Here is a 60948-nt window from a genome sequence, read left to right as displayed (position 1 = left end):
AACTAAAAATCTGAAAGAATCTAGCTGTCATAAGGCCCATTACCAAATAAACATTGGCACGAAACTAACATTTTATTTTTCCATTGTTTAGTTTTTTGTATCATTATTTGCTTGTTACATATCCTATTCTACAAGTATTGTGTGATGCTCTGTTTTTTGTTATGGCTGCCATTGTTTTCCAAGCCTACCAAGGCTATGTGGTCTAATCCAAAAGTCTCACACTGCTATAAGATGGATGCTTCAGATATTTCACTGACATTACTGCAGGTATAGGTACACCATGAATATCTTATTATTATACAGGAGAGATTAGCATTTTCATCTCATCATGAGCAGACTGACACCACCGAACTCCGCTCTGCAGAGCTTCTGGCTATGTTTAATGTGCTCGGTGTGCAGAACAGGAGGCAGATGTGGACTTTACACATTTGTGCAGACTCAAACAACGAGGAAATGGGGGTGGGGGGTCTGTTTAAAAAATGAGAAACTAGTTGAATCAATGAAAATTAATTAACTAATTAAGTAATTAAGACCATCCACAGTGGATAAAAAAATGAAAGATATACACTCACCTAAAGGATTATAAGGAACACCATACTAATACTGTGTTTGACCCCCTTTCGCCTTCAGAACTGCCTTAATTCTACGTGGCATTGATTCAACAAGGTGCTGAAAGCATTCTTTAGAAATGTTGGCCCATATTGATAGGATAGCATCTTGCAGTTGATGGAGATTTGTGGGATGCACATCCAGGGCACGAAGCTCCCGTTCCACCACATCCCAAAGATGCTCTATTGGGTTGAGATCTGGTGACTGTGGGGGCCAGTTTAGTACAGTGAACTCATTGTCATGTTCAAGAAACCAATTTGAAATGATTCGACCTTTGTGACATGGTGCATTATCCTGCTGGAAGTAGCCATCAGAGGATGGGTACATGGTGGTCATAAAGGGATGGACATGGTCAGAAACAATGCTCAGGTAGGCCGTGGCATTTAAACGATGCCCAATTGGCACTAAGGGGCCTAAAGTGTGCCAAGAAAACATCCCCCACACCATTACACCACCACCACCAGCCTGCACAGTGGTAACAAGGCATGATGGATCCATGTTCTCATTCTGTTTACGCCAAATTCTGACTCTACCATCTGAATGTCTCAACAGAAATCGAGACTCATCAGACCAGGCAACATTTTTCCAGTCTTCAACTGTCCAATTTTGGTGAGCTTGTGCAAATTGTAGCCTCTTTTTCCTATTTGTAGTGGAGATGAGTGGTACCCGGTGGGGTCTTCTGCTGTTGTAGCCCATCTGCCTCAAGGTTGTACGTGTTGTGGCTTCACAAATGCTTTGCTGCATACCTCGGTTGCAACGAGTGGTTATTTCAGTCAAAGTTGCTCTTCTATCAGCTTGAATCAGTCGGCCCATTCTCCTCTGACCTCTAGCATCAACAAGGCATTTTCGCCCACAGGACTGCCGCATACTGGATGTTTTTCCCTTTTCACACCATTCTTTGTAAACCCTCGAAATGGTTGTGCGTGAAAATCCCAGTAACTGAGCAGATTGTGAAATACTCAGACCGGCCCGTCTGGCACCAACAACCATGCCACGCTCAAAATTGCTTAAATCACCTTTCTTTCCCATTCAGACATTCAGTTTGGAGTTCAGGAGATTGTCTTGACCAGGACCACACCCCTAAATGCATTGAAGCAACTGCCATGTGATTGGTTGGTTAGATATTTGCATTAATGAGAAATTGAACAGGTGTCCCTAATAATCCTTTAGGTTAGTGTATGTAATGTTACAGCTCAACAACAACCTATGGTAAGTATAAATGCAAAATAAATTTTGTTTATTCATTTATACACTCATAAGCGTATTCATTTATAATTTCAAGTTGCTATGTTTTAGTGGAAGATCTTAATTTGATTAATTAAACATGTGCAAGAAAATGATTTGGTTAAACGATGTAATGTTAAATCTGTCTGAGTTTTTACCATTGATGGGGTGAAGCTAGTGCAGCCCTGGATTATAGCATGATTAAGAACATAAGAACATGAGAACATAAGAAAAATTACAAACGAGAGGAGGCCATTTGACCCACTGTGCTTGTTTGGTGTCCATTAATAACTGAGTGATCCAAGGATCCTATCCAGTCTGATTTTAAATGATCCCAAATTTTCAGCTTCAACCACATCGCTGGGGAGTTTGTTCCAGATTGTGAAGAAGTGTCTCCTGTTTTCCGTCTTGAATGCCTTGAAGCCCAATTTCCATTTGTGTACCCAGGTCCGTGTGTCCCTGCAGATCTGGAAAAGCTCCTCTGGTTTGATTGCAACCGACCTGCCTATTACAGATTCCAAACCCACTTCTTTATGTGGGCTTCCCATAGGTAGACTGAAGAGGCCTCTGGCAAAAAACAGCGTTGAGGTGTGTCATTGAGTGACACATTTGGAATTTGCCAGTAACTTGTGGGCTGATATTTTTATTTAATTCCTGGTTTAGATTACAGGAGCGAGAACAATACTGACACATTGCGAGTACTTTATATCTGAGAAGAACAATAAAATGTCAAAATGGGACAGAAAAGAAAACACATAGAGACCAGTAAGTTATACCTTTATATCAAAAATATGTGTACCATTGTAGCCATTCTTACCACTACAGTTGTGTCTGCGATTCAAATGAGATTACAACACAGTACAATAATAAAGAAAAAAATAAGTAGACATTCATTTGATATAACTAACTTTAAGTAGGCCTCAAAAGCGCTTTTGCTGTGAAGTAACATATCTGTTTTTGTATTGAATAATTAAATGAGATAACGCCAACAAAACCCTTTCAGCTTCTTATTATATTTCAGTTACACATTTTACAGTTTATTCACTTTGTGAAACATACAAAGTATTTGTAGATGATTATGAAGTAATTATTTTTTATTTTTACTGTTTTCTTACTTAAAGATATATATGTTATAGTAAAATAATTATGTGAATTAGAAATTGTCACCAAAAACATATTCCAATGAATCTAGTAGACTATGGTTTATAATATTTAATAGTTTGAAAGCAGGTTTTGAAAATGTAGTATTAGCTACATATGGGTGGTAAAATTTGTACTAAGCACACAGTAATACACTCAGGGGCACTGAGTCTATGGTAAATACTGGCCTATTTCATATACAGAGGATAAGTCAACATCCAGCGTAAAATGTATATAGTATCTATAATCTGTCCTATTTCTATAATACCATTATATCTCATTCATGAAAAGTGAAACTGTCCCTTTCAAAGTTCAAAGTTCACTTCCAGTGTGTATTTATTTTTGTGAGGCAGACATTTCTTCATTTTCCAAAGTTACAAACCCTTGAAAACCTCACTAGCATTTACAAGCAGGCTTAAAAACATGTAATTATGATATATCATTCTAGGAGACATAATTCAAATAGTTTCTATTGCAACTATAAATCGTAATTTAATTAAGTGTTTTAGTGTGAATTATGCAACGAATTAGAATCAAAGCGGTCTATTATTTGCGAATCGAGATGTGCTAAGTGCAGAGACAAATACAGTGGAATCGCATGGTTATACACTTTAATGTGAGCTTTAAATTAGAAAAATATATTACTGTTCGTATTAATCTTATTTAATGTCTTTTTTTTAAGTGGATCAGTCAAGAAGCTTTAGATGTATCGTGTGTTCTTGATCCTGTGCCAGGCAACATTAACAAAGTTCAAAGTGGCTTCCTCCTCTATGGATAGATGTCTGACAATGCTGTTTTGGCACTCACTCTTAAATAGGTGTGATTTTCTTTCTTCTATTAAGCTCATTGTGAAATCACAATGTGTTTTTATTTCTTTTTTTTTGTCTTATTCCATTAAAATTACAAGACAGCTGTTTATTTTTCTAAGCATTGGATATACTGTTTTAAAAAGGAAAACATGAACACTTGATCTGTACAATGACCCTGCATTTGAAAGCACTAATGCAATTTTTCAGATGTTGTTTCTTGACCAGAAATATTATTCATTAATCTCAGCTTATTAATTTATCAACTATGTTTTCAAAGTTTGTGGCTGAAATGAGGGAAGACAGAAGGCCGATTGGCAGTCAAACATCACTGACCAATAAGTGTTGCTTCAGGAAAAGGTATGTACCCGTGAAGTACTGAAGAACATTGTTTCAAATGATGGGTGTGAATGTGTCCAACAACAACTGCATATATATATATATATATATATATCTATATATCTATATATCTATATATATATATATATATATATATATATACACTCACCTAAAGGATTATTAGGAACGCCTGTTCAATTTCTCATTAATGCAAATATCTAACCAACCAATCACATGGCAGTTGCTTCAATGCATTTAGGGGTGTGGTCCTGGTCAAGACAATCTCCTGAACTCCAAACTGAATGTCTGAATGGGAAAGAAAGGTGATTTAAGCAATTTTCAGCGTGGCATGGTTGTTGGTGCCAGACGGGCCGGTCTGAGTATTTCACAATCTGCTCAGTTACTGGGATTTTCACGCACAACCATTTCTAGGGTTTACAAAGAATGGTGTGAAAAGGGAAAAACATCCAGTATGCGGCAGTCCTGTGGGCGAAAATGCCTTGTTGATGCTAGAGGTCAGAGGAGAATGGGCCGACTCATTCAAGCTGATAGAAGAGCAACTTTGACTGAAATAACCACTCGTTACAACCGAGGTATGCAGCAAAGCATTTGTGAAGCCACAACACGTACAACCTTGAGGCGGATGGGCTACAACAGCAGAAGACCCCAGCGGGTACCACTCATCTCCACTACAAATAGGAAAAAGAGGCTACAATTTGCACAAGCTCACCAAAATTGGACAGTTGAAGACTGGAAAAATGTTGCCTGGTCTGATGAGTCTCGATTTCTGTTGAGACATTCAGATGGTAGAGTCAGAATTTGGCGTAAACAGAATGAGAACATGGATCCATCATGCCTTGTTACCACTGTGCAGGCTGGTGGTGGTGGTGTAATGGTGTGGGGGATGTTTTCTTGGCACACTTTAGGCCCCTTAGTGCCAATTGGGCATCGTTTAAATGCCACGGCCTACCTGAGCATTGTTTCTGACCATGTCCATCCCTTTATGACCACCATGTACCCATCCTCTGATGGCTACTTCCAGCAGGATAATGCACCATGTCACAAAGGTCCAATCATTTCAAATTGGTTTCATGAACATGACAATGAGTTCACTGTACTAAACTGGCCCCCACAGTCACCAGATCTCAACCCAATAGAGCATCTTTGGGATGTGGTGGAACGGGAGCTTCGTGCCCTGGATGTGCATCCCACAAATCTCCATCAACTGCAAGATGCTATCCTATCAATATGGGCCAACATTTCTAAAGAATGCTTTCAGCACCTTGTTGAATCAATGCCACGTAGAATTAAGGCAGTTCTGAAGGCCGAAAGGGGGTCAAACACAGTATTAGTATGGTGTTCCTAATAATCCTTTAGGTGAGTGTATATTTGTCTATATCTGGAGCAAGGAGATCTCATGAGAGACACTAATCCCTTTCACTGTGTGAGTAGATTTGTAGTGGGCGGAGCTTCATCAGTATTGTTGTTTCAACCCTATTTGTCTGCCTTGTCATTTGTTAAAAGACTACCTTGTCCTTGATTGATAATCATCGTCAGCGTCATCATCATCATCATCTCTTTCCCAAACCGTTTCAAGTGTCTCCAAATGACTTATTTGCAATATAATATCTGTGACTGTTCGGCTCCTCTATGGACGACACGGCCAGAGGCACATGCAGGGGAGGGTGTGGGCCTTGTTTATTGGGGTACCGGAGTCAAGAGGCCTGCAGGGGGGCAATTTGTTGTCCTTTGGAAGATAAACACATTTAACATATGTGTAAATATGTAAATATATATTTTATTTGGAAAAAAGTTTGATTTTGTTTTCTGTAGTTGTGTGTGATTCGTCTTAAAATCCCAAAATGTGCTTCTTTATTGTATTTATATTACAACTTCTAATTCAAATATACTGTTTATTATTGTGAGAGAAGCCAATTAACAGGAATTTCTGAGGATTTCTTTTAAGATATAGATATATTTTTGAACAAAAAATGTAAGAAACCGTAGCAACTGCATATTAAACATGTACATTTCAATTGACTTAGGGAAAATAAATTCCTTTCAAGTAAATTATATGGCATGTCTACATTTATGAGCAAGAAGCAATCTTCTTCTTCTAATTATTATTATTATTATTATTATTATTATTAATAATAATAATAATAATAATATCATAAAATATTACTGAGAATGTGAAATGAACATTTTAATTATTTTCATTTGAAAAATGCTGCTCCCCCTGCTGGAGAGCCGTCGTTTTGCATTTGTATTTATTTATTTATTAATCTTATAAGTGGAACGAGTATCATGGACATTTAACTTATATATTATTATTATTTTCTATGTATTTTTAAAATAAATAATGCTATATTTAGAAAATGTAATCTATTTTAATGTGTCAATGTTAAAGTGGAGCAATGGCATTCTTAAGTACAGATTTGAGAATCATTTTTTGTAAGTAGGTTCAATGCTTAACAGCTTTTATAGTTATTACGGATTAAAGTCAAATATCTTGTTTCGCAGTTATGGAAACTGGGGAGGTACCTGTGAAACGGAATAATAACATCAATAACAATAATGCAGCAGCAAGTACAGCGATACATCTTTGCCAAGTTCAAGCCACAGAGATATGGCACATTGATAGGAGGGTAGTATTGATCCTGATGAAAAACTAAAGACTAAATAAGCATAACCAAACGGTCGAGAATTAATCAGAAATATTGTGTAGCATCTGATGTAGTTATTTTTAAACCGTTTAGCACTGTATTTGTATTCTTTGCACTGTACTCCTTTTTTGGTAGTAGTGTATTTATGTGTTGAAAGTAGCTTATATTAAAAAATAAAAAAAATAAAAAAACATCCTACCAAGTATTCATAATGTATTCAAAATGTAGCTTTACTAATACTTACCGTGCAAACCGTTATTCTGGAATCAGGCACAGACTCAAACACACATATTTATATATCGTGTTGTAAAATGAGATTACTATCAGTCAAGAAAATGTATCAAAGCAACCCTCAGTTTATCTATAGGCAGCTAAACAAAGGTATCTCGCTTCTGTTTTATCTGCTTGTTAACAAAACACTATCTGGTTGTACTAAACACTATAGCATTTACTATACAAGGGTTCTTTATCTACGGAGATATATGGAGATCTGCCAATTAGTAACGCATTTACAATATAAGTATGTCTTAGATATTTGTATTTAATTATTGATTCATCTGTATTCATTTAAACACATTTTCACATTTCACGGTGTTAAGCTAGCGAAATCCGTATCTTATAATAAAAAATGCAAAATGTATATGTAAATGATTAGTCTGTTAGTGAAATTGACTACTTCTCTATCTATTAATTTAAAACGCTCAAAGTAAAAATCTATAAAATATAAGTGGATCATTTCCAGTAGAATGTTTACATATACATGTAATTGGATACAAAATTAATAGTTAAGTAAAATAATAATAATAATAATAATAATAATAATAATAATAATAATTGTTTCTTCAAGGAATCTGTTTTGAAAATGCGTTTCTGCACTCTTTCTCGCATCACCAGAAATTGCATTTTAAAGCTGTCAAGTTTAGTAAGTTGAAGCGCACCTCACTTCATGATAAATGGCTGTGATATGAGGAGCCGTGGGTCAGCCGTCGGTGTGTCTTTTCTCTTTTGAAATCATATGCTTTCAAAGGCCATTAGTAATCTGATGTGTATTTGGCAAAAGAAAAATTAAATCACAAATCAATTGAAAACGTGCTCCGCTGAAGCGCCGTCTCCGACAGCACTATATTCAAGGCTTGTTTGTATAATCAATAAATCCTGAAGGAAATTAGAATTTAATTAAATTACCCTAATAGGCATCTTAAAAACTTTCAAAGGAAAGGTGTTTTATTGAGATACTATGTAACCAAAGGCATGTCAGCATTATCTGTTTTGACAATGCGGTTCTCTCGATTTTTTTATCCATGCTTTTTTTTTTCTTTGTTTTTTTCCGCTTCTTAAGAAAGTTTGTCTATATAATACAATTATAATAATAAAAAAGTGAATTCTGTGTAGCTCACAGTGTAGTTTATTTGGATAGTACGGAAAAATTGTATAACTGTAGGTTATCCCATGAAAGATCACTAAGTGTACTTTGAAAAAGTCAGAGAAAATGGCTAAAGGCTAAATCCCAGACATGGGGAAAGTATAGGTTTCATTTTCTATATAAAAAAAGGATTCAAATGGACAGGTGACACTGTTGGCCAGGACACCACATTTAAATCAAGTGTCGTTTATTGGACAGATAAATAACAAATATTGTCTGGTTCATTAAAATAACGATAATAATAAAATAATGATTAACAATTATGCTTAAACGTATCCATGTATAAATGCATGTATGTATGTATATATGTTTGTGTGTGTCTGGCATTTTGTTCCTAATTGCAATCCGATAAACAAGAATAGAGATCAATTTTAGAATAAGCTTTCTCGGCCATGACGATTTTAAGAGTATATATTTTGTGGTAAGTGTAGTCTTTTGATTTAAAGTTTAGACGTTTGAACACCACCACAGCCCCGGTCCGATCCCAGCTGAGAGCTGCTGGCAGCTTTGATCAAAAAGGGCAGCCCGTCTCTGCGCTCTGAGACGTCATCGGATGCTGATGTTGTATGTGGCAGAAATGTGCAAGGAAAAAAAAAAAAAAAAAAAACCCGTATGCTAGTTTCTGTAAGAAAGGGAATAAAAAAGTGTCATAAATGTGTGCTGTGTTGTGGATGACTTTGTGACGACCTCTGTTGCAAATGGGCTATGCATGCGGAATAATGGCCTCCTTGCAGACACATGGAAATGGCTTAGCCCTATCGCCGTCTCCATGGCAACCATCTGAGTCCCCATCTCGCCGAGAGAAATGAGTTATGAAAAGGCTGGAGTGAAGAAGGGATTAAAACATGATCCCAGGGACAGCGTGTCAATCAAACACCAACTCGGAAATCTCACTTTTTTCTATTACAAAATTGTATTCTGAAACGCAGCATATATTTACTGTCATAGGTGCCGTGGACATTTTATATTTATATACAGAGGCTAATGAATTGGTCCTTTGGTATATCATACAGATATGAAACTTTTTTTCCCTTTTAAAAAACCCAGACTCTCAGCAGCGATGATGAAGCAATGTTATCTCGTTTTGTTTTTCATATCATTTATTTTGCGTTTTGCTTTGTCTTTTAGCTGTTCTGTTTTTCCTGCAGCAAATCAGCTTCAATTTTGAAATATCGTTTTATATAAGCAATCGCCTATACGCATGGTTTGGAATACACCTTTTGGAATACCTTTCCTTCTGGGTTTTAAAGGCAATCTTTAACACATAAATAGCCTTTACATTTTGAATAATAATAATCATAATAAATAAGGTGTCTTTTTGTTTTTGTTTTTTACACTGCCGGGCACAAGCATTTACACTAACCATTACACTTGAAAGCAAATCACAGAACAAACGACTAATATCAAATGTCGAGTCCCAGTCATGTGTTTATATATCTTTGTCTAATGTCAGTGAAAATGGACGGGGCTGCCCATTATTAAAATAATACAAAGATCAATAATATTCCTCTGCTGGGCAACGTTTAGGTTTCAGCTGGAATGTGTGAGAGATGATTGTGTTCACCAGTAAGTCTTGCATTGTATCCCTGTGCTGCTGCTGCTGCTGCTGTTGTGTGGTTTCTCTGGTCTTTTCCTCTAATATCTGATCCTTGAGCATCTTGTTGGATGGGGGTGCACAGGCACATATGCACACCCTATACAGGCTGCACTGTAAAGATACTCCCCCAAGATCAACCCCCAAAGCCACTGGCCTAAACACGCAGGCAGCCGAGGGAGCTTAAGGTAGGCAGAGAGAAAAACTTAACCAAATTGGCTTGACCCCGGTGCTATTTGATATTTGCCTCTTTGACACTCATTTAGAAGCTCGCAGCAGTAAAGCAGAACACGAACAAGTCCGGCTTGAAACCAAAGCCTCCTGAAAGGGGGCGAGGGGGGGTCTCCAGAACATGATAGCTGGAAACCTGCACTCTCCAAAGGCTTTTTGGACATTGTAGCCCAGCTCAGTAGTCCTTGGAGCGCCAGGACGTCGCCAGGCGGGGTGTAAACGTTAAATGTTAGCTATTTGTTCCAAAGATTGCAATGAAAATCGAGTCTGTCTTTTTTTGCTTGCTTTCACCCAGCCCAGATGTCTACAAACAGCCATTCACCAAGCAGCTTAAAGACCCCACTAATAATACTTTAATGAATTCCCGGAAAAAAAAAAAAAGAAAAGAAAAAAAGAGGGGGGAAGAAAAACTCTGAAAAAATAAATAAATCAAAAGATTTGTCATTAGTGATGATGGGAAGAAATGAGAATCCTGATGTGCCCGATTCCCAGTGTCAGAAAGAATAATACAGTCTTCAGTTGCAAAGTATCGCCGCGGAAGCCCTCTTGAATTAGCCTATTATTCATGGTATGTAAATATATGTTATATATCATATATATATACCATAGAGAGAGAGAGAGAGAGAGAGAGAGAGAGAGAGAGAGAGAGATTTTAAATGCCTCTTAATGGTACACAAGCTGGGTGCAGGGTTGGCAGTGCCAGGTTCCTTGGCCTTAAAGGGCAGTAATGCCTTTTCATATCTATATGTTAAATTTATATACATTTGTGACGTGCTTATACTACAGTAGAGGGCCTACATAACGTCTCAAAAGAACAGCTCACTGTCGGTCTGTCAGTCTGTATGTATAGTCTAAATATTAAGTCTTATTGTTACAGGTGTTGGTTTTGCAAATTGAAATTCAATCCGAAGAGACATTTCCCTATTATAAATACGGTTAAAACAACATTGTTGCATAAGGTAGGCTACTCAAAAATGTTATTACTCCTAGCGGTAACGAGTGGAGGGTTTCAGTGCTATAACGTGGTTATTGTCGGGTTTTTGTTTTAAATTAGCCTGCAGAGATTTAAATAAAAACAGATACAATCTGAAATGCTCTGCCAGGACATCCGAGCACGACGGCTCACAGGAGACATCCAGAGACATGGAAAAAATGAAAACGCGTAATGAGAATATAAATGAAAGAGAGGTGGGAGAGAGAGAGAGAGAGAGAGAGAGAGAGAGAGAGAGAGAGAGAGAGAGAGAGAGAGAGAGAGATGCTCATCAGCTAATTACAGCTGCAAATATAATGCAAATGTATCCTGGCTGAGTAAGGAAACCAAGTTTAGACGTGCAGATAATTTTTAAACACCGGGAGCTCATTTGTGCATGGAAAATGCAGTATGTGTGTTCACTTTTGGACGACTTCAGATTATTATTATTAATAATAATAATAATAATAATAATAATAATGATAATGATAATGATTATTATTATTATTATTAATAATAATAATAATAATAATAATAATAATAATAATATAAAATATGTATGTTACTATTGCACCTTCTGCCAGTGCTGTTGCTAGTACTACGGCTGTTACTACTTATTCTATTACTACTAGGCTATATACTGTAACGTTATGTATATTTAAATACATGAATTCAATAGATTTTTTGTATTCAAAGTGTAAATAATTCGTTTTAAAATGCAAAACAAAGAAACAAAATCTGTATATGAATATAAATAATTATTGTATGCAAAATTTGAAACTTTTTAAAATCAGTAATCTTATCTGTAAATATGAAATGAAACATACACACCCCTACCCACACCCACAAACGATTACAGCAATTACAAGAGCTTGTCTTCATATAAGGAGAAACATTTCAGTCTCCCAACGATTAGATTCGAAAGTCTTCAAAATCAGTTTATTTATAAAAGTAAAACAACGTGGACTCTTTTCCAACTTTATGATTAATGATATGTTGCCAAAGATTAATCATAGAAAATTAAAATCTTGGAGGTTTTCAGGGGGAAAACGAATTAGCTCCATAGAATCTTTTTAGATGCAAATATATATTTTTTTTATCTCCGCTTTACTGCGCTGTTTTCAATGTTTATGATTAATTATCTCTTCTTGGTGAAAAATAAATCACGCGAAATTAGGATCTTGCAGCTTCCACCAGCATAAGCAGCCACTGCAGGTCGATCTTGTTAATTTCAGGTTGAAATTGACACACTAATTATAGAACAGTATGGCAGAGCACTAGAAGGCAAGATTATACCCTGCGTTTTTATCAGATCCCCCTTATATTTTACCAATTAAAAATCGTAAAGGCATTTCACTGCCCCGGGATAAAAAATAAGGGCCCTTTTTCACAACACTGGCCATCACTTCCTACCATCAGATTCATTGTGATGTATTAGATGCAATAAATTATCCCATGTAACAAAACATTGGGAGCTGAAAGGCTGATAATCTGGAAAGCAGAGATAAGGATTCATTATTCCAAATCATTATGAATCCAACGTTGGCTCTGACTTCTTTCTTAATCAGCTTCTCTGATCCTGGATATGTGAGCAGCGCAGATAAGAGAGGAGTCATTTATAATTCTCCACCTCGCCTAATATTTTAAAATAAAGTCAGAAGCAAGAAAACGCCATAAAACACTGAGGTAGCAAGCAAGCAGAATGAAAAATCGCCTCTAGATCATTACAGTCAAGCAAGATTTAATTAACATCTGCAAGCTCAGGCTGCTTGCTACATACAGTAGCCTATACACATGTATACAAGCACACACAAAAAAGCGCGATTTTAAAAATAAAGGCAAACGTTATAAGGGAGAAATCGCGATCATGTTATGCACAGACAAGACACATGAACCCAGGAGAGATGGGTACGGGGCCTATAGCTAATTTACAAAAAGAACAATAAGGCACAGATAACAATATACAATTGGTTTCCATGCTTTTTATGGAGGGTCAGTAATGGCACTAATAAAACCGGGGACTGCTATGATAAAGATCACGGCACATGACTAGATGCAAACTGCGCGATTGACAAGCAGGGGACCAGAGTTAAAAATAATAACAAGTGCATATAAAGCAGCCTTTTGCACAGATCTGCTAATTTAACGGTTTAACGGCTTCCCAATTAACACCACCGTCTCCTATTGTAGGTGAAGGCAAGATATACCTATATTTGGAAAGCATATTTAAATGATTCCGGGGAAGAAATGTATGCTCGTCTTAAACCTTTAAATTGTATCCCTATATTTTGATATGGGAGACTCACTTCAATATCACAATATTATTCACAAAATTATCTTATATGGCTTTTCTAGAAAGTAGCTCGGTGGAAAGACTTGGCAGCGCTTAATATTGACGAAAAGTTGAATTAATTCCTGCGATTGCACTTTTCAGAAATGTATATTTTCACGAATTGAAACGAATTCGTTCCATCTTAATTTACCCCTTTTCTGCACAAATGACTAGTAACTTAGGCGTCCTATCATAAATGGATGTGAATAATGGAAAAAAGAGAAAAATATCATTTAGAAATATTTCCTGAAACGAATGAATTCACCAGACACCTTACTTTTTTTTTTTACAGACATTAGTCATCCTTTTTTTTTCATCGCAGTTCTAATAATTGATAATCATCTGTGAAGTAACTAGTCATTGTATCAAATACATCAATATGCATATTTATCATCGAAGCATATTACTTAAATAACGGGGAAATTTATTTTTTTATTAAGCACTTTATTTACATCTTATTATGTTCTGATCCATTGGATATGCTCGAGTCTAATTCTATTAGAAAGAAATATAATAAAATACAAATTCTATAAATGAGGCTTCCGTTGCCGTGGAAACACTCAATCATTCGGTTTTTAAAGGGCCAGTTTGGCTCATTGCTGGTGTGGTTTATAGAGATGTTTGTCACCTTATTATCTTTAATTGATTACCTTAATTGAATTTGTTTTCCAAAGAATGATATTGGTGTGAACAGTTTACATGTCCTCGTAGGGAGACAAGTACAATGTGAAAGATATCAAGCTTGTAACGTCAGCAGAAAGTTTTTTTTTTTTTTTTTACGTATTGAAAAGCGATCGCTTACATACTAATATATTAAACATAAAGTCTTATATCTCGAAACACTTGGTCTAGGTATATGTTTGCAGGCTTGTTTTTTTAATTTATTTTTTATTAAACCTGCTCATGGTCAAATAAAAAATATGAATGTATGCATTTTACATTGATGCCTGTTTATCATTCCTCCAATGTAGCTTCTAATCCAAACTGGTGGACGTGACATTTCATGTAAAAATATGTAGAATATTAATTGCACAAGACAGCTAGGCTGCTCTGTATGGGAATGTATATGTTGGATGTATGAATGTATAGGCTATTATACTTTTATCCAGTATAACAATGCACACTAAAGAAAAAGATCAAACAAATACTTTAGTTATATATATATATATATATATATATATATATATATATATATATATATATATAACAAAACATTTAAAAATGTTGTATAATATAACAAACATAATATTCTCATCCCTTCGATTCCTATATAACGAATGGTCTACGCAATATTTTATTTAGAAATGTTAGCCTACTATAAACAATAAATACAACTAGTCAATCAAAAATAATCAAAATAAATAAATAACATAATGTATGTTTTTTCACTCAGAATCTGATAAATTATACAAGATCAATTGGAAACAATTATTCCACGAGATAAGGAAGGTGACAAAAAGCAGAATTGCTCTAAACACTCCTATAACTCACCTTCGCGGATGCTAACAGTGCTTACACCCACCGTTACATTTTTCTGAATCGATAAATTGATAATACTATTGATAAGGCTACAGAAAATAATTGATACATGTGTAGTTTTGATTCTGTATTATAATTGGTAAATCCCCCATGCATAGACGCTCCGGTTAAACTGACAAATAAAGAAAAACATGGCTAGTTACACAAATAGCCTTCGCAGTTACATAAATACAAAAGTGTCGATTTAAAAATATATAATAATTTGAATGGATCTATCTATCTATATTCATCTATCTATCATCTGCCTATCTATCCACCTATCTATCCATCTATACGTGTGTGTGTGTGTGTAGCCTCTAATATAAATGTTCATATTCATATACAGTAAGTTGGTAGGTGTTGTTTCAATGCAAATATTCGGGATATCATGCACAAAGCTACATTTAATTTAAACGTCTGAAAACATTGTGGGAAGACAGTCAGAAATGCAGCAATAACGTTACATTCCTACTCAATGAGAAACGAATATGGCTCCGGGATCATATAAGGAGTCAAATACGTACAATCTACCATTTAAACATGACGATATACATCTTATCCTTTGGAAATAATAATTTAATATCGATGTTTGCCTTACAGTGTTGCCCTGCAAATATCCAGCCGCCGAAAAACACACTCATAGCATAGATGTTATATATTACTGCTTATCACTATACTGTGCACATTACTGAGAGGTGCATGGCTGTTTAGTTAAAGCATGCATTTTGATTGCCTTCTCAATGTATTTTCCTCCTAAATACAGCATCACCGAGCACTGCAGCGACTGTACCTGACCCATAAACAGTGCAGCCCGTCCCTGACCTGGTTATTTGTTAAAATGACACATTATGGACTAATCTTGTTAGATATAGATTGGGGAAAGTCTTTTCTTCTCCTCTGCACCCCTCACCAACCCGGAAGAGCTCTGATCTAATATACAGTAAGTAAGTGTGTTGGTTGGCTGTGTCTGTGGGCAGGAGACGAGGCAGCTCGCCCAGGTTTTCCCCCTTCTGCTTGTTTCTCTAAATGCCATCACCATTGCAATCTGCCTGTCATTTCAGCTTTAGATCTCCGGCAGATCAGAAAAAACAAAACCACTGCCAACCTCAACTCCACAGGTCAGTACATATTTAGCTTTTTTTCCCTCTCTCTCTCTCTCTCTCTCTCTCTCTGTCCCTTACCAAGAATGCAGAGTATAGCCCTTGAAGGCTCAGTTTGCTTGCTTTCCATGGTCTGTGATGCACATTGTGATTCAGAGTGGCTGAAAAGTGCAAAAAGAAAATGTTGTTAAATGTTGCAGAAACACGGTGTTACAATTGTAGCGACTATAAGGACGGGCTGCTGCTGTGCATTTCATACGCGCTGAACCTGAACCCGCTGATCCGGTATTTGGTGGACTTTCGTGTGCGTCCGCTCGGCTTTGCGCAATCTGTCAAACAAAACTGCTCTGAATAATATATTTTAGGTTTGGGTATACGGTTACATACGCTGTATAGCAAAATGTAGATATTATGGTTTCCACGTTAGCACGCATGCCTCATATTTCTATTAGCCTACGATTGTGTTAGCGGACACGAATCAATTTGACGAATTTCTTTAAGTTTGAGCCAACAATGGCGCTTTTTTTTGCATCGGCTACCCTTTCCGAGAGGGTAGGTGATTGATTTTATTGCACCGGGCACCTATAGCCCCGTTTAAACAGTCATTTCCCTATACAGCGCTTTCCTTGATACACCCTAGATCAAGGTTTTAATGATCCATTAACACCCCGGTCTCTGGTAGGCTGGGGTCTATAACCCGTGAAATTGATCAGATTAGACCGCAATAGGTCATAAAAAGGACTTCAGGTTTGCTGAAACTGCATTTCTACTTTTAAAACATCCTGTTGTCTGTGATATGTGTGAGACAGAAAGCTACAGCACTGTTTTTGAACTGGTAGGAAATTAGCAACACCTCGACAGCTATTTTGGTGGAAACTATATTTATTAGTATGGAAAGAATAGGACGTCTGTAATAACACGTCGCTCCCCAGTCAATATTAATTGATGTGCAGAATACATTTGTACGCGGAGACGCAAAGCGCACTGGTGTTAATTGCGTTATGATAGTAACGACTGAAAAGGGGATTGTAAATAAGGACAAAACGCATTTTTCTCATCGTTGCACACTAGCCGAATTGTGGAAGCTTTAGATTATAACCTTCACAACCGGCCTAGAAGATGAACTCCTTTTTTACTGTGTGTTTCAATGACTTGTGCCCCCTGCTTGGCACAGTAGGCTAACCTTGCTGGGGTAAATCCTAGAAATTAGTCTAAATGCCTAATTGTTTGATTTGAAGAGTGACATCCCCCCTATGTGCAATTGTGATTTCTAGAGCTGTGTTTATAGAATGCTGGTGTGGAATTTTCCTTTCATTAATTCCAGACAGGCGCAGAATACTCCCCCCAAATAAATAAAGAAGTAGCCTGCATGAAGTTGTCGTTTGAGAAGTGGAAAATGGCTTCTTTTAGATAACAATCACTTTCTCTGTGAGCTCGTAACAAGGGCTTGGAAAGCCGATGTAAATAGTTTCAGATGGTTTTGCAGTAGTATTCAAGCTTTCTCGCACTACAGCGGGAATAGAAACGTCTCTTGCTGGAGTCGCGCATTTGTGTTTTTGATTCTGAGAAGGACACATCATTTGGGCTTTATTTCACGCCTCCGTTATAGTTCTAAGAATTTCGCAGCTTTACCGGTTTCAAAATTAATTGAACACAAACTGGCTTTTCGTTCACTTCTAAGACTTACCTTCTCACAAGTCAAAACATACCGACATCCATTTTAGAAAACATACAAGCAATACAAAAATGTGAAGTTTCAAACCTGAATACAGATAATGCCACTCATAATTAACCATCAATCGCCCCCCACCCCCTAATGAATGATACATTAATTAGCTTTTTTATATTTCTACAAGAAACAGTAGAGCCTACTGGGAGAATCCATAAAACGTTACATCAGAGAAACCCACAGGTCGTAATGACACATCAAACCCCCTCTTCAACGTTTCAAATTAGATCCGAGAATTAACGTTACACCAAAGGTACTTGGTCATAGCTGATACTACAATTAATGTTGACCCCTAATACACACGCCTGCCCTTAAACAGGGCCTGTTTATTATTATGAGTGGAAAGGGCTTGATCGTGGCTGTGAATTGACCTTGTTTGCTTTTACCTTTTGGTACAGATTGTATGAAACTGAGATTTTATATATTTCGAAATATTGAACATGAATAATCAACCTAGATAACAGCACAAACGCCTGATCAAACTGTTTATGGGAAGATATATTACTTTGACAAAGCTGCTCATCAACCTGAGAAAGCATTTTTTTACCGATTGCCAAAGATGTTTGAAAGTGTATTATTATTGATTTTTATGATTATGATGACAATAATGACCATTATTATTTTATTATTAATATTATTATTATTATTATTATTATTATTATTAATAATAATAATAATAATAATAATAATAATAATAATAGTTACATATTTTGTAATTGATACATAGCCTTCAGGGAGAAAAGGGACGTTCATTTATAAAATGTGCATTCATTTATTTCCTGGTTTGTGCGTAATGGAGGTTTCTCTCTCTCTCTCTCTCTCTCTCTCTCTCTCTCTCTCTCTCTCTCTCTTTCTCTCTGTCCCTCAAGATAGTAATAATGTATTCCAACTGATTGAACTGAAGTTGTTACAAAGTGAAGAATTCAGAGCCCTGCCCTGGGCCGTGTCCTCTGGATAACCCTGAGAAATGTGCCTGCGGGTGTTTATACAGCTTTACCTGTACCATTAGAATAAAACTGTAAAATCAAAACCCATCAAAAGTAACCTAATCCAACCGCGGTCGCTTTAATTAAATGGTATTTAGGGCTAGTCAGTTTCATCTGCCCAAAACATTGGGGAGGGTCATGGCATGCTTAAGATTTTCTTATCTCTTACATATGCATAACAATTATCGGTCAGGACATTGTCAGGAAAGTAAATATATATATCTATATATTAATTTGTGTCAAAGTACAACAGAATTAAGTAAACTTCCATCCAGTCAATTATGCGTTATAATCGCTCTATAATGGTGATTTTATAAAAATAGACAAATTGTGTGCAATTGTTGTATGGCTGCATTTGAAAAATAAAAACACATGCATATGATGATCGGCAGCCATTTTAATAATAATTATCATAAATAATAAAAAATAATACAAATAGTATAAAAATAATAACAATAAAACAATGAACAAAAAGTTGTAATCAAGACATCAGGAGCCTATGACAACCAAGTCATAACTATTTACGGTTTGCACCCACTGTCCTGATTTCAATCAGCTGTGCATGACAGACTCACTCACATTTTATCTCCACCATCTTCGCTCGTCTTTCATCAGTCTGTTCTACCTCCATTTATGAATCAGGTAAATTATAATCGTTTGCGGTGCGATGGCCGCGTTTTCGAGACGGCGGATGCAATCTGTCAAACACGACTGTGTGGCCTTTATTTCCACTGCCCTAAATCACAGTTTGAATGAGTGGTGCGTCTTTTAAAAACATGAATCGGGTCCGGCCGCAACGCAGTCGTGCCCTTTGAAATTAAAACAAATAAAGCAATCCCCCAAATGGTCTTTTCTGCTGCATTTCTGGTGACAGTGGGAGGGATTAAAATGTCAACTGTTTGAGGGGACCCTTTTGACAGTTGGGAATAAACCAAGCACACGTTGCTCCAACTATACTGACATTGCGCTTGGAAATCAGTACTTGGGATATGTTCCATGTGCTCTATAAGCTGCGAGACACCAGTCAAGAAACAAAAAAAACATAATCAGGATTTTACATTTACCATCATATGTTGCCTCGGAGCACCTAGAATGCATACTTGCTGGATAATAGCACACAATACTTTGCAAGGGATAATTACACGACTGCGCTGACAGGCTGACAATGACAGCTGGATGTTTCAGTCGGTGCTTTATGCAGCCAGTACAACTGTTTCCATCCAAGTTCAGTCTCGGGTTCGCTCGAGTAGGAACTGGTTTGTCAGTCTTATGGAAACCATTACATTATATGTGCCATTGCACACGTTGTTTCAAAACGCTATACGACCTACAGCATTGGCTGGCAATCGGTGTGTGTTTGCTGGGTTTGTGTGGCTAAGAAGAAGACGCAACTCAAGTTGAGCAAAGAAGTGTGTAGTATTTGATAACCTGTCATGGGCTACTCCCGATCATAACATGGAGGCAAATTAAAATCTGATGAATACATCTCTTTCAATGAATCACAATGCCTTTACACACCTTGCAAACTATGCTTGCACACGCTATGCATATCAGTAAAGAACATTCAAAGTAAAGTGCAATGAAAATAGACCAGGTCTGGACATAAGAATTTGTCCGAAAGTTGCGCTCTTGTAAAAACAGATTGTGTCCTTGCATGTCAGATATGAATACCTGTACAGTTTGCTTCTGACACACTGAGCATCGATTACAGCTGAGACACATCTGATGACCATATTGCCAACCGCACGCTTTCCGCCTTTTTGCGTCGCAGATTGCTCGTTGGGATAATGAAGGGCGTTGCGTAATAACAACGAATGCATAATGATATTTCTTAAATTTGCCAAGTGCTGTACCCTCCCCCAGCTGTGCTCAACCAAATTTCATTTCCTGGCTGTTTACTCTAGTGATGACGTCACGTCCAGTGGCGTCGGCGAGGCTGGCCATTTCAGTGCATTGCATAGCATCAAAAGAGCAGCCCCCTATTCCCCAATTACATACTGTCAATCTAGGAGCATGGGGCAGCCAAACTGGGAATTAGACACTAAATACCACCCCACAGGGCAGGCCCCCTATTACAGAGCAATCAAGTGGAATAATACCGAAGTATAAGGCAATGTGCCTACCTGACACTGGCACATGAAGTGATGCACCGTCCCAGTGTCAGGATAAATGCATTTTAATTAGTTATTAAGGGCAATGATTAATTATAGACCTCTACTGTAACGCGAAGCTTTCCGTGTTTTCAGCCACACTGCATCTAAGTGATCATAATAAAGAAAAAGTCCAAATACAATGAGTGTGTTCGTCACTGATGCATGGTTGAGATTTTTAAAGACATTTACACGTTTTTTAAGAATATCTTAAAGAAGCAATCTCACCATCGCATGTGCATATATTGCGTGTGTGCGTGTCGGTTTCTGCGCACGGAAGAGCTGGCCGTCAGACGTGCCGTGTGGGTGAATCCGTCAGTCAGTGTAACGTGTCTGTCACCGCGAGAGGACGCACTGTCACGCTTTTCATCCTGTCGTGTCGTAACCTGCTGTGCTTACAATTCAGCGAGAGGCTCTGCGCTTAACTGGGCTTGTAGAATAACCCGGTCCAAACTTTACTCATATAGTCAGGTACAAGACTAGGTATGTTTTATAGTATTATACTGCTCATTTACAACATTGTTAAAACAGGAGAAAGTAGCACACCAATACAATCCCAAAAATACAATATTATTAGTTACGCACAGACAATCCAAAATGAATTGTTTTCTTTCCTTTTTGGACATTTTACCAATTATATCCTTCATTTTGTGGAAAGTTCCCATACAATGTACAGTGTTACTGGTTTCCATATCTATATCTATCTATCTATATGTGTGTATGTTTGGACACCAGTAAAACACAAATTATATACAAAAAAATACAATAATACAATATTAACACACACACACACACATATATATACACACACACAATATGTATGCAAATTACCTACTGCTTCAACTATATATCACAGTTTAAACATTTTCCATTAACTATCTCATCAGGCCTAATTTAATTTTGATTAAAGAAAAAAGGCACATAAGAAACTTTAGTCCAACTACAAGTTTGTCATTTTATGTATGCATATGGAGACGGAAAATACATGTTTATATTAATTTATCGCAAATATATATATATATATATACATATATACACACACACACAGACATAAATATATGTGCATCTCTATATAGCTATTTAATGTAGAGTAATGTGTAGACTACAAGGCAGAGAAACATCAAACCAGCATGGTTTTATTAAAATATATTAAACAATTAAACACGGGACTGTCAATCAAATTGAAATACACACGCAGTCACAAACATTTGGGAAATGTTTCTGTGGCCATTTCTTGGTCATCTTCTTCTGGCCCCTTTATTCAATTAGGCCGTGCGCAGTTGGCCCCTCCTCTGTTGATGACACTAGTAGACCCTCCTTAAGTTGCGTCGCGCCACAGCTGTCTGCGAGCATTGAGCCGCCTGGCGCCATCCTGAAAGAATGCCTTCACTGTAAAAAAACACTGAGAGAGAGAGAGAGAGACAGAGAGAGAGAGAGAGAGAGAGAGAGAGAGAGAGAGAGTTGCTGCGACACATAAACACGCAGATTTGATCAGTTTCAGCTTCACTCCCAGTCAGTGAGCAGTTGCCCATCTCTTGCGAACAAGGTTGGTTGTACAGATACAGCAACAACTTGTTGCGTCTACAGAATATCTCAAGTTTGAGCGAAAAGTTAACTTCGAAGTGGAACCGGACACTTTATGGGACTGCGACTCTTAAACTTATTTCGTTTATTTATGCAATCGTATTAGCTACATTATATATAGCCGTGCACATTATATATGTTTTTTTTTTTTAAACAAAAAAATCGTTTAATATATACATTTCACATGCAGATTTTTTTTAAGTGTAAAGAAAAAAAGGCAACTGCAATAACTCGGTCTAACTGAAGTGATTATACTACTACTCAGAACAAGAATGATACATTGTAAGTTTTTTTTTCTTTGTTTGTTTACAGGTGAGCAAAGACAGTTGATCTGAAAGAAGAAACGTGTGGATTTAACATTGCAGGACATTGGACTGATTCCTTTTTACTTTGCTTACTAGTATTTTTGTGTCTGTATGAAAGTTTGGTATTAGAATGGAAGTTACTGCGGATCAGCCTCCTCGATGGATGAGCCACCATCATCCAGCCGTATTGAACGGACAGCATCCAGACTCGCACCACCCGGGCCTGGGCCACTCTTACATGGACCCTTCTCAGTATCCTCTCGCAGATGATGTGGATGTACTTTTTAATATAGATGGACAAGGCAACCACGTCTCCCCATATTATGGAAACTCAGTCAGGGCCGTCCAGAGGTATCCTCCTCCACCACACGGTAAGTCGGAGTTGATTCAACTGCGTTAAATATGTTGCCAACTTGAATTTTGAAAAATGACCCTAGGACGTTGACTTCATAATTGATAATTCAAATACAATTGGTAATCATTGATTTTAACTCTTATCATATTCTGGTTTTAATTGCGGCGTGCTAACTGCAAACTGTAGTAACATTTTGTGCAAAACACAGTTGATCTCAAATTGCCAGGGACTTTGGGTTTTCCATTTTCACCACGGTGTTTAAATGTGGCTTATCTGTGATGGCTTTGCATCATAACTTCGCATTGGCGTTTCATATAATCAAAAGCAAAGGATATTTTGTAGCGATTCGCTTGCATGGCATTGGGGCGCATTTAGCCTGCAAGGGGGAAAAGGAAAAAGCAATCTAAACAAAAAGCTGCAGTTTTAAGTTTCATTACTTTGAGTAGTTGAGTGAATTTATTAAAAACCCTACTTACCTCCAAGTGACAATGACAAGTGCTGATTTAGTTGAAACAGGTTTTCTAAGTGCATTGAAGCACGTATTTGGGGGAGGAGGGTGCTTTGGTATTAGTATTTGCACGCATATATTTTGATTTAAAAAAAGGAAATATATAGAAAATACAACGCATGAAGCTGCAAAATAATGCGCAGTGCATCCATCACTGAATTTGCACTTTAACATATACAACTGTGTTGAATTGTGAACAGTCACTCGCCATACAACAATGGTGGAAATGATCAAATTCAATGCACGGGGGGAAACAATCAATAAAAATAAAACAGTTCTTAGAAAGAAAATAACTGAGCGGAAGAGCCATTGCTTAAATTTATTTACATTACTTCCTGAACGGAATTGTGATTCATGACCCTTTCTCATGTCGGTCCTCCTGTAAAAACTTTAGTTTCAGTATCAAGCGATGTGTAAAGATGGATGCAAATATACTTTTACACTGGTATCATTGCAAAACAACACAAAACAAAACAGACATATTCCCAGCGTTGCTACAACATTGATCCTACATGGATGGTTCACTTTCAAAATGTTTCTCCTTTTCTCCTTTCAGTCAAAATTGTTACTGTATTCGTTCCAACGTTATCATATGTTAATTTTACCTGTAGATAAAATGGCGTAGAGTTTAATTTTTGATTATGACAGCAACACTTTACACACATCTTGCCGACACTTAATAGTGGGGCATCAAAAACGCTCCCATTACACGCGTAGTCGTTCTCACCTGAAAATGTAAATATAAACGTAAAATAACATTATTATCCATGTTACTGTGTGGTCATGTGTGGACTTTGTAGTATTTCCGCTTAGTTTAAACCGTATTTTCACCCACATCTGTTACGATATAGACAATATAAATACAAGTAGTGACAGTTTAAAAAATAAAATACACACACACACACACACACATATATATATATATATATATATATATATATATATATATATATGTGTGTGTGTGTGTTTTATTTTAAATAATAACCACAATAAAAGACAGCTGACACCGCGATGTATAGTTGATAATGTACGAAGCAATCCTTGCACTCTTACATACAATTTAACAACTACAACAACACAAAAATCACATAGTAACACATACATTCAAGAGGCTTTATTTTGGTGCGTCGATAGTCTCTTAATTTCACTGTAATGCTGCACTGTGTCTGTTGCTTTCTGTGGAAGGGGCGCTTTGGGATGCACCGCACGCTGCCCAAACACAGTGCAAACACCCTTTCAATCAATACGAATAATGATGAATGAACGGCACCATTTCATCCCTCCGCCATTGCACAGCTCCTGATTGCCCTTTTTTCCCCTCTCCTCGCAGGGAGCCAGGTGTGTCGTCCACAGCTGCTGCACGGCTCTCTGCCCTGGCTCGACGGCAGCAAAGGGCTGAGCTCCCACCACACCACGTCCCCCTGGAACTTGAGCCCGTTCACCAAGACCTCGCTGCACCACAGCTCGCCCGGGGCCCTCTCGGTCTACCCCCCGGCCTCGTCCTCTTCCCTGCAAGCGGGACACTCCAGTCCCCACCTTTTCACCTTTCCCCCGACCCCTCCCAAAGATGTCTCGCCCGATCCAGCCATTTCCACCCCGGGCTCCAGCAGCTCCAGTCGTCAGGAGGAAAAAGAGTGCATTAAATACCAAGTGTCCCTGGCCGAGATGAAGCTGGAGTCCGCTCACAGCAGAAGCAGCATGCCATCAATAGGAGCGGGGGCATCATCCGCTCACCACCCCATCGCCACATACCCATCCTATGTCCCCGAGTACGGCCCTGGCCTCTTCCCACCAAGTAGCCTGATAGGTGGGTCATCTTCTAGTTATGGTTCCAAAACGAGACCAAAAACAAGGTCCTGTTCAGGTAGGCGTGCGTTTTTTTCCCTTAAATGTATATATATATATATCACCATCGTTCATTGAAAAAACGTTCCCTGTGCCTAACTATATGTGTTTATTCACAGTAGGCTGTATTCCATTTCTATTACAATACTGTTATATGATATACTTTTTTGTAACCTAGTGTTTAACTAGTTTGCACACACAAAGGCACTATGGGAAACTGGTTCTGGGATTAGATATGCTAGGCCTACACAGGAATAATTGATGTGTATATAGGCCTACATGTAATATACATATATAATGCGCAATGAGAAAACCCTGCTGGCTTGTCTTGTTCTCTGGTGAAGGAAAAATAAAATAAAAACAGCACTACAGATATGTTATTAAATAAAATAAAATAAATATACAGTGAAACGAGATGAATCAGAACAAATTAACGTGCACATCATGAACGTGTTGGCTCATAATTTATAAAGTAAACACAGTGCTTACAATGAAGCTGAAGGTTGTACTTTTGTTTTTTAAGGTTTCGTAACACAGTTTAAACTATCGCCTTTTTTTTTTTAATTGAATGACCATTTCGTGGTTCTGTCCTGAAATTGCGCTGCATGCTGCAAACTAGAATAGCACCTCTAAAACAATAACCCACATTAAAACCCACACACCCCCAGAGCAGTTAGATCGTATTTCCACCTCTTAAAAAAGAAAATCGCAAATCGCTTTCAGTGGAACAGGGATAGTTATGGGCAGCCATCAACCACACACACACTGACAATAAATACAGAAAACAACCACCAATCCAACAACCAAACAAACCAAAAAAAAGCACGCTGTAAGCACTGTGCCCATGAGATCAGTTTGAATTTGTTTCACAGTGACATTCACTGGGACTGCCTGTGCATGGCTGTCTGTCTTTAGTTTATATGTTTTAGCTAATCCAATTATTTTCAGACTGCTGCCCGCGACAGTTGCATTGTTTATGTAGCGCCAGAAACTTTGATAGAGTCCGGATGCGGTTGTATTGAAAGGAATAACGAATAACCTCTTCCCCATGACAGGGCAGCACTGCTGAAGCGCACTGGTGTACAAACTCAATACAGCAACATTTCGACAGAGTTTATTAATATCAGTATTATTGTTTTATATATATATATATATATATATATATATATATATACACACAAAAAACGCATCTTGATAACAAGTTGTGAGAATAGGCCCGTTCTGTACTGGTCTTTCCAATGCACGCCGACGAGGCGCACACAACAGACTTCACAAGGCTAAATAAGAAAGTGGTTTTGAGAAAGCATATTCGGAAAAAGCAAGGCATGCTCTTTTGTCCACATCCTTTAAAGCGAACGAAAAAATTAAATACATTACAGAAGATACATTTGAATTATTAGATGTGCGTATCTTTTTTAAATACGTGGCGGCTTGTTCAATATTGACCGTTACTTATGTTAAATAGGGCATTTTGTGACTATACTAAGCATGCACAAAAGCATGCAGGAGAGAGAGCAGGTAGACTGTGGTCTGTAGACCAAAACCCGGAACTCAATTTAAGCAATACTGAACCCGTAGCACCTACTTATTAAATGCATAGTGTCACTTTTCTTCGTCGGGGACCTAAAACCAAACCAAAATAAAACACCAGCGTTATGCACATCTCAACCGATACTCTTTGCATTTAACCATGCAGGCATAGAATGTTGCTTATCTGGATGAAAAACGGTTTTAAGTTTGCGGTTAAGGTGCGGATGCACACCGGGAACCAATAGTATATATACTGAACATGTGTGCTTTCAAATAATGTGAGTTCACGAAAGGGAACCATAATCTGTTGTTTCAGTTTCAGTGGTTAGATGGGTCACAGGCAGTAGGCCTCCCCAAAACAAAATCCCTGTTAATGAACATGTTAGAAAGACGCCTGTCAGTAGTTCCTCAGTGTGACCAGATTAGGCTATTTAAAAGCCAATTTAATGGCACAAAGAGGAAATGATTCTCAATGACAAAAATAGCTATTCAGGTTTATTATTCAGTTTCCTCGCATATGAAATGTTTTCAATTGAAAAGAAATCACATATTACGTGTGCATTTCTTTTGTTATGTACTGTTTTTGTAACATTTGCGCACTTGCGAATTAAAGTGTGGGTGAGTTAGAGGAGAGAGATGCACCTTTTTACAGATAGATGGTGCATTTAACTATTCAAATTTATTTTATCGTATGCACACAATCTACATATTATGTACAAATTTCATAAATTAATGTGATTGATTTTGATTAATGATGACCATGATAGGATCATTATTTTCTTCAAAGATGTCCACTGACCTTAGCTATGTTGGACACTTTAAAAAAAAAAAAATGGTTTTGTGTGCAATGCTGTGTTTTGAAATGTTACCACTTTACCATGCATGCTGAAAATAAACATTATATTTATTTATTTAGTTATTGAAGCAGACTGTTTTATGTAGATTTGAATATAGTCTATGTTTCTTAATATGTATTATTATTGTTACTGTTGCAGAGAGTGGATTAAGATTGACAGATTAAAGCTAACTGTGAGCAATTGATCACAAGATTTTGTGTTACTAGATGCTAAACGCCGCAAATATCTATACATATATGTGCATATTGTCTTTGATTTCAGAAGGTAGAGAGTGTGTAAACTGTGGAGCAACTTCAACCCCTCTGTGGAGGCGAGATGGCACGGGTCACTATTTGTGTAACGCCTGCGGACTCTATCACAAAATGAACGGGCAGAATCGACCTCTCATCAAACCCAAGAGAAGGCTGGTATGTCCTGAGACTATTGATCAAACACCGTTTCTTTTCTCTTTCTCTACCCAGGAAGAAGTGTTTACTGCAGGAAATTGGCTCGCCAACTGAAGGTCTCGTTTCTTTTAGATATAGTTCTGCAGTTTTTGTTTTTTTGATAGTGTATGTTGCTTCCCATTTTTTTTTTCTTAGACTGCAACATAAACCATTTAAAATAATCGATCATTTGTTATATCAATCAGATATCCTGGTAGTCTTGTAAATATTCTACCTTTTATGAGAGTTGCGCCCCCCCTCCCCCCTCTGCTTCCTCCATTTAAAACCAATATTAACAGATAACTGTCACTGAAGTATTTTAATTGAGATGCGCAACAGCATCAACAACGTTAAACCTATATATCTGGGAGATGGATAATAATAATAATAATAATAATAATAATAATAATAATAATAATCTCAAATAATAGCAATGATCGTCATTTAAAAATGAGCATATTTAACCATTTGTTTATATTTAGTTAAATACAAATAAAATAATTAATTCGATACAATAACTATACAAATATTATTTTAATAATATGCTTTTTTTTTAAATATATTTTCCGGCTGTATTCCCGATTACAATTGATAATTTTAGATTTACCAAGAAGCAATTCCAACCTAAATCCACTTAACAAAAAATAAAAACAGACATGAGTGACCAAACCATAATGGCATTCCCATCTTTCACAGCCTTGCTAAAAAAAATGAAAACTTTCTAGGCAGGGAAGTGTTTGCAGGGCTTGTATTTTGGCAGCAGTCATCTCCTTTCTCCCCGTTTTCTCTAATGTGAAAAACCGACTTCCTAGGAAAAAGCTGCCGGATATCTGAGCTGGAGAGATAAGTCCCTTTTAACAACATCCCCGTTTCCCCAGACCAAACACTAAGACGACTGAAGAACAAATCAGAGCAAGAAGCAGCTAGGGCACCCGAGTCACGACTAGAGATTGTTTTTGGAGCAGAGGAATGAAACCAGGGTGTCCATGAGATACATAAAAACACTACTTCAAGTTGTTTAACCTGCTGAGAAAAAGAAAATGCGTTGCGTACATCTAATTGCACTGCGCCACAGCCAGAAAACGGGCTATTTTACCATTATTGCCGCTTCACTTTCAACGTGTTTTCAGAAGTAACATTAAAATCGTATAAAAGGCCTCCGTGAAATCTTGATAGATACTTACTTTTCTAATACGACGTGTTTATTTATTGTGATGGAGGGGGAGCCGGCTTTTCGTGTATCGAATACCAGCAATTCATCGGTAACTCCGCATTTCTAATAATATGAATCCTAATAATATGAATAATGATAATAATAATCACCATCGTCGTCCTCATTCCACCATCACCATCAGGATAATGAGTGGAGCTTCTGAAAGCGGTCCTTTTGCTGCTGCATAAAAAAGTTGACTGTTAGCCTGCACTTCTTGTAGGCAGAGAATTGGTTATTCAGTTAAATGATCTCTCTATCTCTCTATCTCTGTATCTATCTATCTATCTATCTATCTATCTATCTATCTATGCTATATACGTAGCATAATTGATACTAATTGGATATCTATTGCATAACTTTTATTTGTTTAGCTTCTACAGTCTTGTTTGGAATGTGACCCCTCCTCCTCTCACTTTAATTTGTCCTTGTATTTCTGTTTTCCTTTTCACATTATTATTATTATTATTATTATTATTATTATTAACGTGTTATTGAACTATTGTGTTCTGATGAATATGTAAATGTACGCGCTGTTGTAAATATATGTTTTTATGCTATTGATGGGCGTGCATGCCAGCTTTTCTCTTCACATTTAAAATAAACGATATTGGGAAGCTTTATTAATACCTCAAATCGAAGTGTGTGATCTTCCATAGAGAACATGTAAACTGTCAAGAGCGGCCAGTAATACAAACGGCTGCATATTTGTGCTCCCAGCTATTTGACGTTATAGTTAAATAAGATTGAACAGATTTTGTGTTAAGCTTCTGCTTTCATGTGTTATATAAACGTTTACATTTAGGCTCGTAGGGGCGCATCATGTTATTTGCAAGAAGTCATAGCGCCATCTCTATTGAATGGCATTTCCAGCGCTAGGTCACTAGTCTCTCTTGCAACGTCCTGCATTGTGTTGAAAGTAATTAACACCGTTTGCAGTTATTGTTTGTTGATTGCTTGTTTTTCCAGTTTTCACACAATGTGACTTACGCTTGTCTTTTTCTGTTTCTGCTTCTTTCCAGTCTGCTGCAAGACGAGCGGGAACCTCTTGTGCAAACTGTCAGACTACTACTACCACGCTTTGGCGGAGAAATGCCAACGGAGACCCTGTCTGTAATGCCTGTGGGCTTTACTTCAAATTGCACAATGTAAGCTATACAGCTGCCTTTACATTACCATAGTAAGACATTTACTAACTTCTGTCATTTCTGTTTGTGTCTAACTTAATATTTTGCCTCATTTATTATCGTCGTAAACGATATGCAGGGTAAAGAACACATGCGTTAATTAAATACTCACATGATTAATTTAACAGTTACTGTAGAAACACATCCACTGCTGATGCAAATGAAACACGTTTTTCGTTAAGACAATCTCTATGACAGAGGTGAGACGTGAACAAAATCAAGTACTTTAGCTTTTATTTGTATTATTACAATAATTATTATTATTTGTATTACTTCTACTACTATTACTCCTGCCCCTCCTCCTCCTCCTACTACCACAACATAAGAGTGTCTGTTTATTAACTCGATAGTGAAAGTTTTAATAGTAACATTTCTGTCAACTAATGGTCATGTGAGCTCTGGGGATTACAGTGGTTAAACCTCTTCCCACATCATATTTTCGATTCCTGCCTGTGCATTCCCCAGGGGCTTCACTTCATCCCCTGATAATAGACCTGTGATTTGCAAAGAGCGTCTGTGATCTCTTTTATATTATATCAGTGTGCAACTCCCCTGACCATTTAACAATTAATTCTATGATCTCTGTGTTTGATTATTACTGATGTAAGTGCTTCAGACAATGGGACAGCTCACAGTCACAGCGGGCATGTCACACGACTCATATTTGGAAGCTGGCAGTGAAATGCTATTCGTGTGTTAGTGGTTCTTAGAGGCATATTTCAAGTTCAGTTGTTCTCACCAGCATGGTGGTTTGCCCCGCAGAAGTTCGCTTTAAATAATTTTTGGCAGTTCCTCCCAGGTTCATGAGGAATGATGTTCGCTCAATGTATCAACGAAAACAAAGTATTTAATGTGCATATTAACTTGTGTGTTGACCTGGATAAAGAGTAATTGCAAAATGTTATTTTTGGAATTTCTGTGTGATTTAGAAAATTGTACAAAGCATTGTACAAGGCCAAATAAATAAACTGTTTTTAATGAAACTCCAATATTCTACCAAAAAAAATGAATACGCTTAGAATCCCCTGTTTAGAAAGAACTCCTTTTCTAAACTACAGTAACACACTTGAATACATGTAATCATGATCTGGTGCCTTAAAAGACAGCATTAAAAAATAAAATGCAGTGCATGAGTAGATTACAGGATCAGATATCGCAAGAACAACCACCTACAAAAGACACATTTTGAAGTAGAGGGTGATTGCAGTTGTAGATACTCTGCCAAAACCTTTTAATGCAATAGATAATTTTAAGAGAACCTTAGGCGGGGTGTCAGCGAGTTTGGGTGGGTAGAAAGGGAAAGATATTTAAAACAAAGAAGGAGGCAACCAGCATTCGTTTTCTGGTATCTTAAAAAAAAACAAATGTAGACTGAAATTGGGGAAATATCTGATAACTTTAAAGTGTTATAAAATAAAACCGATTTAATGCATAGTCCCCACCCATTCAGTGATAATCATCCTAGCTGTGAGTACAAACAGCTGATTATAAATAGCCCAAAGAACACGATGTTATGTTATTACAAGTTAGTCCTTTTCATCTGCCATGAAATCTAAAAAACAACTGACCCCTTGATCCATTGTGGGTGGCAATATTCACTCGGTAATCATCTGTAATCAAGGAGACTCGATTGTTCAAACCTATAGGAGACTCAAATATTTTTTTCTTATGATTATTTTAAAATTATGATTATTATTATTTTAATATTTTTTGTCACATTTAAAAATGTGCTCTTCAAAGATCTAGAAAGGCTGACATTAATATATATATATATATATATATATATATATATATATGTCTACGCATTATACAAACAAATAAACCAAAAAACTGCCCTTCGAAGAGTGAATCCACCAGGACCCACAATCTGAACACCCAGATGAGTTTTATTCCGTACATTTTGTAAGCCAAATTACACCACTTCATTTAACTTAGAAACTAGACAATTTTGGAGATAAATAATTAGTCAGACAACTTTGTAGTGTACTTAGTCTTCTGTTGCATGTGTTGGGGTTTGGCATTCTTATTCAACTATTAAACACAATAAAGAGTTAAAATGCCTTAAAGCGGTAAAGAAAAGCCTTTGTTAAATTTATTGGGGGCGTAATACAAAGGTTATCCTAATGCCATATTCAGTTGCCAAGTTATGTAATTGTGTTTGGCTGTATATAAGAGTACCTATATTTTGTCCAACAGCTTGAGGGAAGTTTGTGAGTCAATTAGCCATGCAATTCTAGGGGATAGACTTCAACCCATTTTACCCTTGAAGAGTCTTTTCCTCTTTTCCTAGTTTGAGGACACGGGCCTGCGAGTGCAATGTGTCAATGTTTGACAAGTGTGTTTCATTAATATAACCTTATTGACTGTTGGCTCAGGCCTTGCTGACCTGGATTCTATTTTTTGGAGTGTTGGAACACTCAAATACATTTAAAAAGTGATGTTTTCTCTTATTTAATGGCATAATGACAATTGTCCAAATGCTGTAACAGGGTAAAACATAGTTACTTAATCTTCTCAACCTCTTTTTTTGGTGTTTGTTATTTCCATTCCCATTATAAAAACAGACGTTTGTCATCAGCCACCCTCCGATTGCACACGTCAGTTAAGCACCCACCAAAGGATGCCAAATTACCCAAGGACCCACTGGTGTTATAGATTTGGGCACAGGGCTCGTTTTACCATGCCTGCCTGGTCCACTGCCCTGCTTGTGCCACTGAGGTTTGTGTTGGCATTGGTGAACCCCAAGAATTGGCCCAGTGTTGGAGAATCTGCCTCTAAATCCAGCCTGACATTGATGTGACCTGACATAAAGAATGTGGGTACTTTACAATGGGAAAGCTAGATTTATTCCGTAATGGACCAGTGTTACACATCATTGTTATCCTGTATGAAATTGGAAACTGGCTCCCGTTAAATAGTTCCCCCCCCCCCCCCCACTGCTAAGATGATAACAGGTTCAAGTTTTTTTTTTCCATCTTAAACATCAGCCCTGTGGATGCCTTTTTCCACATGGCCCGTAGTGGGGTTATAATACAATTAGAAATGTTTTCAATAACAAATTCACAGTGTATTTATGCAAAGGGTTACCTTGTGATTAAACGTGTTTCTTGCTTTACCTGTTATTATGATCTCATAATAATAGTAATACAGTGCTTACAAAATACTTCCCCCAAACCTGTACATTCAAATCTGTATAGTATAGTCTGTTCTCAATGTGGGCGACTCTAGGACAGGGTCTCAGGGTCTTCCTTTAACAGGAAAAGTGGCAGCATTCGACATGGTGTTGGTGGAATGTGTCTGGCTTTGTTCCTGATGTGTGTGTGCCTCTTTTTCCACAGATCAACAGACCGCTCACTATGAAGAAAGAAGGAATCCAGACCAGGAACCGAAAGATGTCCAGCAAGTCGAAGAAGAGCAAAAAGTCTCATGATAGTATGGACGAGTTCTCCAAGAGTCTTATGGACAAGAACAGCTCTTTCAGCCCCGCTGCCCTCTCCAGACATATGTCCTCCATTGGTCATATTCCTCCTTTCACCCACTCCAGTCACATGCTGACAACTCCTACGCCAATGCACCCTTCATCGAGTTTGCCATTCGCACCCCACCATCCTTCCAGTATGGTCACTGCCATGGGTTAGACTGCTTGCAGGAAACTCACACAAAATGAAAGCCTTTTTTTGTTATGTGTATTTCTCAAAACCCGAAAAAAAAAAAGCCCAAAAGACTGAAAAATGTTCTGCTCTAAGAAGGTGTTCCTCAGAAACAGTTACCGCTGTTTTACGGAGCTCACTGTGGTGTCTATGTATTCTCTCAACCACTCAATCTGGATTCCATTTGTGTATAAGCCATTTTTTAACCTTATGTAGACTCCTCACCCTGTTAAACAGGGCCCCTTGTACTGTGAAAAAACAAACAAACAAACAAACAAACAAACGTGAAATGAACTTTGAATATATTTGTACAAATTGTATGAAATACAGTACATTTAATGAAGACTTTTTAAAGGCCTGTGGGCAGCTATGAGAAGGGTACGAATGACTTCAAGCGGGAAAAAAAGGAAACACCAGAGAGCAAAAGAACTGATGTGAGGCTACCTATGCCTCCCTCTTCATGAAAGTAATGGACAAAAACTGCCAGATATGCTGACTCATTGGCGGAAGTTGTTTGATGCATTAAACTTGTAGACAGATCCATCATCCAGGCTGCGGACCCCCACATAGGAAGTACTATCAGTTCCAGGCAATCAGTATTAACACACTGATATTGCCAATAAGGATTTCTGAAAGGCATTTTCCTGGCCTACAGTATATGCATTGTGAACAAGTTCCTGTATTTGTTATTTGTATGTATAATTCAGAGTACCAAAAATATGAAAGAAACAAAGATGTAGAACTATTTCTTTATGTAATGCAGACTGAATGGTTGTATAAATTTAATAATTGCTAGTGTAAAAAGACTGCTTTTTTGTTTCGTAATATTATTATTTTTTTCCTTTGAAAATAAACTAGTTTAACTCTGTTGACCTGATGTTAGACTTGCTCAAAATGTTTTATTTTGTTTAGTGTTTAAAACATGGTTTCACAGGCACCACAGTTTGTGCTTCCCTTTTACCACAAGAGATCTGTGCTGGGTGTGCAGGAAATAAATAAGTATAAACACACAAGGCCTCAAGTCCCAAAGGCTGCAAAGATGATAAAACTAAGGCTTTTTTTTTAAACTAGAAAAAACTGCCTGTGAGATTTTGGACGGCACGTGTCAAGATAATTTTCATATGACACGCAACATGCGCCTGAATAATGCTGAAATGAGAGATTCAAATATCAGCATGGATGAAAATGTTAGCAGTGTAACTGAAATAAGGTTCATCATGCAAATGCTGTCCTGGGATTTGTTTGTGCTTTGAATATTCTGGGTACCAGGATATGCGACTCAGTATAGAAGAAACATGTGCACAACATATAACAAATCTCCCTCCACGAGCTATTCACATATCTCTCTCTATCTCTGTTTATGTATCTATTTATCTATCTGTATCCACTTTTTGTTACATAGTGGTTTGTCCATTCTGCTTGATGGAGATAGAGAGGATGATTTTACAATCTTACACAATCTTACTTGATGAAGTCAGGTATCGTTCATGCCTTCTATCAATTCCATTTTACCCTACAAAAGTGTAAACGTATATCAGGTTAATATTTTTTTTTAAGCCAATAAAGTCAATATGTCAAAATACTTTCAAGCCTTAACAGTTATTTGGAAATACTGGTTGATAAATAAAAGAAAAGGAAATCGTCCAAGCCAAGACATGACACTACAGTTGGTTAGTCACTTTCCATTTATTATTTAAATGACTATTGAATGGAAATTAAGTGTTATATAAAGGCCACTTTAATGCTAGCTTTATTTCATCAAATTTCCTTTAAAAAAAACGAGTATGCTATTTTTGACTATAGAAAGAATCTTGCTGAGAAATGAACCTTTAACAGCTTTACAGTATACAAGAACAGACAGTCACGTCAGATAGTCACAGAATACTTGTGTGCAATCTTTCTTCATTACTGGTGACCTTATTTTTAAATAAGTACCCAGATTGGATAAAAACAGGAACTTAGCTTTTTATTTGAACCTATCTCAATTAACCACATTGTGGCTAACAGTGTCATATAATAAAGTGAGGCTCCAGCAGTTTCATGTTTCAATATCTCACGGTTGCTAGACTTGTGAATTTTAAAATGTATATGTGTAGCATGTAATTAAGAATTAATATTTGAAAAAACAAAAGAGCTACATATTTGAGTCAAATTCATAGGGAATCATTGTTATTTTTGTATTAATATCTAGATTTTTATGTGAGGGCTGAGTTTTTCAGTTATGTTATGATTCAAATGCATTCACTAGCCTGACAGACAGAACATATTATCCTAACACAGGAACATCTGTGATCGGTTCGGCTTTCTTGAAGGAGTATCCCGCATGTTCACAAATGAGATTACATTCAGTCAGGATGTTAAAACGGACAGGTATAAATGTGGTAGCAATACGGTCTATGTTTTTCTATTGACCAACCACAAATGTATAATTGATCCCTTCTGCCATATTTTTCTGTTTGTTAAACTACAACGAGAATCATAATTGGAAGTCGGCTTTAGGTTTAGAGAATTTAGGTTCTGCGTCATAGAAGTTCATGTATTGTATTTTCTTAGAAATTAACAAATTGCTCATGCCATTCTCGCATAGTGTAGGTAGTGGGGGGAGGGGTGTGTGTGAAGGGATCAGGTTAGATTATAATTAATACAATTCTAGTGAAGAAGTTCAATGATTTTTAAAATATGTTTCTTCCATGGTTCATTAAACTCATTAAACACGGGTGCATGCGCTTACAAAAGTGTTACATTCTGTAGGTTGTATTCCCAAACTGCATATATGTGTGTGAGTGTGTGTGTGTGTGTGTGTATTTCTCTGATTTTCTGATGCAGTGAATCAACTTGGACGCTTTTGGTTTTATTATAACAGTGACTCAAATGCCTGTTAGCAAGAATCATGATCTTTGAAGGACTCGCTTACCTTTCCATGACCTTTTCTTGGCACATGGAGGGGAGTCTAGAATCAGCAAGGCAGGTACACAGAGGCTTTGCACACCATGTTGACAGACAGAGGTGATAAATAGTGTCTGGATTGCTCCTCTGCCTCTCCGGGCACTGATCAAGTGCCTCGAGCAAAGGCAGCGGAGGAGAAGACTGATTCACAAAGATGCCTAACAAGCTAACAGCTGCACGAGCACCGGCCTGGTGCATGATCACCTTTAGAGGAGGCTTGCTGACCAGGCCTAGTGATGCTGCTGTTGTAGTACTTCATCCTCTAAAATACTGGGCATTATGGTAGGCCATAAATCCTAGCTATAAATACCTAAAAATCCAACTGCTAACCTTCGCACAGCTGCCTATGTCCCACTGATGAAAAAAAGAACTAAGAGGAAAAGTAGAAAAAATATATATATATACACTCACCTAAAGGATTATTAGGAACACCATACTAATACTGTGTTTGACCCCCTTTCGCCTTCAGAACTGCCTTAATTCTACGTGGCATTGATTCAACAAGGTGCTGAAAGCATTCTTTAGAAATGTTGGCCCATATTGATAGGATAGCATCTTGCAGTTGATGGAGATTTGTGGGATGCACATCCAGGGCACGAAGCTCCCGTTCCACCACATCCCAAAGATGCTCTATTGGGTTGAGATCTGGTGACTGTGGGGCCAGTTTAGTACAGTGAACTCATTGTCATGTTCAAGAAACCAATTTGAAATGATGCGACCTTTGTGACATGGTGCATTATCCTGCTGGAAGTAGCCATCAGAGGATGGGTACATGGTGGTCATAAAGGGATGGACATGGTCAGAAACAATGCTCAGGTAGGCCGTGGCATTTAAATGATGCCCAATTGGCACTAAGGGGCCTAAAGTGTGCCAAGAAAACATCCCCCACACCATTACACCACCACCACCAGCCTGCACAGTGGTAACAAGGCATGATGGATCCATGTTCTCATTCTGTTTACGCCACATTCTGACTCTGAATGTCTCAACAGAAATCGAGACTCATCAGACCAGGCAACATTTTTCCAGTCTTCAACTGTCCAATTTTGGTGAGCTTGTGCAAATTGTAGCCTCTTTTTCCTATTTGTAGTGGAGATGAGTGGTACCCGGTGGGGTCTTCTGCTGTTGTAGCCCATCCGCCTCAAGGTTGTACGTGTTGTGGCTTCACAAATGCTTTGCTGCATACCTCGGTTGTAACGAGTGGTTATTTCAGTCAACGTTGCTCTTCTATCAGCTTGAATCAGTCGACCCATTCTCCTCTGACCTCTAGCATCAACAAGGCATTTTCGCCCACAGGACTGCCGCATACTGGATGTTTTTCCCTTTTCACACCATTCTTTGTAAACCCTAGAAATGGTTGTGCGTGAAAATCCCAGTAACTGAGCAGATTGTGAAATACTCAGACCGCCCCGTCTGGCACCAACAACCATGCCACGCTCAAAATTGCTTAAATCACCTTTCTTTCCCATTCAGACATTCAGTTTGGAGTTCAGGAGATTGTCTTGACCAGGACCACACCCCTAAATGCATTGAAGCAACTGCCATGTGATTGGTTGGTTAGATAATTGCATTAATGAGAAATTGAACAGGTGTTCCTAATAATCCTTTAGGTGAGTGTATATATATATATATATATATATATATATATATCTGATGAGCACCGCAAGAACGGCAGCTAAAATATTCTATTCAGAAAGTCTTCTGGAAGTCAGCTTGATTTTATCTGTCAAGTAGGACTCTTAATGGTATGTGTAGACAGCTCTAGTAAACTGTGAGTTCTGTGTATAATGTATTGCTTTAATGACAGCATGTGTGTGTACTGTTTTACCTTGAGCCTAAATGGTCACAATCGTGCATTCATTGTGATCAGCATTATTTGTGTCTATTCAAATAAGTCTACATTATTTAGAAGAGGAGGAACTGAAACTCAATTATAAACAAGCAAATAAATAAACAAATCCAGGCCTTCCATACATGACTGCAGATGTATCTTGTTGTATTGCCGCCTCCATTAATTAAACTCTAATACTAATTGAGCCGAAATGTATTGCGTAAATATTAATGAATGTTTTTAAAGGGGTAAAACCTTTTCTTTTCTTTTGGATCCCCTCCCCCCATACACACTTATACCATACTAAGGATAATTCTGCATCCTGTTCATTACATTATCTTCTTTGGAGTCATGGTAAATCACTTATCATGTTCTCTGTGTCTACCCTCTGTCGCACAAACTAGCAGAGAACTGCGCTGGTGATACGCTGGCTTGTCCTGTTGTTTTGAAGGTCATATGTTGCAGCCATAGTTGATCTAAAGAACAACAATTCTGTATCAACAACTGTATCACAATCCTGCTGCTTAAATTCAAATGCTGAACCATATTCAGGCAAGTCCTCTACTGGGTCATCAAGACATTCCACTTCTTGACAAACTCGTCTGAACAGGATGTTTTTAAGAAATGTTTCGGGTTGCTGTGTGAATTACATTGGTGTCTATAAAGTCATGAAATTCTTAAGAAGACATTACAAAACATCTCTTTCATACAGGGAAGTTAGCCCTCAAATTAGTAAAGAGATGTCGCAATTTATTTTCCCTTGACTTTCTCTTAAAATTCTGAAAATGGTCTATTATATTTGATTTTGATACAGATCATGAATGTAAGCATATTCATAAGATTTACTGACGTCCCCATAACTTTAGTTGAGTGTATATTTTCATCAAAAGATTGTCGTATTGTGCCATTTATGGGAGGCCTGCTTATGTTGATTTGTGAGCATCTCACCTAGTTATCTAACAGAAATGAAAGGGACATCCTGGAATATTTATAAAATATGTGGAGTATATTCTTAATCTATTTGAGTCTGTATTTACATTGCGAGGTTAATGTCTACCAAATATTTTCAACATTTAAAATAAATATACCTATTACAGACTGACAAATATTAAAAATATATACCAAATATTTTGAATATACAAATAGGAGCCAGTTTCAGCTTTTATTAGGCACACAATGTGACCAGCCTGCGGTGTCATCAGTGCGAGCTGTACTAGTACTCAGTGACTCTGGGGCTCGGCTCGCTTTGAATGCACAGAGCGAAAAGTAGCCGAAGGCTTGACAGCACATGTTTCAGAGCACAAGGATGTCTGTCTTCATCTCTCCAGTGTTACCCTGACAGTTCCTGAACAATTGCTGGTTCCATATGGGGAGTGACAGAACAAGACTGTAAAATGTGTAATAAATTAATTAAATTAATTAGAAATTTCCCAGTAACATACATTTTATGTAGCTTTTCTCCCAATCACAATGTAAGGAGCAGTTAGTTTCTCAGTCTTTTTGTTTATGTGTTCTTATACAGGGAATGCAAGAACAATTGAGCATTGATATCAGATGTTGGCATGATTCAATTTGACCTAAATGTTCATCTGTTGGAAAACCTTAGGATTCTATTTATTTTGTATATCTCTCAATCTATATATCATTCTATTTTGGCTTTAAAACATTATACTTGGAAGCAGTTCAACCATTAACATCTGTCCCATCCAGGAATTCCTTGAAATGCATTTAAAAGCACGTGAAAGAACTTGTTGAAAATTGAACACAATATACACATTTTTAAATAAAGTAGGATTGGATCCCAAGTTATCTTCCACTTAGAAAGGCAACAGATTGAGATTTTGACACTGCATTGAACTGCATTAGTGCTATTTTCAGGACTCTTTTCACATCAAAGTAATGTATGTCTTTTAACCATCATAAATTTGAACTATAATCTCCAGTCACAACAAGAGAGATAAAAGATCAAAATCTCGGCTGTGTGGAACCTCCGGGCACTCTGGCCAACTTTGAGACAATGTTCCTGAAACAGCATCATAAACGCAGCAGACTTTTAGATCGCATTGATTTGGCTGAGATTGGTACACTAATAATAAAAAAAGGAAGCCAGTTATTTTCAAATAGTATACAGAGTCTAGGGGCTGAACAATCCCTTTCATTGTTTTGAGGAAAAACGTCTCAAAAGGCTCTGTCTACAACATTATAAAAATTAGATATTATAGGATAGTACGCTCAGATGGTAGGAATCACTATTTGCATTGTACAACTTCATATCTATATGTATTTAAACACAATTCTGTAATATATATACAGTACTATGCAAAAGTTTTAGGCAAGTGTGAAAAAATGCTGTAAAGTAAGAATGCTTTCAAAAATAGACGTTAAAGATTATATTTATTAATTAACTAAATGCAAAGTGAGTAAACAGAAGAAAAATCGACATCAAATCCATACTTGGTGTGACTACCCTTTACCTTCAGAACAGCATCAGTTCTTCTAGGTACACTTGCACACAGTTTTTGAAGGAACTCGGCAGGTGGGTTGGCCCAAACATCTTGGAGAACTAACCACAGTTCTTCTGTGGATTTAGGCAGCCTCAGTTGCTTCTCTCTCTTCATGTAATCCCAGACAGACTCGATGATGTTGAGATCAGGGCTCTGTGGGGGCCATACCATCACTTCCAGGACTCCTTGTTCTTCTTTACACTGAAGATAGTTCTTAATGACTGTCACTGTATGTTTGGGGTCGTTGTCATGCTGCAGAATAATTAGGGGCTAATCAGATGCCTCCCTGATGGTATTGCATGATGGGTAATTATCTGCCTGTACTTCTCAGCATTGAGGAGACCATTTATTCTGACCAAATCCCCAACTCCATTTGCAGAAATGCAGCCACAAAATGTGCAAGGAACCTCCACTATGCTTCACTGTTGCCTGCAGACACTCATTCGTGTACCGCTCTCCAGCCCTTCGGCGAACAAACTGCCTTCTGCTACAGCCAGATATTTCAAATTGTGACTCATCAGTCCAGAGCACCTGCTGCCATTTTTCTGCACCCCAGTTCCTGTATTTTCATGCATAGTTGAGTCGCTTGGCCTTGTTGCCAACGTCGGAGGTATGGCTTTTTGGCCACAAGTCTTCCATGAAGGCCACTTCTGACCAGACTTCTCCGGACAGTAGATGGGTGTACCAGGTCCCACTGTTTTCTGCCAATTCTGAGCTGATGGCACTGCTGGACATCTTCTGATTGCGAAGGAAAGTAAGCATGATGTGTCTTTCATCTGCTGCAGTAAGTTTCCTTGGCCAACCACTGTGTCTACGGTCCTCAACGTTGTGCGTTTCTTTGTGCTTCTTCATAAGAGCTTGGACAGCACATCTGGAAACCCCTGTCTGCCTTGAAATTTCTACCTGGCAGAGACCTTGCTGATGCAGTAGAACTACCTTGTGTCTTGTTGCTGTGCTCAGTCTTGCCATGGTGTATGACTTTTGACAGTAAACTGTCTTCAGCAGCCTCACCTTGTTAGCTGTGTGCAAGTGTACCTAGAAGAATTGATGCTGTTTTGAAGACAAAAGGTGGTCACACCAAATATGGATTTGATGTAGATTTTTCTTCTGTTCACTCACTTTGCCTTCAGTTAATTGATAAATATAATCTATTAACATGTCTATTTTTGAAAGCATTCTTACTTTACAGCATTTCTTCACACCTGCCTAAAACTTTTGCACAATACTGTATATTATATATATGTTAATATATATTTGTATATAAAATATATACACATATTAACTGGTAGAAACAAGAAAGTGAGACCATATGAGGGGAAATGTTGTAGTAAATAAATAAAGTACAATCAAGCTGTAACCAGCACACTTGAAAACGAACTCTGTATAAATGCAGTTTGTAAAACGTTTGTAAGTTTACTCCAAGCACAGGATTACACAACATTTATGACAAGTTAGGCACTACACTGAGTGGTGTAGGGGGATGGGCTGAAACTCCCAAAGACAGGTGTGGCAGGCTTTGACGGCATAAAGACAAACTACCTAAACATTGCCTAGAGCCAATTAAGATTCCCCTGCACTTTTTTCCAGACTTACCTGCCCCGCAAACCCAAGGATCTGAATGGTGGAACATGAACCCCTTTGTTCCCATGAAATGTCCCGAATCTAAGAGCTTGCCACTACTTTTTCACTTTCTCCTCCCCACTTTGGGGTGAGTTTTAAATCAAATGGGTTGATTAAAAAGGCATGATAATCATTTAATTAGTATCTTCAAATATTCAATATCCTTTTCCAACTGTCCTTGAGTTAAAAAGGATACGAATGCTCTGTTCATTAGACTTGCTCATTGTTTTATTTTTATTTTTCAATGTTTGCACATTAGTATTTGCTTAATTATACATTTCACACACATGCCAAATAATTCTGAGAGAGAAAATAAGACTTATGTCAAGCTTAATTTGGATGATGCCTCAATATACTACAAATACATTTTACAATTCCAAATCTTGCTTTAAAAAGTCTATTGCCAATAAACCTGGAGGTCTTGTCCCAAGTGTCTTGAGGAATGGATGAGGGATGTTTTGCGTTAAAGGTGGGGCATTGAGGACTGCAATACAATGGGGATGGCACTGTAGTTATTTTGTTAGCCATGGTTGTTGTTAGCTTTTTTGCACGTTACATGCATTCATTGAAGAAGGCATATTGCGAAACAAAGGTTAAAAGGTGCAGTTGCACTATATTTTGTACTATGTTCCTAGTAATGTATGTGTTGAGTGTTATGACGCTAGTAACTGAAAGGCTTTTTAAAAAAAAACCACCTGAGGCTAAACAGATATCTCCACCACCTGCATTGCATTTGCATAGATTTTTGTTTTTTCTGTTCATAAATATTTCTCCTTTAATAACTGTCATTGTATTTCACTTTTTTTTTTACTACAGAGTTTAATAAACCCTGCCTGAATTATAAAATAACACCTATAAATGTATCAAGCTTTTATTTATTTAGAACAAAACCAACCTTACTTGTGCTGACACTTTTGTTTTGGCAACACTCTCACAAGACAGTGTCATAAGTATTAATTAATTAAACTGGGTAGTCATTGGGCAGGCTCTATGCAGTTGAGACCTTGGCAACAGACTTGATATGTTTGAACAGTGGTGCTTTGTGATAATTGGTATGCATTAAATTCTTTGTGTGATCTAAACAGAAGGTTGGTCTTACAATTATCACATACGATGATAGGAAGAAAAGGGTCAAAGGGTCAATAGATATTCCATGTTTTATTTAAAAAAAATGTTTAATGATCATTTAGGTCTGATACAATGCTGTTTGATATGTGCAACATACCAAATTGTCCAAGACCCGAACATCTGACATTGATTTAATAATACATTCACTCCACTGAGTGAATAATGTCATGCTTAAACTGTAGTTGTATATATAAAAAAACAATGGCAAGTGATAGACACTAAATGCAAATACTGCTTTTATAACTTTTCATTTCATGGCTACCAACCTCGGACTAGACCAGGGGTCACCAAACCTATTCCCGGAGATCCACAATCCTGCCGGTTTTACAAGTCTCTCTAAACTATCAGTCACAGGACACCTTAAACAAAGGCGCAATTAAACTTAACACTACATTAAAATAATAAAAGTGGATTTGGTGCAACATCATGGCAGTCCATATTGGGAGTTTGTAGTCCATATTGATAGGGTTAGGTTGACATGAGGTGCTGTTGATTGATATGCTCTAAAAAAATATTCAGGGAAACACTTGAGTTTTGTAATACATTTTCAAGATAAATTTAGTAAGTCAGTCAGTAAGTGTAGGTTTAGTCCCTGATTGGACATTAACATTTTACTAGTTCTCCAATGGAATAATTATTCTTCCTCATGTAAAAAAACAAGCACAACAATAAAAAAACAATAATAATATGTAAAAGAAAGAGAAATTACATTCAGCAAAAATGCCCTGGTAGTTTTCAAAAGCTATGGCGTTCATTTATGTTTATACAAAGCTCTATTTTCATTCCAGTTCATGCTATGTCATAGACATTGTTGCTTTCAGCTTTGTTTCCACTGGCAAATCTGACAAGCCATATTAGGTAAATAATCATGTTAAACACATTAGGGAAATGATGGAATTTTAGCAGTTATCTATAGCACAAGGATTTACAAAACTTAAGAAGGAAGTGAGTAATATGTGAGTGCTCCACCTCTCCCTGATAACTGGTATAAAGCTTATTTAGCCGTTATCAGGAAAATCATTGTACACTAGATTGTTAACTCCCTCTGTGCTTACTTGCATACTGAACCAAATAAAGTTAAAAATATACAGTCCATACTGACACACCAGCTTAACAATGGCTTGCAAAAGAAAAGGATGCGGGTCTATTTTAACTTTACTTAATATGTACTATTTAACAAAAAAGTGGCCTACATTTTTTCAGTTCAATTATATTTGCACACCAAATCTTTTTGATTCCTTACCTTATGTGATCCCAACAAATACACATGAATTCAACCAATCTTTAAAATGGAATTTGTCCATATTAATAAAAGAAACTTCTAAAAATAAATAAATAATATGATTAACTTATATCTCTTTGCTCAACTCTATACTGGTGAAATTCCATTAATGTAACAAGTTACGTGAGCTATGTAACGTAGCCTACACTCTGGCTATACAAAAAGAACACACATTTTGACAAATGGGATAAAGCTTTGTGTTTCTTGAAGGTGACATTTAAAAAACTAAAAGCTTGCAAAATGAACTGGATTTTCTTGTGAAGGTGAGGTTTTTCAGTTTGCCTGGTCTTTGTCAGTTGGTTTCAGCAGCGTGAAACACCTAAGTCAATTCATGAAGGCAAGCATGCCAAGGAAGTGACTTTTCAATTGTCAGCAATGAAAAGTGATGACAGTAGGTTTGGCATGACAGATAGCTCTGCATCACTGAAGTTACTGGGTCAAAGACCATCACTGTCCACAGGACTACACTCTTAGGGTGCAATACAGGAAAGTAAAAGCTGAAATACATTTTCACCATGAGACTCATGTATTATAATTCAGATAATTATATATACAAAAAAATAAGGCTGCCTTCTTGAACGAATGCGTTACAACTTCCAGCAGACAGGTGTTTCTCTTCTATTTCAGAGAATTGTTGGACTTCTTCATTTTCTTTACTTCCTTTCTGTTGCCTTTCACTCTGTAAGTGTTTTGCATGATTCTCTGTTTGTATTCAGTTGATTTTCACGTGGAAATGTACATTTACATAAAAAACATATTGCACACAGGAGTGACATGAGTCAAGGAAGTACATGTACTTACAGGGAAGTGCATTTCCAAGAACCAACATTACCCAATGTACTATTTAAACATTAAAGTATTAATGCACTTCTGAGTTTTAAAATTTGATTTAAATAGATTTGAAACCTGTGAATTGATTTATAACAGTCATCCTAAAATGCCAACAGAGGTGTAAATCTCTGTCAGGGCCTTAAAGACTTTGAAAACAATAAGCCAGTGTAATAAGGCCTTCAAACATGAAAAAACTAAATGTATTGAGCTATGAGGAAAACAACTGTTGTGGTATAATTAACCAAATAATGTTGTTTAATCGTCTATACAGATCAGCATTCAGAAGTTGAAAATTTGATCTAACAGTTTAGCCACTATCATTGAAAAGAGCATTTGTTATGTCGAAATGCATGTATATTTTGGTCTTTTTAGTCTCTCCTGTATTGGATGAAGTTATTGATAATATATTGATATATGAATGTTTTTTTCTTCTGTCAGGTACATTCAAATGACTGTCTGTAGCTATGCTTAGGCCAACCCCTGATGCAGCGCTAATATGCTTGTAGCAATCAGTCCTTCATAACCGGTGTTGGCAGTTGAAATTGCAAGAGGTCCTTCTTTTTTGTTCTAGTAATTTTTAGAATTCCTCACAGATGAATTTGTTCCTGTAATTGTTGGCCTGAGAAAAAAACTCCCACATACCAAAAATGTTGGATAAATATAGTTAGGCACCCTAGACAGTCTCAGTGTTCTTTATTTTCAAACTGTTTTCTTTGTGGTTTAAACCAACAATTTATTATTACTGTTGTTTCAAACATGTATCCATTGATTAAATGCATGACTGAGCGCAGTGAAGGGAAAATGTAGCAGCATGCTACTTTTAATTTTGTTATAAATGACATTTGACAATATTTATGGTTATATATACATACACACACACACACACACACACAATCAAATACAACTCTTCAACTGTATTTGACAATATTTATGGTTATGTATATACATACTCACAAAATCAAGTACAACTCTTCAACTGCATTATGGCAATATTTATGGTTTTATACATGTGTGTGTGTGTGTGTAATATATACATATATGTTATACTAAGATCTTGAATTAAATTACAAGGTTACATCAAATAAAAAACATATTGTCTTTACATTATCCTATTTGAAAGACTGGATTTGAAAGGAAATGACATCAGCTGACCTCTGTCGTCGGAAAAAGGATGCTTTTGTATTGTACCTGTCCTAATTTATATATAAAGGAGATTCAACTCGTTTCACAATATGTTTCATTCACAGATTAAAAAAAACTGTACAAAAAAGTTTAAAATTTGAGTAAAAGGATTTAAAATAAGAAGTAGAACTCAATTGTGTAGAACAGTCATGTATTCGCATATACATGTTTAACCCATCAGAAACAACCCAGGTCATGTGGTTTGGGCATTTGGCTCCATTATGCAAGTTTACAATCAAATATCGAAGCACCCAAACATTTTTTCATTGGAATTAGCGGTATCCCTAAATATCGCCTGACCGACTTAAAACTGAAATATAACATTCAGGTGCAATTATCGCGCAGGAAGATGGCAACACATTTGAAAAAATGTCGCTTCATGCATTTCCACCAGCAACAACCAGACCGGCTGGACAAAATGTCAATAAATGTGGGTAGGAAATAATAATATAAACCGACCAACCATTTGTGCTCGGATCACTATCTCCACACTTGTTTTCAAGCTTTGTGGGCAAAGTGAGTCGCTGTGCCAGAAAAGGACACATACAAGAAATATGACAAGGCTGGACTAGGGACCCGACATTGAAGAGGTAACTGTTTTGAAACATTGTGCACTTTTATATTTAAATCTAACTGATGTTGATTCAGCTTTATCCAGTGGTTTGCCCAACACGGTCATGGGCTGTGTGTGTATATGTGTTACTTTTGTTTGAGGAGACATTTATGAATTATACTTCATATTATTTGAATTAGCACCGGTTTTGAACTCATGCATTCATATTTTGCGTCATATAAAAGCGCAAATAACTATTTCAATCTAATCATCATCAGCCTATATGGATGCACTGCAGGGTGAAGGCCTCCCCAATGTTTCCACTTACTTCTATCTACAGCTTCCCTTTTGAATGTCACATGCTGCCCATACCTTATTCTACTATATTGGCATAATGTGTTTACTGCATTTATTATGCCTCTGTGGTTAAAGCGGAATAATCTGCTTTATCAAATGATTTGCCTTCCAGTTTCCCCAGATATAGTCTGTAAACATAACACACCATAGTCAAGTAAACCTCTTTGTTTCATTGTAATTATATTTGAAACGTGTATGATATGAATAATTGCCAGCCAGTCACCAAAATTACATTTTCTATTGGTCTGGATTGGTGTCCACTTTATGTAGTTTGTTTTGATACCAGTCAGTATGGTAATGGTTAAAAACGCACAATCCTGAAATAGCTAAGTCATATTATATTGTATTTAATGCTGTACGATACAATTTGGATTCTTAACTGATATATTATTCTTCAATGCAATAACATGTGGACATGTTTCTATGGCTAGGAAATGACCACAAAGAGTTTCTGTATTGGTGAAATAAGTACATCTGTATAATATCCAGATATTTACATGTTCTTAGCATATGAAAACTATATTCTAATCTGTGATGGTACCTGTCATTTCTATTTAATGGGTTTGTTGTCATAAAAACCATGTCTGTAAAGGAAGAGGATTATTTGCTGTTGTAACCAAATGCCGTAAAAAAAAAAAAAAACTTGTGCAATTTGATCTCAGAGAATGAAAAAGTGACTGCTGCCAAGCCGTACTAACAGCAGACAGTTTCAACAAGAGCAATGTATGTAGTTAACCAGATTGTCAAGTATTATAGGTGCTTTAGTGTTTGCACAAAGACAGATAAGGCTCTGAAATGAGACCACTTGGAAAGCAAAACAGGAAGCTGGACATGTTTTCCCTGCTAAGAAAATTACAGATGTGAGAAAATAAGCATTCTGTGAGTATGACACAGTGACATGGAAGGTTACAATTTATTATGGGCAGCATGTTGAGCTACAGGTTCACTCTTTTTTGACACACACAAAACTAGTTTGAGTTGCAATGGAGGGACATTTGCCACCACAGCACAAGACCTCGGTGCACGTTGAGTGTGGAAAAAACAACACTTCAGTAGTATTTGAACATTCAGAGCTGCAGAACAGCTGACATTCAGATGTTGTGGATTAGGCTGGTTTGCAGCGTCCCATCTCTTGTGGCTTCACTATAAAAAAGAGGGAATTTGTTGTAGTTTTAGGGTGCTGGAGTCAATCTTACACAATCTTACACCAAGACTTCTGTAATAGCACGTCTGTGTTGTCCTTGTTACCCAAGAAAATGATACATGCGAATGCCTGTATTCTGTCAGAGGAAGTACTATAATATCACATTCAGTATGTAAATAACATTGACACACATTTTGTGTTTCCTATGCAAAAGCTAACACACCCTACTTATTTGAAAGATGTAACACTGAATGTTTGTTTCATGAAACACCTTTTTTTTTTTTACTGTGAATTCAGCACTAACTAATGTTAGGCAACAACAAAAATTCCACCGGTAATTACAATTTAGGTAGGATAAATAAAATGTTTGCATTAAAACTAACAACGGAAAATGAAATTGTAACAGTTCAGGGAATTTTAAATGCCATGTAGTATCACAGAGTTACAAATATCTAGGAAGCAAAACATTTTAGGCAGTGTTTCGCAACATTTATTAAGCAAAGATGGTTGACAAGAACAGGGCATTTGGAGAATTCGAAATGCACAGCTGGAGAACATGATCACGTTAGTAGAAGCGCAGGTAGAAGGCCAATGAAAAGACAAAGTCAGTGTGTGTGTCTTCTACGAGCACAAGATTATTATTGACAGGAAGTGAGGTAGATCTGGAAGAGCTTCCCCTAGGCCTTAAGCATGGGTGTGCTTAGTAGGCCAGAGCTGATGTGTTTCAGTTTGCCATATGGGAGCATATGGGGTGGTTGATCAGAGGGAAGGTTGTGGTGCATTGGAGGAAGACTGTTCAATGCAATTTGAAGCTTGATGGGTAGCCAGTGTAGACGGGCCAGGAGTGGAGTATTGGGGTTTGTGCCACTTGGTACCAGTTGGAATCCTGGCTGCAGTCTGTTGATTGGACACAAATAGGAAGCCACTAACTAGAGCTTTGCAGCAGTCCTGGTGGGAGGAGGGAAGATCTCAGCATCTGTAAGAGAGAGATTGTGTCAAAGCTTGGCAGTGTTTTGGAGGAGGTACACGCAAGGTTTCACATTTGAGCAGGTGTGGGTGTGTGCGTGTGTGTCAAAGGTCATGCAGATGTCTAGGTCTATGTCTGAAGAGGCTGGCAACAGCTGAGTTTCCCAACTCGAATGAGAGTCTTCTAAGGGAGAGAGAGAGTAAAAGAGAGAGAGGTGCATGTTTCTGGAATTATGGTTTGAAGCCTCCAGAAAGACTTGCTGCTGTTCAGGTGAAGAACATTCCTGGAAGTTCAAGACTATACCTTTCAATCTTAAAAAATGGCCTTTGGACATTGGACAATACAAGTAACTTTACCTGTGCCCAAGCTAAGACCCTGTGACTCTGTGGGTCATTAGTAGGTGTGTTTAGTAGTGCAGATAGAAGGCTAGGTTATTTATTTTGTTCTTTAAGGGATTTAGTCTTTGTTTTGATTTCAAATGTTGATTGTATTTCTTGTAATGGGAGATTGACTTGATAATGGATCACATCTTGGGATTGTTTTCTTGGATGATCAGATCAATCAGGCAATAATTTCTTAGATTGTTACAAATAGAACAACACAAGGAAGCTTTTACTTAAAGATGTAGGAAGCAATTTTGTCTAATGATTATTAATGTTTGCTCGAATGCCATCTATAAGGCAGCTTCCTGCGATTTATTTCTAACAGCTTGGAATGCGACCACAAATGAGTTTTTACACAACATGGTGCTTCAGCAAACGGGGTATATTATTTTACCTAGGAAATAGAAGATTAATGTCTATGCTACCATGGCTAAGCTATGAACAGAGTATGCAGTTAGTAATGGAGACATATTTAGTGTTTAGTGTTGCAGGTGTGTTTGAAAAATCACAGTCACAAATTTTGTTTTGTGCTCAGAGAAGATAAAAAAAGTGTATTTGTTCCACTTTTTTTGATAGACTGAGGGACCCTTTAAAGGCCCTGCAATGAAATTTGAAAAATGAGAATACAGCTAAATACACATCTGCCGTGATTTTCTTTTTGATGACCAGTTCTAATTACTGCCCATAGTTTACTTATGGAAATACAGGCAACTAGTCCCATTTTTAGGGCAGAGTGTAAAATCTTGTTCCCTGGATATGTTTGTGACAATGAGCTCGGCAAACTGGGGGAGTGTGGGAGAGAGTCTGCGTACAATGAAAACTGGGATTGTTGTTAGACAGCAGTCATCCACTCAGCCACCTGGCTGTTATGATTCCAGTGAGCGAAGATGCATAATAGAAGTCCTGTCAAATGCCCCTTAAGCCTCAAGGGGTCAAGCAATTGTGAACACAGAATGGTGCAATTTAACCCAACATTTTTTTTACTTTTCTTTTTTTGCATTCAATAGGAAGATTGCATTGTGTCCTGGATAGAGTGATCACAGGTAGGTTCACAAAGTCAGAGACTCTTGACCAATGTTGAGTACATGATTCTTAATGAAGCACCACAAACAAATTTAGCAGAACATGACTGTTTCCTTCATGTATAGATGTTTGTATTTAGAGGATTATTGATGTTAAAGGTGTGACCCCTTATGCATTAAATCAGAAATATGATTTCTGATAAGGTAATGACTAGATTTTTATTTTGTTTCTTACCACAGATGGTTTGTTTTTTAATCAATGTTGTGGGTGCTTATTTAATGTTGTCATAGTTAATAATGTATAGTATATTTGTTTTAAAGTGAACTGTCTGAAAAGCACATTAAATGAACCATGAAAGGAATAGTCAATAAATTGAATATATTCTATCCAGTGATGTATGTTAAACACTGAGTGAAATACTTAAACATGCCAGGCAAAATACACCTGCTCCAGCTCATGCAGAGAGTTGAACAAAAGTGCATGGAGACAGATATTTGGCAATGCGAAACCTGTTTCGAACATCGTGACAGTGATGACTGCATAGGTCAAACAATATGTGGGCTGTGTCATTGCTCCTGCACAGAACCCACCTTTATCAGCCTAATGTCACACTTTTACTGACGGCCCCTGGAAATGGTTCTGCTAATAGAACCCAGAAAGAGGGAGACAGATACTTGGATGATAGATAACTGGGAAACTGTTAAACTTTTCTTGTTTGAAGTTTTTCGTTTGTTCAGCTCTACTCATGTTTTATGCAAGACTGGCTGTCAATAGAGAGTTACTGAAATCAGTGTAGTCATTTCTCCTATTTCTCAGTTCACTGAGCCTTGCTGATGTAATATTGAAAAGCTAAACGTTTGCTGCAGGGTAGGCCAACCAACAACCTAATCTTTCTGTGATGGAATTTTTCTTTTTTTTAACTGCTTCCTTGCCAAAAGAATAGTGGATCGTCGCTTTGAATTAATCGAGAGAAAAGCTGCTTCTCAGAAAATAGGGGGAACAAGCAATGAGCAGAATCTTAAAACCCTTTCTGTCCTTTTTACAATTAACTGGTTAATGTTTTGCCTCAAAGAAATCTCATATGGCATAGTTTATTTTTTCCCCCTACCAAAAAAAAACAATGCAGTTGAACTGTTTCTGTCACTCAAACACATTTTTCCCATGACAGGTCTTATTGACCTTTCTGCAACACTCTAGTGTGCAGTATCTTTAGCCTCAAAGGGAACAATATTTTGACAAGTTTGAACCTGTTTAAATCTGAATTCCAGTTCCAAATCGTGAATTGTATCTTTTTATTTACCACCTTTCAAGCTTACAAGACCTGAGGACCTTTTCTGAAATGTTTTACAGTAAGGATGTAAATTAATACATATAGATATGAAGGTCTAAGATTAATGATTTAATATGTATGTACAATATACAGCCATATTAATTGGGACAACATACAGTACTAAAGACTGGTGTCAGAAATGTATTTGATAGGGTGCAGACTTGGTCTTGGTGTTCATGGTTACATACAATTCTGTGCCCCGTCTCTCTGCTCGTTTTCTGTCTCGGCAGGAGAAACTGGATTTAGCGATCTGTAACAGGAAATGCTGGTGTGTCGGAGGTGGGATTGGAACATTAGGCCTTGGGACTTCCAGGCTCACTCTACCGCTACACCACACAGGAGACGGCTCTCCTTTCAGGCTGTATATGTGTTGTTTCTGCAGCACCTCGTTACAAGACGTTGCCTGATCGCTTTCCCAGTTCATCCCTGAGGTGTTCTGTGGGATTGAGATTAGGCCTCAGAGCAGGTGGCATCCCGTCTGTAATGAACTTCAGTGTTGTGGTCCCTGCGTTGTGACGTGCTGCATCATTGTTTCAGTAAACGTATGTGCCTGCCCTCAAAATCTCTTCAATGCCCCCAGTTTACAGTTGGCCAAACTATCACAATATGTGGTGGGATTCCCAGCAGCCATGACAAAACTCTTCCCTGTACACTGTACATGACCATTAAGCAGGGGAGCTTGTCCCATTACGCTTGGTAATGCCGTGTTAATGCTTAGCTATTGTAGATAAAGCTGGGGTAATGCAAAACCTATGGCTGGAGATGTACAGACATAACTGTGGAAAACAAGACGTGCAATGTTTATTGACAGCTGGAATGCCTTCAGTGCTATTTTCCCCATCCATAAATAACAAAACAGAGTTCATTAGCTGCTGTGTCTTGGAGGCAATCATTGTGTGTAGAAGTAAAGAGCATTTCTTTTGCATGTTTATGGAGCACTCTAAGCTGCAATCGTGGGCCTTTTCAAGACCGTGTTTAGATTATAATGGGAATGACTGCGACTCTTCTGGATGCTAAAGCACACCCTTTATAGAACTCTATTCTCTGAAATGTCAATTAAATTAGCATTGAGGTGCATCTTTGTCTTTCTCTTGTATAAAAACACCAAAATGAAATAACCTCTAAGATTGGTTAGAGCAGGTGTTCACAATGCCTGCTGATGAAGGGGCAATTTCCCAAGGTTGCATGGGATGGGGGGCTGCTGTAGAAAATTAACCACCGATTTTATTTCCTATACATTTCTGTTAGGACTTTAATTGTTTTATTATTTTCCCCAAAATTACATGTGCAATTTGTAAACAGAAAATTGTAATTAAGTGTAAAAATACAGAAAAGCTTCAGAAAAGAGGTGGTTTAAGTTTGGCTTTGGGGGGCCCCACCAAACATCCTCGAGGGCCGCACTTTGGGAACCCCTGGGTTAGAGGTTTATTGCAGTTGAATGGGAAACAACCTCAATAGGTTCTCATTTTGCTTTCCTGCCTTCTTTAAGCACCAAGGGTCACACTGACAGGCCATTTTGTTAATTAGTAAGAGAGATCCATCTCTCACTACTATGAAGTGTTTTTTTTTTTTCCTTCTTCCAGTGCGACCGTGAGGTTTTCCAATGAGGAGACCTTTTCCCCATGAGCTGTGAAATGAAACCACTTTAATTGTTTCCAGGATTAAATAAAGAGAGCTGTCCAAGCGATGAGCCTGGCCAATTTAAAAATGACCGCTTTAATCCAGGCGGGATTGCTCTTTGTGGAGTGAGTAGCCTTTTGTACTAACAAAAGGTTTTTATCACCCTTACCTGCTTCCAGTGCCCCCCCCAACCATCCAAACAAAAAACTACAATTATTACACAACTAAGGGCCTGAGTCTTAAATGTACTCATGTGTAAGACCGGCAGTTTGAATTCGGTTTGTTAAGTTGGAAAATTATGGCCTGAGTGATGAAGAGGAAACTCCTATGACATCATACTATTAACAAGAGAAGTATAGTTTTCTTTGATTTTGCAATAGTCAGGATTACATTAGGAATCTACACGAATTATAATGTAAAATGTCACTGCATCCCATGAAATGTATTTATGATCGTAAGGTCAATATTTACCTCTTGTCAGATGCCTCTTGAACATCTATTTTCCATTAAAAAGGCTGTGAGAAAATTGTGTGTGAAAAACAGAAGGGGAATGCCATGTTCCCGTTTGCCCACTTTGCTCATTCTCTAAAACAATGTTTACAACTCTGAACATAGAAACCTACAATCTCGCTTGTGAGATGGTAATTTAAAACTAAATCTTTATTAACTAGATTTAAAGCTGATATGGGCCCTGATTGTTTTAATTATGTCTTTAAGATTTGCCTTAATGGTCTATGGACGGCCCAATGCCTTCTTTTTTTTTCAGACATCTACAATGCATGGGGCTACCAGACAGGAAGTAACGTAAAGTAAAATGTTCATTGCACTAACAACCTTTGGCTTAAATTCACAAGATAAGTCACATAAAATATGCTTCCAGTTATGAACAAATTATAATGTAAAATTCTTCCTACTAATAAGGTGCCACTGAGAATTGGGATACAGGACCATTGAACACAGGAGAGATTTTTCTTGGTTTCATAATTATTTAAGTGCATTATATTAGCAATAATAGCAACAATAATTGTGAATACCTACCCTTGACTTCAGAGACTGCTACAATCCTATTTTTACATAGTATTTTATACAAGAGAGGTATGTCCCATTACTTATACACAAATGGTGTAAGAGCTAATTAAATTCTTCCTTTTATCATTTTATAAATTTTACTTTATTATTTTTCTTTCATGTCCAAATGATAGCCAATGTCACTCCCCTGGGCAGGGCCGGCCCTGGACGTTCTGCCGCCCTAGGCAAGACCCCTCCCCACCGCACACACACACACATACACACACACACACACACACACACACGTATTTCTCAGAATGTCGTGTTTGCAACGCTGTTTGAAAATAATCACCAGCGAATGTATGGCCTGTCTTTGGAGGCATGTCATTCTTCTCCACACCGGCTGATGGACATTGCTGCATGCTAATACATTTCAGCAGCGAATTTCTTTGATTTAGAGATTGTGACTCTTTTCTCATTCATTTTTTTTTTATATTCGCTTCCTGATAGTTTTTGTCTCTTAGACATGGTAGCAAATCTCTATAGCTTACTTTTAGCAAAATTACATCCAGTAGTAGCTAGCTAACGTTAGCAGGCTAGGTTAGGCTACTGCCTTAATCACTAATCGTTTTCATCACACACAAACATAAAATACAAAACAATAATTTAATTGGCAGATTTATTTTTATGAATGTTTCACAATTGGATAATCCCCTGTCAACACACACATCACCATAGCTACCAAGGATAGTGGGAGTGAACTACGGGAGAAACGGGAATGGGGTGAGGGTGGGAACTGCAGCAACGTTATGAGCTGGTGGCTGGGGTACTTCCACCAGCTGGAGGCCGGCAGCCGATTGTCACGCTGGAGGGAGGCAGCCAATTGTCAAAATGGCAGCAAGGGTTTGCTGCTTGTTTGTGCAGTAAGGATTTGGTGCTCGGAGGTGTGCTTCTGAGGGTGTTCTCAATCCAGGCTGTAACCTTGTACGCTACAGTGTTGCTGTGACTAGCATCAAGGACATTTGAAGGCTCACCAAATTATTGAGCTTGCTGGGAGCTTAGAGGGAGAGAGTGGAACATGGTCATCTATACGAGATGCAACTAAGTCACTCCCTTGGGTTCTCTGGTGCACAAATCCCCTTTGCCTGGGGCTGCCCTTTTGACACAGAGATTTCGGGGGAGTTTAAATGCAATGTTTTGAACTCGTGAAGTGATGATGCGTGTGCACGTTTGCCCCGAAAACCCGGGACAATCGAGTTTGTGGCCAAGAAAAACGGCCCCAGAGAAGGACAGGGTCGATCCCAAATACTCGAATAAATGACGTAAAAATGTCGAAAACACATTCATGTCCACATGTAAATCCACATTTCACGTGTTAATGATACTGAGATCATCATATCCTAAAATGACTGCATTATAAAAATGCAAGATAACTGGTCAGTTGGACATGTTGCTGCCCTTGTAATGTAAGTGATTGTTAATAATAATCATAATAATAGTATTTTATATGCAGTTGTGGGCCAAAATAAACAAATGGTAACAAAATAAAAAAAACTTGGTGTTCCCCATTGACTAAAAGGCAAATTAAGTCAATAACCAACACCCAAAACAGAACTGCTCACCTCCAGACAATTTAAACAGAACAGTTACGGCACAATCGATTTGCACATTGTGTCACACTATTTCACTGCAAAAGATAAATTGTTTAGAGTTAAACCTTCATTCTGTTTCCCCATATGAATGAAACAAGTACTTTATTTGGATCCTATTTATAGAGTGTCATTGTGTTCAGAATGTAAAAAAATATAACAATGTACTCTGGGCATGCAACAGTGTACCATGATATAATCATATTGTGCAATTTCCCCCTTTTTTCCCATGTAAATAATGTGTTTATTCATTAAGTGAAGCCTTTGCCTTGGCTGATTTATTGTACTGATCAAACAGAAAGTATCCTTTTATGTCCTACATTAGGGCTACATTAGTTGAGAGGGAAATTGTTGATTTTAATGTAACAGTCTTTGGCATGTTGTGATGCAAAAAAAAACAAAAAACAATGTTGTGTGTGTATTACTTTAGTATTTTGTTGGAGGGTGTGGCTATTTGGTTTAATTTGCTGATTTACCTTTGATTTATATTTGAAGGGGAAAACATAATGTAGATTTGTGTTTGAGAGGAAAGCTCATATATATATATTTTTTTCTTTCCGATTTTAGATGGATTCAAAAGACTGGAGAGAGAATCTTGAACTATTTTTAAAGTAATCATCTCACCCAACCAATCATTCGGAAACCGTTGTTATTTCATACTTGAGAACCTGGACTTGTGCACTTCAGAGTTTTAGGGACATTGGATTGTTACTGGACGCAAGTGGGGGTCAGATTTGGGAAAAGCAGTATGAGCCAAAGTTTCACCCAATGTCAGAGCATCTTTGTCGTTTACAAGACCTGCAGCCTTAATGTTACGTTGTATACTGCAGAACATTAAATCTCTGGTCATTGATGTACTACGATTAATGCATTTTGTTATCCTATATTAGCTACGATAAAGTTTAATGAAACGGCTACCATAATTGCATTTCACAGGGAGAGTAATTGAATATAACTCTACCAGATTAAAAGCTAGTGTTATTAAAATAATTGGTCTTTATCATCTAGGATTTATAAGTTAAACTTGACATCTGTTTCTGAAATTACTTCTGAAAGCTTTACAAACCTGCAGTAATCTTAATAGGAAAAGAAGAGGTCAAAGGTCCACAGACCATGCTTAATACAAATGTACAGTACAAACTAAATATAAAATTGTATGATACTGAGAAGCCTTTTTCCCTCAGGATAAAAAAAAACGTAGCTTTTGACAACATTAGTGTGGGTCTGCATTGATAAAAATTGAGATCAATACCAAAATTAATACATATAATTAAAAGATAAGCATGCTTTTATTTTAAATGGTTGTGCTTTCTGGTTTGACAGTTGCTGCATTCCCGGTAGAAAACATTAAAAACAAAAACAGATACAGACTCAGTCTTCAAAAACCAACCCATTCCTTAGTTTTATCAGCGTGGCAACTGCAGCATCTTAAAATAAGTATTCATAGTTCATCAGCTGAGTGGGTGAATGTACATGAAAAACTGAATCACTATGCATATTTACTTTAAAACAAAATGTAAATGTCACTGGATAGATATCTCTTATCCTTTGAAAAATATAGGCCATTTGATATTTGGCAGTCCTTTCTAGAGTTTTTTTAGAGACACCTTAAGTCAACAGTAAGCTGTAACTTGTGATTAAACAGAATTCTGTTGAAGTGGTAAAAAAGACCTCACCTTTTGAATCAAGGAAAATCAATGGGGTGAAAGTCTATTTAAATGTCCCCTTTTGTGAATTTCTCCCCACAGACATATGCAATTTAATTTGTGTACCCAGCTCTCTCGCTATTACCTGGCAATCTTGAAAAACAATTTTAACCCCGCTTTATAATGGGGTAAAACAATTATCAGTTTAATACATATTGTAAAGTACACATTGAATATGATAAAGTTGAAGGGGAATTTTCGTTGACATAGATTGCGCTTAAGTAAGAGGTGGTTCTGTCTCACACACGCACACACACACGCACGCACGCACACGCACACACACACGCACACAGTCGCCACATGAGAGGACAATTCTGTAGTGACTGGGACAGGGTTATCTGTGCAGATTAATCTCAAAAAGCACTTGGCACTCATGTTTTATTTCACATTCAAATTGTAGTCATTATATCCTTTTCTTACACCCCTCTCATGGAAATGAATATGCTTGCCATTTTTAGAATAACTCTGTGTAGCCGTTGTGCTTCAAGAGCGGAGAAATGAAAAGAAGAAGCCTGCTTAAATTCTATTAATTTGTCAGTATCCACTTTGCTGTTGATTGAACATGCAGTTTAGGTGATGTGAATAAACCGTACATGTTTATCAGTTTAATACAGTTCTTGATTCAAAAGTGGGTCTTTCAAAATGTTTTGTATGTGTTGTACTCTGTGAATTATTCAAAGCAATGTTTACAACAACAACAAAAACTTTAGATTTTTTAAATATCTCACTGTGCTACACGTGTCTATAGAAAATGGACAGAAGAGAGGGATAATTCATAAAATGGCCAAATTTAAACTTGGCTAAATTAATGTGTTGACAACAAACTATATTGATATTGATAGGATTAAAGGATTTTTTTTTTGTCCAATGTGTGAACTAACTAGGCAAGAGAAAGTGAGGAATTAGGAATGTACACTTGCATGGACAGGTTTTTTCCTAACGCATGGGGCGACCAACAGGGCAGATTGGAATATTTTGACAATGGAGAAATTAGTCTTTTTTTTATGGCTACATTTTTAACCTGTCTGTAGGCTTTCAGCGCCGGACTGTCATATTTTGCTCAAGGGTATTGTGTATCACCCAGAGTAAAGGCCTATTGTTTCAAACAGTATATTGTTTTACGAGATCACCTATTGTGAAGACTGACAGACTCTAGTGGCTTGATTCCAGGCAGCTCTGCCAGTCATTCATACAGTTGTAAAGAAAACAAGATGTACAGTTCCAGGGTGTTTCAGACTATGCAAGGAGTGCAGTGTTACAGAGTCAGATTTATTTGCCCGAGGGGAAGGCTGACTGAAACAAACAAAAAATAAAGAAAGAACTCCGCCATTGCTCTCTTTAAGTATGATTCACATGGATATCTGCTGGTAAAGTTGCTCTTTATGGTTGTTAAGCGGCAGTGCAGTTTTTTCTTGTTTTTTCTGATTAGATATGAATCCCTTAGTTTCTATTAACCTTATTGTATTCATGCTTTCATTCTGTTGTTGGGTACCTTACTTTATATTTAAAGCACTCTATGCACAGCTGAAGTTGCATTTTCTTTGCAAGACATTGTGCATTTGAAGCGGCACTTTGCAATTGTGCGTTCTACCACGAAATATTACCCGTTAT

The 60948-nt window shown here is 37.4% G+C and overlaps 1 protein-coding gene across 2 annotated transcripts; it reads left to right on the top strand.

The window, feature by feature from the left end:
- The first annotated feature begins 22172 nt into the window (after positions 1-22172).
- gata3 (GATA binding protein 3) lies at positions 22173-35150 on the top strand. 2 transcript variants are annotated; one of them, XM_066705084.1, is made up of 6 exons: positions 22173-22363; positions 22714-23077; positions 24900-25376; positions 28063-28208; positions 30459-30584; positions 33962-35150. In XM_066705084.1, the coding sequence occupies exons 2-6, from the start codon at positions 22837-22839 to the stop codon at positions 34259-34261; spliced, it is 1290 nt and encodes a 429-aa protein (XP_066561181.1). In that variant the 5' UTR covers positions 22173-22363; positions 22714-22836; the 3' UTR covers positions 34262-35150. The 2 variants fall into 2 exon arrangements, with proteins under 2 accessions (XP_066561181.1, XP_066561180.1); XM_066705083.1 differs by having other exon boundaries at positions 22176-22363; positions 24900-25433.
- The last annotated feature ends 25798 nt before the right edge of the window (positions 35151-60948 follow it).

The sequence above is a fragment of the Amia ocellicauda genome, chromosome 5 (genome assembly GCF_036373705.1).
Source record: "Amia ocellicauda isolate fAmiCal2 chromosome 5, fAmiCal2.hap1, whole genome shotgun sequence".
NCBI lineage: Eukaryota > Metazoa > Chordata > Actinopteri > Amiiformes > Amiidae > Amia > Amia ocellicauda.
This window is presented reverse-complemented; position numbering and strand designations above follow the sequence as displayed.

Bases quoted from the DNA above. Each gene is read 5' to 3' on its own strand.
- gata3 (XM_066705083.1), top strand. From the start codon at position 22,837: ATGGAAGTTACTGCGGATCAGCCTCCTCGATGGATGAGCCACCATCAT. The intron at 25,434-28,062 runs GTAGGCGTGCGT...CTTTGATTTCAG, and splicing joins AAAAACAAGGTCCTGTTCAG to AAGGTAGAGAGTGTGTAAAC. The intron at 30,585-33,961 runs GTAAGCTATACA...CTTTTTCCACAG, and splicing joins TTTACTTCAAATTGCACAAT to ATCAACAGACCGCTCACTAT.